This window comes from Rattus rattus, chromosome 13 (genome assembly GCF_011064425.1).
Source record: "Rattus rattus isolate New Zealand chromosome 13, Rrattus_CSIRO_v1, whole genome shotgun sequence".
NCBI classification, from domain to species: domain Eukaryota; kingdom Metazoa; phylum Chordata; class Mammalia; order Rodentia; family Muridae; genus Rattus; species Rattus rattus.
The window spans coordinates 55,746,972-55,817,497 of NC_046166.1; the positions used below are offsets into that span (position 1 = coordinate 55,746,972).

The 70,526-nt window shown below is 45.8% G+C and overlaps 4 protein-coding genes and 1 non-coding gene across 6 annotated transcripts in view; 2 read left to right on the forward strand and 3 right to left on the reverse strand.

Moving 5' to 3' along the window:
• Positions 1-319: 319 nt before the first annotated feature.
• On the forward strand, positions 320-8,827 carry Mak16 (MAK16 homolog). Of its 2 annotated transcripts, none has more exons than XM_032918830.1 (10): positions 320-393; positions 2,306-2,355; positions 2,434-2,543; positions 2,625-2,689; positions 2,852-3,003; positions 4,011-4,065; positions 5,735-5,809; positions 7,074-7,187; positions 7,506-7,571; positions 7,711-8,827. In XM_032918830.1, the coding sequence occupies exons 1-10, from the start codon at positions 379-381 to the stop codon at positions 7,891-7,893; spliced, it is 885 nt and encodes a 294-aa protein (XP_032774721.1). In that variant the 5' UTR covers positions 320-378; the 3' UTR covers positions 7,894-8,827. The 2 variants fall into 2 exon arrangements, with proteins under 2 accessions (XP_032774721.1, XP_032774722.1); XM_032918831.1 differs by having other exon boundaries at positions 7,074-7,182; positions 7,504-7,571.
• Tti2 (TELO2 interacting protein 2) lies at positions 8,228-16,186 on the reverse strand. Its single transcript, XM_032918832.1, has 7 exons — positions 15,195-16,186; positions 13,246-13,432; positions 12,673-12,765; positions 12,081-12,268; positions 11,860-12,003; positions 9,557-9,719; positions 8,228-8,432 (listed from the first exon to the last, which is right to left on the reverse strand). Exons 1-7 carry the CDS (start codon positions 15,842-15,844, stop codon positions 8,322-8,324), a joined length of 1,536 nt encoding a protein of 511 aa, XP_032774723.1. The 5' UTR covers positions 15,845-16,186; the 3' UTR covers positions 8,228-8,321.
• Positions 16,187-16,531: 345 nt separating this feature from the next.
• On the forward strand, positions 16,532-16,636 carry LOC116915153. Its single transcript, XR_004389821.1, has one exon. It is a non-coding gene; the product is annotated as a small nucleolar RNA U13 (small nucleolar RNA).
• A 21,062-nt stretch (positions 16,637-37,698) lies between these two features.
• Rnf122 (ring finger protein 122) lies at positions 37,699-54,812 on the reverse strand. Its single transcript, XM_032919310.1, has 6 exons — positions 54,367-54,812; positions 48,672-48,828; positions 42,582-42,627; positions 42,285-42,326; positions 39,011-39,090; positions 37,699-38,761 (listed from the first exon to the last, which is right to left on the reverse strand). Exons 1-6 carry the CDS (start codon positions 54,389-54,391, stop codon positions 38,647-38,649), a joined length of 465 nt encoding a protein of 154 aa, XP_032775201.1. The 5' UTR covers positions 54,392-54,812; the 3' UTR covers positions 37,699-38,646.
• A 14,341-nt stretch (positions 54,813-69,153) lies between these two features.
• Dusp26 (dual specificity phosphatase 26) overlaps positions 69,154-70,526 on the reverse strand; it is a 7,458-nt gene continuing 6,085 nt past the window's right edge. The window contains exon 4 of the mRNA XM_032919238.1: positions 69,154-70,007. Coding sequence (XP_032775129.1) covers positions 69,808-70,007 — 200 coding nt within the window. The 3' untranslated portion in view covers positions 69,154-69,807. The remainder of the gene's footprint in view (positions 70,008-70,526) is intronic.

Here is a 70,526-nt window from a genome sequence, read left to right on the forward strand (position 1 = left end):
GCACAGAAATGGGACGGCAATTAGCATTAAATCCCCGCGCGTGCACAGTGGGCCTCGGGGACGCGCCTCCGGGTCGAGAGGACGAAGAAGCCCCACTTTTTAGACGTTTGGAGCGCGTCCATATAAGTAGCCAGAGGGAGACGCCGCAAGCTGAGCAAGGCGCTATTTGCGCCCCTAGGGCAAAAGGTGCCCGAGGGCGAGCACGCCACGCACCCGGCGAGCGCTAGCGCGGAAGCGCGCACATTCAACTCGCCGGGAGACGTCACGGGCTTCATGGAGACTTTCTCGCGATAGGTTAGTGGCTTTCCGGAAGTGATTCCCCGGAAGAAGCGTGGCTGCTCTCCTGCTCCTAACGCGGCGAGCGGATCCGCCGGCACCATGCAGTCGGACGATGTGAGTTCCCTCCTCTTGCTCTGGCGCCCCGGGGGTTTGTGCGGCTTTTCGCTCATTTAGGACTCAGACCCGCATATTCTGCTGGACCGTTTGTCTCCTGTTTTCTCGGATTGCGAGACTTCCAGAGCCCCGATTCTCGAAAGTGGGTTCCCACGCGAGTTTAAAAGGCCCGGGCACCCCAGGCTCAGTCCACCGGATCGGCTTCCATAGTGCCTGGTGCTTAGCAGTAAAGCCCCTTGTGCCAGTTGCCATCTGAACGGCAGTTGTCTCCGGACTTGCAGGGCGGGAGAGATGCGATGTTTAAATTTCATGTTTAAGGAACGCCTCCATGAGCGTTAATACTTTCCTGTGTAGGCTCTTCTTTATATTTTGCTCTACTGTGTACCCAAATCGTAATTTCGGAAGTCAAACCACGTTTGTCTGTTTACAGGAGTTGTTAAGTACATAGCAGATATCTGACTGGTGTAGGCACTGTGGTACTTGGTTGTTAACAGTTGGACAGAAGACGGGGGCGGGGAGGGGGGAATCCCTCTGCTCCCAAGAGCCCTTTGGGGATGGAGGATCTATTGACAAGCATTTGCGGGGTAAACGGTACTATGAAAGAGTGATGGAGAAAGAGAGCGGTAAGGAGAGACGGTTACAGATAGACCAGTCCCATTGGACTAAAGACCCAAAAATTGGGAATGGGAGATAGGAACGGAGGAATACAGAGGGCACTAATGGGACTTGTTACTGTAGTCAAACGGATGAGAGGGATTTGGTATGCTTGCCCGGGCAAAGTCACATGGAATCTTGAAGGAAATGATTCCAGGTCTTTTTAAATGGGAACTGGGGAGAATGTTGTGTTTTTTTTAGAAGAGAGTGGAACTGAGAGTTGCATTGGGGTGTGTTTAACCCTAGGATCCTTTTAGAGATGCTAAGTGGGATGCACAGACGAATCTGGTGCCCAGGGAAGAGGTCTGAACAAGTGATGTGGAAAGCCACGAACTGGAACGATAGCCCCACTTCACTAATTGTTTCCTACCCCCACGATACCCCTGTTAAATCCCCAACATGTGTTTTATTCTTTGGCCCGTCGGGTTTTTTTTTCCCTTAACTGCCCTAGAGGCTTTCTCAGCTCTTCGGTGCATCTCGAGACCTTTATGCTCTCACACACACCCATCCCAGTGCGCTGCTTAAATGTGCTGTCCGCCTCACTAGCTACCGTGTTTTAAGGACTACATTCATCCAGCAAACACATGAGTGTTTTTCGATGTCAGGGCTTGGAGATGGCAGTGCCATTACTTTAGAATACAGAACACCTTAGTGAGAAGTAGTAAAAGGTAATAAAGTTGTGGTGATTGTGCTATGTATCTAAGTATCTAGTACTGTGCAGATTGGGGACAATGAATAATGAACACCTGTGGAAAAAGTTACAATGTAACTTTGTGATGGGGCTCATTTTGTCAGCACTATACAGAAGGGCCTACTAAAAATGCTTTTATGCGTGTATGTATTAAGAATTCTGGGAAAATAATCAACTATTAATGAACTTCTATTGCTGAGTAACAGGATATGGTTATTATATCTGCATGTAGTTGGGTTTTTTTTGTTTTGTTTTGCTTACAAGAATATATGAATACATGTTGTGGTGTAAAGGGAAGGAGTGGGGCCTATTAAAAGATAGCTACTTCTTTTCATTCCCTAAAGACCCTTTCTTCATCGAGGCATGGCGGCAGTGTGCTCTGTCCTGTCCTCATCTTTTGTGTTTATTTTGGTGGTAGTGGTGCTGGAGACTAAAGGGAGGGCTTTGCACCTGCTGAGCAAGGAGTCAGCATGGAGCACCGGCTGCAGCCCAGAGAGCACAGCCCCTTTCATAATAAACAGCATCTTTTGGGGCCAGAGCAAAAGGGCTTTCATTTTTGTCTTGCAGGTTATCTGGAATACACTAGGAAACAAACAATTTTGTTCTTACAAAATAAGGTGAGTATATCGAAGTCTAGGCTAAACTGTATTTAGTTACCCCCTCGGTTGTAAACGTTTTCTTTCTTTGCCTCCTAGAACCAAGACTCAGGGCTTTTGCAGAAATGAATATAGTCTGACAGGTCTGTGCAACCGGTCGTCCTGTCCCCTGGCAAATAGTCAGTATGCTACCATTAAAGAAGAGAAAGGTACGGACCCACACGACAGTTTCTAAAAGGATGTTCCCAGTCTCTCTGTAAATGATGACAACGCTGTTTAACTCCCCTCAGGGCAGTGCTACCTGTACATGAAGGTCATAGAGCGTGCAGCCTTCCCTCGGCGTCTCTGGGAGCGGGTAAGACTCGGGGACAACTGTAGTGACCATTGGTCAAAAGCAAAAATGAATGCTACATAGGCCATCTCTACACTTCAAAGCCACCCTCATTGGTCCCGGGACGGACAGGGAAGACCTTGCTTGATTTGCCCTTTCCCTCATGTTTCCCTTTCTGTTCCACAGGTCCGGCTTAATAAAAACTATGAGAAAGCACTGGAACAAATAGATGAAAATTTGATTTACTGGCCCCGCTTTATCCGACACAAATGTAAGCAGAGGTTTACCAAGATAACCCAGTACCTGATTCGAATTAGAAAACTTACACTGAAGCGAAGGTAAGGCTACCTTGTTTTTTTGTTCACAGTCTGTCTGTCACTTTTTCTGGGCCATGTCACAAACCATGCTTCCTCCTAAGTTCAGCTGTGACTAATCTTTGATGGTTTACCAAGAAAAACTTTGGATTAAAGGCGTGTCCAGTGGTCCCGCAGGATTTTAAGACAGAATGTGTGATAATCCTGCCTACCTGGAAATTCCGTGTGGTTCCCTGAGAAAAGCTGAAATTAAAGATTTAAAATGTGATTACCAAGAGTATGAACTACACTCAGTAATTGAAAATAACCTTAATGATGTGAAACCCACAGGCCTAATAGAACGCCTTCTTAAGGAGTATAACGATGAAGGCTTTTATTGAGACTAGAGGAGAGTATTAAAGATCACGTGAATCTTTTTCAGAGAATTCATTTTTCTTCATTGAAGCATTGATCTTACTATAGTGAATCGAAAGAAAACAAAAATGATCTTAAAAATAACGTGTCAAGGGGGCTAGAGAGATGGCTCAGTGGTTAAGATCACCAGCTGCTCTTCCACAGGTTCTGAGTTCAGTTCCCAACAACTAACACAGATGATGCCTCACAACCATTTGTAACTGGAATCTGATGCCCTATAAAATAAGTCTTTAAAAAAAATGTCAAAGTATCTGACTTTTGGCACAGGGTAAAGACAACATTTCACCCTGCAGTCAGGCTGGCCTGGAACTTAGTATGTAGCTTTCAACTCAGTGATTCCTCTGCCTCACCCTCCATGCTGAATTACTGATGTGAGCTGCTTCCTGGGCTGTATAAGAGTGTGTGCCGTCACGCACATGCACACGTACGATCAAACCTAGAGTCTTGCATGTTCCGGGCAAGCGTTGAGTCACTGAGCTGTACTTGGCAGCCTGAGTCCCTAGGAACTTACATGCTATATGGGTACTATATGGAGCTGAGCTGCAAACAATCAATTCTAACGCTTTTATTGTTAAAATGAACTTGAATTTTCTAATAATATATTTGATTTCTGCTAGGAAGAAACTTGTTCCTTTGAGTAAGAAGGTTGAACGAAGGGAAAAACGAAGAGAGGTAACATGCTGTTCTGATAGTTATGTGGCTTCTATATTTTTGTGTCAGACGGTTGTTTCTTACATGAGATTCATAGTAACGAGTCAGTAATGGGACAGTCGGTCTCTTTGTATCTTCAGGTTTTTAAGATTTTCACTGAAGGCTGAAAATAGGTACTCTAGGGTATTTGGGTATGATAAAAAGAATATCTTAGACAACATCTAAAAGTCTTCAAGTCAAAACATTTCATAATTTAGGTTTTCGACATTGTCTGTCTCATTTACATTACTAGACAATATTTTTAGCATTAGGGCTATTTTGGTTATATTATTTATAATATTGAAGAGCTTGATTGTCAGATTATTTTTGTTTTTTAAAACAAAAAGCCAGATACACTTTGATCTCTGATTAAGCTGCTCTGAAGTGAACTGTGTGGTTTGCGTCCTAACGGTGATGGTGCCTGGTTACTCAAGGCAGTATGCATGAGGAAGATGGCCTGCTCTAGGATTTCCAGTTTTGCCCACAGGCTAGTCTGTCAGTCCTTCTCACTGATACTTGACAGTTGAGCCGAACTGAGCTCCTTAGTCATGAGCACCTACACTATTCCAGCAAATCCACGTCCATTCATTCTCGGGATTCAGCCTCTCTCCCTTTCACCAAACATCTTTGCCCCCTTGTCTGTCCTCTTAAGGACACCTTCAGTAACCACTGGCACTTTTACTCTCACTAATCACGTGGAGCTTTGTATCCCAAATTTACTATTTCATTGATGTTCACGACAGCATCTTGCTATGAGACCTAACCTGGCCTGGGATTACAGGTGTGTCACCACACACAGTTTATGTGACAGGGGACTCTGGTCATTGTGAATTTTTTAGTCTTCACTAATTATGCACCTTTTTTAAATTAGATATTTATTTACATAATGCACCTATTTTTATTCAAGTCCAGCTAGTAAGTTCCCATATTTTCTAACTTTCAAACGTTCTTGCAGACATTTCAGAGTAAATACATTTTTTCCATGTGATTTCAGAGGCGGCCTCTTCTGTCTCTTTGAAATTCTTTTTTATCCACCTAATATATTTCTTATATACTGTGTATGCAGTACACACATACATAGCATAGCATGCATGTGGAAATCAGAGGACAGCCTTGGGTGACAGTTCCTTCTACTTTTTGTTGGAGAGGAGATCTTTTATTGGCTTGAACTCTGTAGGTCAGGATCTTTTCCACAAGCTTCCAGGGATCTACCTACTGCTGCCTCTCCTCTGGCTGCTGGCACGATTATAGGTGTATGCCATCCCGCCTGGTTTTCTACATGTGTTCTGGGAGTTCAGATTCACGACCTCATTTTTGCAAGTCAAGCTCCCTCAGCCCCATGTGACATCCTTAAATGTATGTAAGATGTTATGTGTAGTATGTCTATCAAGGATTTGTTAGACATTCAGAGTGCTATTGCTAAAGTTGTAAGAATTATTTTGATGTTATGATACATGTGTGCAAATTAGAGAAGGGAACTTCTAATTGAAAAGCTCCCAAGAGGCTTTGAGAAAAAAATGTTTCTGGCTAGAAAGGCAAAAGCCTCGCTAGTAGCGTAACTACATCATACCATTATTAAAAATAGATGATTATATGTATACAGGCTGGAAAATGAACCCTGGTGGAGTGACAGCTTGGTCTTTTCTTACAGGAAAAGGCATTAATAGCCGCCCAGCTGGACAATGCCATTGAGAAGGAATTGCTGGAGAGACTGAAACAAGACACGGTGAGAAGCTAGTGGTGGTGGGACAAGTGTTTTCTTAGGTAATAGTATCTGCTAGGAAATAGGGAAAGTGCATTATTTTTAAACATCACAAATAGCCTTCCCACCCCTTTGTCCATGGAATAAAGCAAGTCTGTGTAGGCCAATCTTCCTGATGCGACTTTCCCCCTTGGCCATTATCTGTAGTTGATGTTTCCAAGCCTAACGGTTCGTAACAGTCATAGGTTTTGGTTTGTTTTCCCCTGTCCTTGCATGGCCTCCAGGGACAGACCTGACTTGGAGCAGCAAGGGGATTGAAAAGAGAGGCAGAGGGGTTGGGGATTTAGCTCAGTGGTAGAGCGCTTGCCTAGGAAGTGGAAGGCCCTGGGTTCGGTCCCCAGCTCCGGAAAAAAAAAAAAAAAAGAAAAGAGAGGCAGAGAGCTGGGTTAGATGGACTTAGTCTCTTGGAAGCTCGGCATTTTATCACACAGAGCTGACAACTCAGGGAGGCAGGCTATTGCATATAGCTGAAAAGGGAGTGGCTTATAGGTAAATAAGGAGGCAGGGCTTATGGATATGCTCATCAAGCAGACAGGTTTAGCTAATCCCAGTAGCAGTATCTCTAGTGGGGATACTTCAGACCCTAAATACTGGGGGAGGCTGAACTATGACACATTTCTGCACACCTTGTCAACATTTGCACTCAGACCAGAGGGTGGCTCTGCCGTCCCTGGGGAAGAGGCTTTGCTGTTCGGAGTCTGAGGCTCTGGGTCCTTGGTATAAACAGGCACTCAGCACCTCACGAGTTTTGGAACCTCTCCCACCCCCTACAGTTTATACTTTATTTTGAGACCGTATCTAAGGATAGCGCAGACTGGCCGCAGATTCACTGTGTAGCAAAAGATGAGTTTGAGTTCCTGATCCTCCTGCCTCCAGCTGTGCTGGGTTATCAGTGTCACACGTCAGGGTATATGATGTTGGGGTTAGACCTGAGAATTCATATGTGCTGAGTTCCACCCCAGTCTCAATGCCTAGAACTTTTGCTTCTGTGTATTTCTCTAATCTTTTAAGAATCTTCAAAATATTTTTTAAAAATGTCACTATTGCTTCTCAGCTTAGATTGTTAGTGTCAAAAACATTCTGTAACTAGTCTGGAAAACTGTCTAGAAATATAGTTCATCACTGTTTCCTACGTGGCCCCTGGTGATAAATAACATGGTGGTAGAGCAGAGGAAGCGGGAAAGTGTGATGCCCAAGCACAGCTGAAGGTGGTCTCTGTGTTCTTCAGTATGGCGACATCTACAACTTCCCCATCCACGCCTTCGACAAGGCCCTGGAGAAACAGGAAGCAGAAAGTGACTCTGAAGATGAAGAAGATGAGGAGGAAGATGAAGAAGAAGAGGTGGGTCTGATTTGCCTTGTTTTGAAACATAGTGGCCTGCAGGACAGCAGGTTGTCATTCAGAGGCAACATTATTTCCACTGCCTTTCATATCTTGTGATGACTAATTTGCTCTAGTAGGACTTAGCCAACAAATTCTGTGCTGACTTCTACATACCTCCCTAACGCTTCTTTTTAACTTGTAAGTGTTAACCTTGAGAGTAACAGGTTTTGGTGACTGTGTGTGGACAGATTGACTTCTTCACGGAAAGAGGTAAAACTACATGTTGACACCAGATCTTCATTGTCTTTTTTTCTAACCCAGTAACTTTCCTTCTAGGATGTGGGGAAAAGAGAGTTTGTAGAAGATGATGAGGTAGAGGAAAGTGACCTGAGTGACTTTGAGGTGAGCTCTGTGGGACAAAGAATGGCTTGTGGCCACAGCGAGGAGGGAGCAAAGGGGAGGGATCTGGACCGGCTGCACCGTGAAGGGCATGAGAGAAGCCTTGCACTTTCCCGGCCTGACCTTCTGTTTCTACATGTAGGATATGGATAAGCTGAACACTGACAGTGAGGAAGATGATGAATCCTCCCGTGAAGAAGAGGCTCATAAGGCCAAACACAAAGGCAAAGCACCCTTGAAAGGACCTTTGCGGAAAAAACGGGCCTATGTGGAAATAGAGTATGAACAGGAGACAGAGCCCATGGCCAAAGCCAAAGCCACATGAGTTCGAGTCCCACCTTTATCCTGCAGCAGTCAACACTTGCGCTGTGCTCTTTTGTGCTCTATTTCCTAAAGTATTTATATTGTTAATATTTACGCCGCTTCAGTGGAGCAGAAACCTGGAGTGAGTACGGAAGAGCCATGAGTTGTGAGGAGTATTTTTATAACATGTGCTGTGACAGCTTGAGCCCAAGGAGCCGCAGATGATTTCCTGGAGCTGCACTGGCACTGGCTGTAAATATTTCTAAACTACAAGTGCTGAATCTTCTCCTCCCAATTTTTACTTAGAAACATCAGTATTTCAATTTTTTTCTTACATGGACAAATTGGAGAAGATAAAATTTCAACTTATATTTTAATACAAAAATAGATTTTTTTAAATGCCCATGAGTCCGTCCATATGAATGGGGTAAGAGCAGTCTGTCCTGCTGGTTAGTCATCTCCAGGGTCCTCACCAGGAGCCTCTGCAGAGCCCTGCACCTTCCTGATGCAGCTCACCACTGTGCTGTCTTCACAGGACAGGGCGATGTTAGCCAGAAGACCCTGAAACATGAGAGCAAACACGCGCTGGTTTCTGTAAAACCTGTTTCCCCACAGTCTTTACTCTTTTATCACATACTGAAAAGATGAGAGTGCATGGCCTAGGAACATCAGAACAGCAGTTTCTCAGAACCGGCCCACGCTTGTAGACAGCTGGCTCGGAAGAACCCCCTCCACTCTAGCCAAGGTGTCAGTTGGACCCTCAGCTGGAAAACTGCCCAAACACAGGGCTGCAGGGCAGTGGCCAAATAAACCGAAAACAGCTGGCCATGCTCTGGCTCTACAGGTTTTGGGACATGGATTTCTTCTCGTGCTCCTTTAATTGGAGATTTCTGATTGTGGTAAAAATGAGAAATTAGTCTTTGAATTACATGTAAATACACGAACTATGGTCTTGAGAATTTTGTGGAATATGAAATCAAAGGAAGAATTTTACTAGTGAAGTATATAGAAAATGGGAGATAGCTCAGTGGGATGAGCATGAGGACCCGAGTTCAATCCCATGTTTAAAACTTAAGTCATCAGGGAAAAGCCTACACCAGTAATCTCAATACAGGGGAGGAATAAACAAGCAGACCCTTAGGGTTTGCTTGGCCGGCCAAGCCTATGAAGAGTTACATGCCTGTGAGAGATGCTGCTAGAGGAAAAGTGCGGACTGTGCCTGAGGAGCGACCCCTACATTATCAGCCTCACCTGTGTAAGCACTCACAAGACTATGAACAAGCTTCTAGGAGTGCCCCTCCCTCCCTCCCACCATGGGGACATCTCAATTACAGCACTCCTCCTTGGTAGCGTCTTAGGGCTGTGTCAGTAGTGGTTTAACTCAGTCTAGAACAGAATTTGCTAACATAGTGGGTCATGTCATCTTCAGAACTTCATTTTATAAAGTCTTTGTGGCTTTTGATTGTTTTTATTCTGAATGCGAGTGACATCTGATCCTCTTTTTACTCTGAATGGTTAAATAGCATTAAAAGAGGTCAGCCTTAGCACCAGACCTAGAGAGCACTAAGGCAAGGACCTAACACCCCCACCCCCCAAGCTCATGTCCAGCGTAGTTGGGCACACAAGTAATAAATTACCTAGGACAATAAGGCCAACTGAAAGGGAGTTGCAGACGCCTGCCTTACCTTCACCTGCCCCTGAGAACAGTGGTCCAGGAGAATCAGGCAGTCTGTGGCTTCCTGGAGCACCGCACTCTTAGCAGCCTCGGTTGTGGGGATTGTGTCCCTGGCTATGTCACATACCAGTTTCAGGAGAGCCTTCAGTAAGACCACAACTCTGCAGGGAATTCTGGAATTGGGAAGAGAAATTTCATATTCCAAACTGAACGATAGATAAACTTGGACAAAACTTGGTTCAGGCATGGGCAAGCTGAAGTCAAATGATGTTTGTATCACATTGCTGAAAACAAGACCTTCCTGTTAATTCTACCCCACTCTTCCTGCATACACACACTGGGATGCTGAAGAATACTTGAGCGGTCTGGAAGCAGGAACAGGTCGACCTCTGGCCAGAGTTAGAGCAGCCAGGCCTACAGTAAGGCCCTACCAATAACCAACAAAACCAGAAAACCTGTTTTCTGCCGAGGCTTCATTCCCAGCATGAGCTGAGGGTGGGGGAAGGCAAATCTGCTTACCATATCCCCTGTTTTTAATCAGAGATGAGGAGATACCCTGCAGTCACGGGACTTTAGGCCCGGGTTTAAAGTGATTTGTGTGCAGGTAGTGAGTGGCATGTGCTTATAATCCCAGCGGTTAGGGCATGGAAGCAGGAGGATCTACAACTTGAGATTACTACAGAGCAGAACTTAAGTGTCAGTATTAACTCAGTCTTGGGCTCCTTGCTTGCTTTTAAGTCTAGCTTATTCTCTAAGTGCTAATTCTGCTGATGAACATGGACACAGTACGTTATCTGACAACTTCATGCCATTAGGTCACAGCTTTAACTTGGTAAATTTTATATAAACTAAACTTTAATGAAAGATGGAAAATAACTGGCTAGAACTGACGAGCAGAAACATTTCCATCCTTCATCTCAGAATTGTCCAGGGTTCCCTATGGCTTGTGTTTCTCTAACCTTTCATTAAAGTCTGCTACATTTACCACTTCTATGCTCTGCCTTAACCTCCCCACATGCCCTTCTTAGAATCTTCACCCCGTGAAGGCCCAATATAAAATTAGCTTCATTCAGTTTCACTTGTACATCTGTTCATTCTCTGAGTACTTCTGTACCTCATAAGAGGTACTGAGTGCTTCAGGGGCACACAGCAGATGTGGTTGTGTATCCTGTAGTTTAGTGGGGGACAAAAACAACAAGTGAAGCAATGCAACAAGTGACTCCGATTGGCTCTTGGTGCCTGGTCTATTTCTAAGAAAGAATATAAGAATACATTCCAAAATGGACTGTTGGGCTCTGGCTTCTGGCTAGCCTTTCCATCTCATGCCAGAGAGCTGTTAGGTAACTAGACAGTTGATGCCTTACTCCTGACACCTTCGAGCTACATATAGAATGTCTTCTAAAACAGCATATCCTATGTTAGCAAGCTAATCACTGCTCTGACAAATGTTGAATGTCTTGAGGCAACCATTCCTAATTAGACTGAAGACATATAAGATAAACACAGTTAAACATGCTTACTGAAGCACTTCTAAGTTGCCTTTTTAGGGAATAGCAGTGATAAGGATCAAACCTATACCACTGTAAATACTAGGCCAGTGCTCTCCCATATAACTGTACTATCAGCCCTAATGTGCCTTAAGTGTTTCGGTAGAAATTATAATTACGCTCTGGAAAGACAGACCACCTGTGTAGCATGTTGAACAGGTAGACCCCAGAGGCTCACATTTGAGTCCCTGGTCCTCAGATGGTGGAACTGTCTGGAGAAGTTTAGGAGGTGTGACACTAGGGGTGAACACTGAAGTTCACTGCCATCCCAGTTCTCTGTTCCCTCATTCTTTGTGTCTCAAGATGTGAGCTCTCAGCTACTGCTCCATAGCCATACCTGCCTGTCTGCTGCCATGAAGGTCAGGGATTGAACCCTCTGAATCCGTAAGCCCAAAACAAACTTTCTTCTGTAAACTGCCTTAACCACAGCAGTAGAAAATGCAGTTTCCCAACTTACACAACCATAAATTTGTTGTTTTGTGATTTTCTTCCTTCCCCACCATGTGTCTGTTTCTCTGTGTGTCTGTCTTTGTCTTTCTTTTCTTGAAACAGGGTCTAGGTATCCCTGGGTGGCCTGAAATTGAACTACTAGCAATGAAAGGGGTTCAAATATAAACATCTGAAGTAGTTGAATATCCTAGAAGTGAAGAAAGGGAAAAGGATTCAGATACACTGCATGTCCTGAATACTTTATCTCCACAAGTTCTGAAGAGAACGTTAGCTGATGCACACCCTTTTAGCACATCTGTCAGCCTGGATGCTATACCTGGGCCAAGTGTACTGCATGACAAGTTTCAGGGTTTCCAGTATCTTCAGCCTGCTTTCATCTTCCGGTTCATCATAAACCTCCAGGTAACCAAGGATAACTTGCTCCAGCCTCTTCAAGTGCCGGGTGGTTAGGATCCCCAACCTACAATAGAGAAGACGCCATGCTGAGCTGTTGAATGTGGGTATAGAGCAGAGCAGAGCAGAGGCCCGGTCGCTCACTTCTTCACAAAGGCTGGCAGGTTCCTGGCGTAAGTCCTACGGAGGAGAGGGCGGTGCTCTGGCTCCATGTGCGTGAGGACCAGCTGTAGCACCTCGTGACAGTGTGTAGAGGCTCGAGCGGCTTCTCCCTGCCAGTGCAGCGCTTTCTCTAGGACAGGGAATAAATCTAAGAGACACAGGAGCACAGCCTACGAGAGAAGAATGAAAAGAAACCATAGTTCACTTACATTCACAAAACCCCTGATTTTGCTACGATCTCCCCAGGGCACGTCACAGAATTCTGGAAGATAACCATAGCTAACGTACAAGGTACAGAGCACTGCAAAACTTCTCTATACAAACATTTAATAAAAACATTTAATAAAAACGTGTACCCCAAGTGGCATGTAGCTTGCATGCACGTAGGTAACACCCAGGCTGCTCTGTGGCTGCTCAGGGAGGTGGATGTCTGCTTGACATTGAGATCCTTTCAGTCAGGCAGCAGCTTTCAGATGCCCTAACTTCCCAAGGGAAAACAGCTCTAACCTCTTCCTGCTTACATCGTACCACCTTGTGTTCCCGCTGAGCCCAGTCAGCAGTAAGTCTCCCTTACCTGAATGAGGCGGTGCTCCGGCATGTACAGGTGATTGAAAAGGGCATGGTACAGGACTTGGGCTCTGTTGTACTGCAGCAGGTCAGCGGCTGGCTGCAAACACACAATTGGGCACTTAAAAGTTTCCCCAAAGTGGCAAAATGCCCATCACTTTTAAACCACTCTCTATTTCTGCAAAGACTTTAAAAGTTACAAATTTAATAAGAGTCTCCAGTAACATTTTGTATATTTTGCTCTAAAATCTTTTGATTTTTTTTTTTACTTGAAGGTCACTAATTCCAGAGGTGTTTTTGCTTTTTTACTTTTCACATTTTAAAATAAAGCATGATCTTGTTTCTTCTATAATTACCCCCCTTTTTTTTATTATATTACCAGCACAATACTATTTCTACCAGGTTCGGAGAGAAAAAAATACATTTGGAGAAAAACTAGAAATAAGTGAATTACGGGTGACCTAAGATGAGGAGAAAACTACTTATGAAGACAAAAGTCTGAAGCAGAAACGTGAGAAATGAGGAGCCGCCGTGGGTGAGTCGGCTGCCCACCAGTGCAGGCTGGAGCTGAGGCGCTTACCACATTGGTCACAATGTGATGGAGGCACTGGACACCCAGGACCTTATTGTCCGTCTGATAATCATCCGAGATGAGCAAAGATGGGGGAAGTATCTTTTCTAGATGCTGGCTCAGCCAGGGCTGAGAGACTTGTTGGAGAGTCCATGAGAAAACATGTTTGACAGCAGGATTCTTCTTCCAGGTTTCCCTGAAAGGACACACGAAAAGCAAGTGACAGGGAATTAGCAGAAAGAAACAGGTGAAGCTTAACACGTTCTTCTTCTTCCTCCTCTTCTTGTCTTTAACAGATTTTACATACATACATACATACATAATACATACATACATATATATATCCTATACAACTCTTGGTTTTTCCAAATACACTTTATGATTTGAATTAAAGTAACTTACATATCTTATACAATATACACTTGGCAGTTACCCAAACATGGGGTAATACATGCTTATCCCATGAATAGCAGCTACATAAAAGACTTGTGGGGTCAGTGGTCATGTTGGTGATGACGTGAAATGTGCTGAGAAGGAAGAGAGAATAGTAAAGGTATCGTTCCTCTACAGTGTCACGTAGAGTTTATAAAAGGAGTTTGCACATCTGACTCAGCCTCCTTAAAACAGTACCTGTATAATAGGCATATCACCTTTAATTACAAAGAATAAAACAAGATTCATGGATGCTATGTGACCTGGTCCCACTCACAACAATACAAAGAGAACTAAACTGGGCATAGTGTTGCACCCCTGTAATCTGAGGTATATGTATTTGAGGAAGCTGAAGCAGGAGCATCTCTCACAGTTGAGACCAACATAGATTACATAGGAAATACAAAGCCAGCCTATAAAGAAGTATGTCTTAATAAGAAAAAGAACGGCACTAGTGTAAAAGCCTTTTAACTCCAAGTTTATCTCACCTCATCGTTCTGTAGCCAGAGGATCAGGGACCTAGCTCAGTTGGTAAGGTGCATGTCTAACATGCAAAGCCCTGGGCTCAGTCCCCACCAGTGCATACACCAGGCAGGCATGGCGAGGCTCTTGCCCGGAAGCCCAGCACTTGGAAGCAGGATCAGAAATTCAGGGCCAACATCCTTGGCCACATGAAACCCTGCCTGAAGAGGCCAGAAGTAAGCACAGCGGTCAAGAGCACTTGCTGTTTCTCCAAAGGATCCATACTTGGGTCCTAGCAACCATGTCAGGCAGTTCTCATATGAGGTCCAGCTCCAGGGGATCAGACGCCTCTGGCCTCCTCAGGCACCTGTACTCTCCATGCTGACACACACCTACACATGATTACGATCAATAAACATCCTTTTTAAAAGAGACTGCCTGGGGCAGGTGTGGTGGCACTCGTAGAAATCAGAGGTAGAACCTGTTAGTTCCAGGCCAGCCAAGGGTACTCAGTGAGACCCTACCTCAAAAACAAGTAAATAAAATATAGAGAAAATTAAGACCTGGCTCGGAAAAAAAAAAAAAACCAACCAAACAAACAAACAAAAAAAAACCCAAAGCACTGAAAGCAGCACATACGCTAGCTGATAGCAATCTAATTCAATCACTTATTAGAAATTGTTTTCACTATTTTATCCCAAGTATTACTTCCAAATAGAGTAATTTCCTTATCTAATAATTATGAACAAGTTAGAAATCCCTGTATCTAAATTAATGCTGAAAGACTGGGGAGCCAAATACCCATGGGTACTTAGCATAAGATACTTGATTACATATAAATAGGACAGAATTTTCAATTTCCGTAGCTATTACTGGAAGGATTTCCAACTTCTCAAGGCACTTGTTCGGTGGAGAAAATGGAATTTGAAGTCTTCGGTTCTAATCTTGAATTCGCTCCTATCTGATTACTTCGTCTCTAGGAAGCCACAACCGCTCTGGTCCTTAAGAAATCCACTATGTCAACACCCCTATCTGCCTGACAATAGTGAAAGTGAGGTACTCACTTATTCAAGTGGGGCTTAAGAAGCCCCAAGACCACAGCGAATCTCCCCCGATCATCTTCGTTTTCTCCGCATAGGAATCCTGCCACAGAACTGCACTCAGTAACACGAAACAGTAAAGACAGCACCTCACCAGCAACATGCTGAGATTTCGGACTGGTCCATGGCTGCTTCAATCTGTGTGTGATGGCAAAAATATACGTGGGTCCTGACAAGTGGCGGAGGCCTGTCTTCCATGCAGGGCAGACGGGAGAACTCTTAGCTGTTTCAACCTTCCCCAACAGCTTAAGAAATAGTAACCCAACCTCAGTTGCCTTCTCAGGCACTTCGGGATGCTCTTCGCTTCCATCTGCCTTCTCCTTGGGTGCTGCGAACTTCTCCAGGGCTTTCGCCACCTGTCCCAGGATCTCGGGCATCTCCCGGGGGGATCCACCACCCCCAGTCCCCTCAAATAATTTGTCACATTCGGTGGCTTCTATTAAAGCACCGAGGTCTCTTAGAGCGGCATTTCCTGCGTTGCCTTGGCCTGATGACTCTTGGCGGCTGAGACCGTGCAGAATCTTGGAGAAGGCTTGTTGGAGGGCCGGGGGAGACACCTCTGTAGGCAGGGAGCGGCCGACCCCCGACTTCTCTTCGGTGCTGTCAAGCTTCATTCCTAGTCGCACCCGATGGGCTGGGCTCTCCGCGGGGTCAGAGACCAAATGGGGGAGGTGTCTGGGGCCGGGAGTCCCCCAACGAACAGACCTAAAATCATGCGCAGTGAAAAGGCTTACTGTTATGACACAAGGATCGAGTGTCAATCCACTCGGTTAAGTGGGTGTAAGAGGGGCCTCGTTATCATAAGAGTCTCAAGCTCCTAACATGTGGCGAAATTTGTCTTTCTGGAAGCTCAAAAACAGGTTAATTTAAAAGATAACCTACTGAACTGTGACACCAAAAAGACTCGCGACACCTACAGCTTTTCCCGTACAGCATCCGTACCCAGCAACTTCCGGCCCTGGATAACATTGTTGCCGTAAAGCAAAACTAACTTCCGCCATTGGAGCCGCAACGCTTCTCTTTACGCCTCATGGCCAAAAATCAACAGTCCGTCCGAAAGGGAACGAGTAAAAGGTGGAGCTATGACGAATATATTTGCATAGTTAAGCGTCCGCTCACTAAGTTTGATTCTGATTTCATTTGCTAGGGTAGAAACAAGAGAATTTTCGCGAAATCTCAGTAATGTTTAGAGTGTAGTAGATTTCGTGTGCAGAGCCTAGATAGAGCTGTATCATGTTAGTGACCCTCTTCGAAAACTGGTAGGGCTTACTTGATATGTCTCAAGGCAGAACCGGTTACCGATCCTTTCGGTTCATAAAGCGTGATGATTGGGTGTTCATGCCGCGTGCGTGACATGTGCCGCCCATTAAACCTTGTTACGACATGGGCACATTACCCGTCTGACGTGAACTTAGAAGGATCCACAAGCTATGTTTCATATTTAGATTAGATCACCGTCCCGATTTTAACTTCCGTGTCTTATTACTGGTGATAGGTGAGACCAAGGCTTCTACCTCCCTGTAACCATACCTAAGAGTGACAGGGTTTTAGTTCTTACAGACGGTTTTGGCGCATGCATTTCTAAGGAAGGTGATTTTAAGTTATTACTCCATTGTGTATGAATGCTTTGTCCACATGCACCTCCGTGTACCCAGTGCTCTCCTGGTCCCCGCGGAAGCCGCAAAAGGGTCTCTAATTCTCTGAACTTGAATTTCTGAAGTTTCTTAGCTATGGTATGCTCTTAACTGAGCCATCCTGCAGCTCTGTGGCATGTACTCAGTGTTACACTATTTCCAACTACTCTACCAGTGATGCCTGTAAGACTTCTTCTTCTTTTCCCTGTGTGACCTCTTGCAAATGGCAATAGCTCAGATCTCAATGTCTTACTTACTGTACGGGGGAAAAATGTAGATAATAGTCCCCATCTCTTAGGACCATTTTTAATGTTCATAAACGCTGAGAACAGTATCTGATCAGCATACTGTTCATACAGTGTTAGCTTCCGTTGTTATGCAAAAGTACCCGCGTTAATTTACATTCCCTCGTTCCTAGGAAATTTGGTGATTAGAATTCTAACTCAGGACCTCGTTCTTTTGGCTTTCCCCACTCTGACCAATGGGTGGCACTCTGATCAATCACTGTTAACCACTTCCACGGGAAACCTTCCCTTACAAAAGCAGCTTGAGGCCAGTCAATAAGAGGTCATTGTGTCCGTACTGTGTGGGACGTTTCTTCTCTGGAACATGTGCCTTTTGTGTCCAGTGGCTCCAGACGCCCTCTAGACTTGAGGAATGCTCTGTATTGTTGAGATCTCTTGCTGAGTTTCCCAAAGCCAGAGCCAGCCATGCCTTTACTTCTAGTGCCTGGCACAATTTAGTCAAGGCAACAAATGCGTCCTGAATGCCCGTGTCCACACACAGAGGACAGGCTGAATTGACCATGGTCCATCCACACAATGCAGCTCCGTAGAGCTGCGTCTGCACAATGAAGCTGCAGTGAGGAGAAAAAGAGCAATCTGTGTGTAACACCATGGAACTCTGGGATACATACATAGGTGGAAAGAGCAGAGGGGAGGTGGGGTAGATAGATGCTCTCTTTCTTGTAAGAAAGAAGGGAGAATAGACAGCAAGATAGAGGCATGTCTTTGTGTGTTAACAAAGTAGAAATGGAGGGTCGATAACGAATGAATAAAAATATTACATGTCAGGGAATAACAGGGTGAAGGGATGGAAGCAAGACCTCCCTACATGTACTTTTATAGTTTTGACTTTGCGATCCCATGAAACACTTACATAATTATTTTTGAGAGAAAGTAAATCAGGTGTGATGGCACATGAATGTAATACCAACTTGAGGGAGGCTAAGGCAGGAAGATCCATGCCAGCCTGGGATAAATAGTAACATGTCTCAGTTGGGAGTGTGTTTGCCTAGCATGCACAAGGCAATGGGCTAGAACCCCCAGCAGCACATGAGATTGGGGGTGGGGCCTGAACTCCTAGCAGTGGTGAGGTCGAGGCAGCAGGATCAGAAGTGCAAGGCTCGTCTGGGTCACATGAGTCTCAAAATAAATAAAGACTGAATAAGTGGATGAATTAGGAAGTTGAATTCACTAGACTGGCCAGAAAGAAAAAGCACTGAAAATTTTTGGCAAGGATTTGGGGAAACAATACAAAATGCCCATATGGTGTTGCAGGAGGTGTTGTGGCTGCTGGTGCAGGACAGTTGGACAGTTTCTCTGAGAATTAAACAGGGTCAACACAGAGCTGAACAGGATTCAACCGTTCTCTTTGTAGATGGATAACCAAGAGAGTTAAATTCTTGTGCTGATATAAAAACTTCAACATGAGTGGGCACAGCCACAATCTTCTTTTTTTTTTTTTTTTTTTTTGAGCTGGGGACCGAACCCAGGGCCTTAAACGCTTGCTAGGCAAGCGCTCTACCACTGAGCTAAATCCCCAACCCCGCCACAATCTTCTTAGGCAGTGGAATCAGTTCAACAAAAAAAGATAAATGCTGTCGCTTGCAAGTCGAACATTACGCTGAGGACCACATCAAAGGTTTGGTCCCTGGAGTGGTCCTCCCGGGCAATAGTCGAAACTGTGAGCTACGCTGGTTTTGCCTACCGGGCATGTATTGCCGAGACAAATACTTGAGACTATCCTTAAAAAGAGGGAAATGTTATTTTGGCTCCTAGTCTCAGGTGTTCCCTGCCTTTGGATGAGTGATGACACAATAGATCACGATGGGGGGGGAGGGGCAGAAAATGCTGCATCTGGGAAGAACAAGAGTCAGAGACAGACAGAATCACACACACACACACACACACACACACACACACACACACACACACACACTCTCTCTCACACACATGGCAGGAGACCTTGCTTCTAAAGCTTCTTGTTGTGGTGTCACAAGTAGAGTCGCACGTGGGCCTTTGGGGTTAGAGTTCACATCCCAACAAGCCTATGACGTGAGTGATTGCACCGAGGTGGAATCCCTGGGGGATGGGCCACAGGCCCAATGCTCTAGAACCTACGAGGCTGTGAAACAAACCCCTTGTCTTCACGTTAACTACCCCAGATAACTTGGTATGCTGACAACAGCTAGCACAGTGAAGGAAATGAGATAGAAATAAACACACGGTGGGGATTTACTTAGCCATCATCAGTGAAAGATCTTGGCTCCTTCTGTGCTGTTTGGTGAGAGTGCTTGGTGCTGGGAATCAAACCCGTGCTGACCTTACCCATGCCGAGCACATACCAAGCTATACCCTCAGCCACAAGTGAGCTTCTGAGGCGTACGACAAAATGGATGAACTTTCAAGACAAAGTAAATAAGCCCGTGACACAGGCTCAGGCTATGGGCTTCCACTGATACGAAACACCAATCAAGTCACAACGTGGACCAGAGGTTGCTAGGAGATGGGAGGGGGAAATGGAGGGTGGCGGCTAACAGTTGAGGAGTTTACCTTTTAGGATGCTGAAAATGTCCTGGATGCGGCTAGTAATAGTGATTGCCCTATCTTGCAAAAAAAAAAAAAAAAAATTTAGTGAGCTGTACACCCTAAAATGGAATACGATGGTTCGTATATTAAATTTTAGTTTAAAAAGTGGTAAGGGCGGTTGAGACATCTTCGTAGGTGTGGAACATGCTGGGACCCATGCAATGGGGGAAAGAGAATCAAGTAGTTATGGTAACAGTATGAGCACAGAAGTAAATAAGTAGCTTGCAGTTCATACAGCAAAAACCCAAGAACAAGCTCTTTTTTTTTTTTTTAAGGATTTATTTATTATATATAAGTACACTGTAGCTGTCTTCAGACACACCAGAAGAGGGCATCAGACCCTATTACAGATGGTTGTGAGCCACCATGTGGTTGCTGGGATTTGAACTCAGGACCTCTGGAAGAGCAGTCAGTGCTCTTAACCACTGAGCCATTTCTCCAGCCCAAGAACAAGCTCTTCGGGGGAACATTCTCCCGCCATTTTTTATTCCGGGAATATGTCGCTAAATCGAGTAACCTTGCTAAATGGTGCTTGGACGTCGCACAAGGTAATATGGGGTCTCATGTGTAAGACAGTGCTTAAACAATATATCAGTGCTGGGCTTGGGCAGATTCGTGCAAAGGGCAAAGGTCAAAGGTCCAGCCCAGACTGTGAGCACAGGTGGACCTGGAGGGGCAGAGTGGATAGTGTTGATGTAAGGGAAGGAGGGCTGGGAAGAAGATGGAGACAAACGAGATGGCCTCACATCTCGCAAGTCATGTGTATGGTGAACTTAGGTATTTATCTGAAATACGTAGGAGTGCCGTCTTGTATAGAGGGATTAAATGTTAGGTATTTCCTTTGACAGGCACCAAGGCTACAGTCACTCGCAAGAAAGTCCCACCTAAGCGTTCAGCAAGGCTTCACCGCCTTCCAAGCACAAACACAACAAGGCTGGGCAGTGGTGGAACACATTTGTCATCTCAACCTCTGAGAGGCTGGCCAACCACGGTCTGAAGTTCAAGGCCAAGCTCACTCCAGACTGCGTTCTTTCGTCAAACGCGTCTCCAAAAAAAAATAAAAAAAAAAATAAAATAAAAATCTAAAACAAACGCTGGACTCATAAAAGATCGGAGAAGATCTTCATAAGGAAAAGCAAAGGTGAAAGAAAGTCGAAAAGAACAATCTAGTTTCTTTGTTTCACTGAGAACAACCGCAGGGACCGAAGAATGAAATCGTTCCTGCTTTTAAGGCCTCCCCAGCCCACACTTGGTTTGTAACAGATTTCAGAACACCGTACTGATCGCAGAATGAATCCTGCAGCTTCACTTGCTCTGAGTTACTCGTCCCTATCCCCAAGTTTAGGCCCCCGGTCTTGTACTGTTTGTGAAAAGGATAATCCATTAGCTTTGCTGTGCGCATCGCCTGGCATGGGGGTGAGGATGGTGGCAATGGCTTTTGTGAGGAAATCAGAGGAAATTCACGTAGGCTGACAACAGGGACCCTTGACTTGTGCAGACACTTCAACCTGAGAGAGTTCATCCCACCCAGTTCCCAGCATGCATCCTGTGAAGAGAATACAGTGTAAGCATCTGTAGGCCGTTACCTTCACTCCTTCCTTTGCCTTGTAATGTGTTTCTCAGGCAGGCAAGCAGGATGCTTAAGCTTGCTGTCAGGCTGGAGCTTTTTTTTTTTTTTAAATTAATCAGAACTGGCACTAGACCCATAGTGAAAACTGCAAGTTTGGGCCAATTCAGGACAAAAGGTCCCCACTTCTATGTCAACTGTACATATTAAATCCCACTCTCATTCCTCTGTTCCCTTAATCTTTGGACTACAAACCCTCTTTGTGAGAGAATTTTTATTTATGTATGTGTGAGTGTTCTGTGTGCATCTGTGATGCATGTCAGAAGCGGGCATCAGATCCCATTACAGAAGGCTGTAAGCCACCATGTCGTTGCTGGGAATTGAACTCAGGACCTCTGGAAACACAGAGGACCCTTTCTGGAAGAAATTCTCAACCAAAGCCTGTTCCCACTCTTCAGATCATCCCATCTCTCTTGTAAGGACCCCTAAATCTTATCACCAGGGAGGGGTGCTTGAATTTTGAGGCTCCTATCTACTTTTGGGGGGCTGCTCACGGGTCAGCTTAGTTTCAGGGACTGCTATGTGGTGTCGCTGGTGAAAAAAACCTGGTCTGGTAAGAGGACAAAACAATCCAGGTATCATCTTGCATACGGGACGGTAAACCCTTTAATGTTCTCAGTTAGGGTTTCTATTGCTGTGAGGAGACACCGTGACCACAGCAACTCTTAAAAAAGAAAATGTTTACGACTGGCTTACAGTCCAGAGGTTTAGTCCATCATCATCCTGTTGGGAAGCATGGTAGGTAGTACAGAGGCAGGCATGGTGCTGGAGAGATTGCTGAAAGTTCTTAGAAGGGCAGCAGGGAGAGAGAGAGAGTGACACCGGAATCAGCTTGAGTATTTGAAACCTCAAAGCCCACCCACAGTGACACACTTCCTCCAACAAGGCCACGCCTCCCTATAACGGCACTCCCTGAGACTATGGGGGCCAGTTTCATTCAAACCATCACAGACATTAATTGTGAAGATGGCTTTGGGCTCAATCGTTTTGAAGAACGTGCTAGTGGGCAGGGGGATATGTTCTATATATAGTGTATGTGGGGGTACATAGCAAAAACAGCAAATTGAACCCATACTTGTATTCATGTGGCCCTCTGCCTGTCTCTACAGTGCATTGAAATAGGTGAGATATTGCAGGACAAAGGTCTGAGTTCAAAAGGAAAGCTAAGGGTTAAAGTGGCAGGGTCTGGAGCCCCAAGGAAGATGTGGGTAAGAGGGCTTATAACCCAAAATGATATGATAAGCAGGTAAGATGGACAGAGCTCTGGGCCACTTATGGTTGGCCCACAGGACCATTTGACGCCATTGAGAAAGGTGTACAAGGTACATTATCATAGTTTGCTTTTGAGACAGGCTTTCTCTGTGTAACAGCATTGGTCGCACTGGAACTCGGTTTTAAAGACCAGGCAGGCGTCGGACTCACAGAGATTCATCAACTTCTGCCTCCCAGTGCTGGGATTAAAGACACTCGACCCACCATACCCAGATCATCTCCTGCCTGCTAATGCAGTTGATTGTAACAAAGTAAGTAAAGACAGCTTTCAAAATCTGCCTCCCCGTGTTTCCAGAAACACACTGCAGAGCATCCTGTAAATAGAGGGTTAACTAAGAATAACCATCATCACTTTCTGGTCACCATAAGGAATGAAGAGAACTTAAAATAATAAGCAGCATGGGGCAATAATACCAGCCAAGCGATAGTAAAGAGCCAAGGTCAACAACTAACAAGATCGGAGTCAACGCTGGACAGAAGGAGACTTCCCCCACCCCTACCTTAGTGGACAGTGCATGAACACTGTATGATTATCTCCCTAGATGGGCCAGGGTGTCATGCGGAGACTGTGTGAGCCTACCATTGTCTCCACCCAGGATACTCAGAGCTAATCAATCCTTATAGCAATTACCTCAGTGTCTGCTGTGACTCTATAAAGGTTCTAGGCAAGGTATGATTTCTTCCTTTTTGGAAACCCTAGCCTCTGTTTGGAGTTTCCCCGATTTTCCCTTAATTCTCATTTTTCCTCAATGCTTCCTATTTTTTTTCTTCTGGGATTCCCCTTAATAAGTTTTCATTTTGCATACACCCACAGCTTTAATCTTCATTGGTGAAAAAAAATCAAAATAAAACAAAACACACACACACACACACACACACACACACACACACACACACCCCAAACAACAACAACAACAATAACAACAAAACCCCTCTGAGTCACAATCCCTGGCTGTTCTTTGGTGGCTGTGCGTGCCTGGACCCCTAGATCCTTGGGCGATACAGAACCAGACTGACTGTTCTGCTGTACTTGAAAGCCCTTTATCACTAATCCCCTATATTTTGTGTTTGGGAAGTGTGTAGAAGAAGCACATTAGAATCAGCGAAACAAAACCTGGGAAAGAGTGCTGCTAACAAGAAGTGTCCATCAAGCTAACCCAGGGGCCTCCATATTGAAGTCGAGCGAGCTAACTCGGCTTTCTTCGTTTCCATGGAAGCCTCATTTCATCTCCCATGAACCTCTCAACCCCAAGGCTCCAGGACCTCTTGGATTCCTTTTGGCCCCAGGCACCATTTTTTTTTTTTTCTGCATCAACTTTTTTTTTAGGGTAAGACCTAGTCTAGCCAAAAGTTTGTCCTTCCAAGAGGAGCAGCTCCTGCCATCTGCTTCTACTGAGTAGCCTACTGGGGTTGTCCTCTCTTTGCCTCCTGGTTACCAGACATTCCCTTTATTGTACCCAAATGCTCAGTTTCGTCATGGACATGATCTCCCTGGTGCTACATTCCTCCCAGCAACTATATTATTTCTCTGCTCCACAAAATGTCTTTAAAAAAAAAAAAAAAACCAGAACCACAAACTTTCCCACGGAGCACAAGGCTGGTTTTCCACCACTCATTCCCTATGACTAGGGTTCTCTTTAATTAGAGAAAGTTGGCAGCAGGTTATGTCTCACGAATACTTAAAAATTTGCAATGAATTATTTCGTCTTATTTTTCTAGCCCAATCTCCATGCTAGGCAAGTGATTTTCCACTTAGCCATGCCCACAGCCATAATAATAACTGTCTGATGCCATTTTGAGAGGTATACGTTACTGGTAGAGCTCAAGGTTAGCAGGCAAAAGGAAAATAACCATTTGTCCTATAATGTGTCCAAGAGCTACATTTAGCAGACCGCTTTGCTGGGGACAGAGTACCATGACAGGGACTGCCAGCAGTAGGCCGGGATGGAGACGTCTCCATAGTCTGCGGCAGCTCTTTGTGAAAAACAGTTGTTCCCATTTCTTCAAAGCTTAGCCCTGGACAACACCTGTATAGATTTCATTTGTGCATGACTGCTTTTCAGTTGGCCTTGGTGGGCGTAATTATTCTATTATAACTGACTTCCTTATTTCTTTCTCCTTCTGCTCTGGTGGATTCTGTGAAACTAGATGTTCCTTGATGTTATGATTCTTAAACCTAAAATTGGAAATTGAGGCATAGGGGCACAGCACAGCACAGCCCTAAGGGCCCAGGTGCATGCTGTGTGTTCTCCTCTTGGAAACAATGTAATAACTGCACAGCAGTAGTTCCAGATTAGTGTTTGACTTGCAATGAAAATTGGAAGAAATTATTAGAAACTGAATTAGAGCGAACATTGGGACCCCAAGAAAGAAAGAAATATATTGAAGTTATGAAATAAGTTTTGCACAACATTTGAGAGTGGATCCTGAATAAGCAAGTCTAGAAAACATAAAATCTTGGGGGTTGGGGATTTAGCCCAGTGGTAGAGCGCTTGCCTAGCAAACGCAAAGCCCTGGGTTCGGTCCCTAGCTCCGAAAAAAAAAAAGAAAAGGAAAAAAAAAAAAAAAAAAAGAAAAGGAAAACATAAAATCTTATACTAGTAAAATAACACTTGGACTCTTAGGATAGTCATTGTGTGCAATGTGCAGAAGCACAAAGTCAGAGGAACCACTGAGTTAAGGGTTAACTTGGTTCTTTCTGGCCACTGCCTGGCAGCTTTGCCCATGTCATTTATCATAGAACTTCACGGGAAAATGCAAGTAGCTGACCTCAGAGCTTTGAGCTCTGAAGTATAATAAGTCAAAAGTTAAAGTTTAAATAGTGATAAGTTTGCAATTATTATTATTTTGGCCACAGGCCTGGGAATAGGGGAAGCCTGAAACTTTGGGGAACAATTGTAACTCTTAATTCTTTGTGGGATGTGGTTATTTTTTTTTAATTTGATTTGGCAATGGTTATATAATGTCTTTTTTTTTTCTACCTGCTTTTGAAGTATCAATAAAAGACCAGGGCAAGAAAAAAAAACTAGGGAACGAGTGTGAGCATGTGTGAGCATGTGTAAGGTGAATGTGGAGGGCATGTGTGAGCATGTGTGAGCATGTGTGAGCATGTGTAAGGTGAATGTGGAGGGCATGTGTGAGCATGTGTGAGCATTGTGAGCATGTATAAGGTGAATGTGGAGGACATGTGTGAGCATGTGTGAGCATGTGTGAGCATGTGTAAGGTGAATGTGGAAGACATGTGTGAGCATGTGTGAGCATGTGTGAGCATGTATAAGGTGAATGTGGAGGGCATGTGTGAGCATGTGCGAGCATGTGAAGAGCAAGTAGAGAGTGAGGTGTGCATGAGGTGTGTGTGTGTGTGTGTGAGAGAGAGAGAGAGAGAGAGAGAGAGAGAGAGAGGAGCATGTGAAGAGTGAGTGAAGAAGAGGAGGAGTGTGGAGAAGTGTGTGTGAGTGAAGGGAGAGTGCAGTGGTGTGTGTGAGATGTATGTGAGAGTGAAAGGGGAGTGAATAGACGTGTGTATGAGTGTGGGAGTTCGGAGTGGGGAAGAAGAAAGAGTGTGGGAGCTCGAGGAAAGAAGAGCGCACAGGAGAAAAGCAGAGTGTGCAGGAGAATGCAGAGTGTGTGCGGCCTCGAGCTTCAGGCAAGCGAGTGAGAGAAAAGAGAGAGAAACTTTAAATCTTGAAAAACTGCCTGTCAGTTTGTGCCGGAAAAGTAGTCTGTGTGCGTTTATTATGCGCCTTCTAGATGTCCCTGCTGAGAACTAGGATCCGGCTGAGAACTCCGATCCTGTTGGAGGCTGGACCCCCGACACTGCTTGTCCTTATTACTAGTGTAAGCTTTGGGGATCAATGCCAGGCCTCAGACATGCGCCCACTAAGATAAGTCCTCTATCCATCTCTATCATTTCGTATCATTTAATTCATTCCTCTACGTCCCCTTTTTCTGGGTTAGGGTGTAGCTTATGAAAGGTCAATTTGTTAGAACTTAACCCATTTTTTTTTAGCACGTGACTTTAACAGAACCATCCATGGTCATTGCTTAATTTCATTATTTTATTAAGATTGTGAAATGGCAATTTTCTAATTTTATGTTCTTTGGTGTTCTTCTCCTGGGAACGAACTGCTCTTTAAGTAGGACGTTGCATCTGCAGCTAGTTAGTTGATCACCCTGAATACAATTTGCACGGGGAAGGCAGGAAAAATGCTCGATTCTTTCCCTTGTATTTACCGATGTTTACAGTAATGTGCGTAGTGCCCCAGTGGCCTTCAATCAACACCCAGCATTTGCTCACCGCTCTTCCTGTCAGTCTCATCTGGTCTTAAGGAACTCTGTAGCTGTCATGAGTTTTTCCCAAAAGTTACACTCAGATTGCCCAGACGATTGCCAGTGGGAATCTTTTCATTTTGGCTACTATGTCCCTGTCACGTATCTTGGAATGCTTCCTGGATTTCCAGCAATGGCTAGAATTACATCAGTTATTTCTTTCTTTTTTTTTTTTTAGATTTATTTATTTATTATATATAAGTACACTGTAGCTGTCTTCAGACACACCAGAAGAGGGCATCAGATTTCATTACAGATGGTTGTGAGCCACCATATGGTTGCTAGGATTTGAACTCAGGACCTCTGGAGGAGCAGTCGGTGCTCTTAACCACTGAGCCATCTCTCCAGCCCCACATCAGCTATTTCTTAAAACGAGCCCTAGTACTTTCTGAGAGGAATGTTATTTCAAAGCTACAGCTGAATATTGAAATGCCGTTACTATGAGACCCTCAGTTGATTTCTTTCTTTGGCCTCACTAGCCATACTTGTGGACACACCTAGAAAATACACTCTTTTTAGAAAGTAAAAAATATGTATGAATCCATATTGACTTTTTCACTGTGTGTGTGTGTGTGCATGCATGTATGTGCTTGTGTATGTATGTGTGTATGTTATGTGTCTGTGATATGTGTCTGTGTGTATGTGCATGTGTGCATGCATTTTTGTGTGTATATGTGTATGTATGTGTGCATGCATTTATGTGTGTATATGTGTGTGTATGAGTATGCATTTGTGATATGTGTTTATGTGTATGTTTGTGTGTGATGTGCTAGAAACTACCAAGACCTTGCTAATTGTACTACTAAATTAAAATTATGTTTCCAGGCTTATGAATCTTTATCATGAGACTTCTCCTGAGACAAGGTGTCACGTATCTTAGATGACTTTGAACTTACTGTGGTGTGGAAGATAACTTTGAACTCTTGATCCTCCTGTCTCTACCTCCTAAGTACTGGAACTGCAGGCATGGACCAACTGCAACTGGTCTTTTCAAAGTTACTCGTGTAAGGTACGGTAAGAACAACAGAAATTGAACTGACTGGTTCTAGTTGACATCAGGTTACATTAGTAAACCATGCTTACTTAAGGATTAAGGTGGCAAGACCTTTATTATCTTGTCTGTTTAGATTTACCTGCTGGGAATTTTTTTTCCTGATTTCTCCAATCCCGATGTTTCAAAAGATCAATACACAGTTCTGTTCTGTCTGGGTAAGGTACAACTTTAGCATCAGTGACTCCATGTTGATACATGTGTTGGAGTTGGGGACCCTGTAGAAGCTTAGGGTCCCCCTCGAAGCCTCTATGACTTGCTCTGGGCTTCACAGCTGTGTTTCTCTGGCGAACCCCAAAGAATATAGTCACTCTGGATTGAATTTAGGGATTCCTCACACACACTAGACAAGTGTTCTACCACAGAGCTATGACAATTTTCCCCAAACTACTGAAGACTGAATCCAGCGTCTGGTGATTGCCAGCATCTTTCATCAGCTAGTCACCAAACAACATTTGACCTCTGACCTTGCTCCTTAAACTGTCCCCTGTGCGTGTGAGGACAATCTCCTCTCCTTCATCACGGCTGCTCTCACAGCCCTCTGCTCCTGCCTGGTACTGACGGGACAGTTAGTTGCCACTTGGCCTTGCTCTCTCCCCTCACTGCCCAGACTTCCCTCTGAAGTGACTCCATGCGTCTACGTTTTCAGAGCTCGGTGACTACTGCAGGCTTCTAGCCCACCCATATTGCCAGTCTTCATCCACTTTGCAACCAAGTCCTACTGGCATCTCCTTCTGTACACCTCAGAAATGAACTCAGTTATCTCTGAACTGAAATCTCTTCTTCACCAAGCTTCTCATGCCTGCCAAACACTCCCTCTATTTATCAGAAACAAACCTGAGTTTAATTCCTTCCATCCCCACATGCAGCCTATCAGGAAATTCTATTCATTTTTACCTCTAAAATAATATACCTTAAAATGTCTCCTCTTCTCCCTCCTTTTCACCACCCTATCTTCTACTTCCTTCTCCTCCTCCCCTTCCTCCTTCCCCTCCTTATCTTCCTTCTCCTCCTCCCCCTCCTTATCTTCCTTCCCGCCACTCCTGGTCCTCCTTCTCCTCCTTTTCTTCTTCCAGTGCTATAGACTGAGTCCAGGACTTCATCATACCGAATGACTCTTCTGCCATTAAGGTACAGCTCAGTCCCCTTTCCCGTTTGCTACCGTCCTTCTCTCATGTCAAGCCCACGTACCTGAACCATTTCAACAGCCTTCAAATATATTTTTCCCACTCGTGCTCACAATTTCACTTCAGCTAAAAATTCAGACAGTACCATCTTTCTCTTAGAGTCTCATTGCCACACCTGAAACTCATCAGTATGACTGCTCAGAACCCTCGGGTCTTTCCTCGAACCCTCGTCTTGTACCTTTCTTCTCCCTGCCTATTACGCTGCAGATACCTGGAGTTTGTTTTCCTCCACTCTAAGCCCTGCTTGGCCTTGGTTGCTTTGCTGCCTGGTCTCTATCTCCTTCCATTCTTCCATTCTTGGCTGAAACGTTTCCTGCTCAGAACGGCATTGTCCCATCCCAAGCCCAGTTTAGTGGAGAGTCACTGCATAGCTGACCATGGTTGTACATATGGATGTGCACCTTTGCTTAATACCTATGTCTCTCAGGACCCAAGACTTTGGGGGCTAGGCATCATGAAGGTCTTGGTCACTAGGACAATATTTGTATCTAGAAGGCTCATAGTTAATAGGTGCTAGCTGGTGAATGCATTTGAAAAATTTGACAGAGTAAGCTTACCCACGTCAGACTTCTCTACAAACGGCATATTCAGTGGATGCCAGCTTTTCCACTGAAGTCGGGAAAATCCTGACTGGAGTCCTTTGACACAGCTAGGGTCAGCGAGGCAAACAACGGCTGCGTTCATTCAAATAGCTGTCTCGTTGTTCGTGCGACTGCTTTGTCTTTTCAGACTGGGCTTCGCTGCACGGTCCTGGCTGGCCTGGAACGCATTACGCAGACCAGGTTAGCCTCAAATGTGCAGCCATCCTCCTGTCTCCACCTCCTGACTGCTGGGCTTATACACCCACCTATGCTTTGTGCTTTCTTTTCCCCCATGGGTGGGTGAATGTGTGTTTATGGCTGCGTGTGCACTTGAGTGCATGCATGTGGAGGCCGGAGGTTGGGTTGACATCAGAGTCTTCATCAGTCTCTCCTTATTTTATAAATTGAGTCAGGGTCTCTTACTCGTATCTGGATCTCATGAATTTTGCTAGTTTTCTAACTTATCTCCTAAGTATTGGGATTACACAGTATGGTGAGACACCACTCACACACACACACACACACACACACACACACACACACACACACACACACTGGCATTTACATGGGTGTTGAGGATTGAAATTCTTGTCTTCACACATGTGTGTGTGACAAGTACTTTACCCATGGTGCTACCACCCAGTCCATTGTTAGCAAAATTATCTCATAACCGGTAGGGCTTTGAGACTCTCATGTGCATGCCTGCCCATGCTCAACCCCATTCTGGGACGTCTCCTATTACCACCATTTATAGCTAAGGAAAGATGTGTCCAGCAGAGCTTAGGACTTGACCTGACTGGGCTGAAGAGGAAATAAAGGACAGACAGACACTAGAAGAGCTGGGATCAGGTGGGCCTTGCCCACGTCAACTGTACAGGGCCACTCTGGACGTCATTCTCTTCTTACACACGCACTTGGGCATCCCTGACTCCCCACGAGGGAAAATTGAACTTGGAAAGATGGAGGAACTAGCTGAGCATGAGGACACACATTTAAGGTCCGCGCTGGATCTGAAGCGAGTTCAAGACTAGACTTGGTCCCGTAAGACACCGTTTCACACATCCATTCTTGAAAATATTTTTTTAAAGAAAAAAAACCGAGGAGCTAGAGTGGGAGCTCCCACTTACTTCAAGGGAAGGCTGGCTTTAAACTCATTCTTTGGATTCCAGTTTGAGTTTTGTTTACTACACTGCACCTCATAACGAGGAGAGAAGAGTATTTGTATTTTCCTCAAACACATCCACATGGCATCACTGATTCTTGGCAGTGGACTCTTTGTTTATAAAATATTGGGCACTCTCGGGTTGGAGAGATGGCTCAGCAGTTAAGAGAACTTGCTGTTCTTCTAGAAGGTCCCAAGTTCAGTTCCTAGCATAAACACACACACACACACACACACACACACACACACACACACACACACACACACCCATAAATGAAATACTTTTTATTTTAAGCTTTACTATTAAAAATAAAATGTTACAAATAAAAAAAAAACACATGGAAATAAGCCAGACCCAGGGACTATACAACTCAATGAACTTCAATACAGTTGGAACAAAAATAAATAAAATACGGAGAACCAGTTGTCTTGTGTTTGCTAGTGAGGCAGAAGGACTGCCAATTCAAGGTTCGTGTGGACCAAATATAGTGAGATCCTGTCTCTTACAAGCAAACAAAGTTCGTTTCTGCTTTGAGATCCCAGGAAATCAAGAAGAGCCCATGTACCCTAGGTTGTTTTTGCTTCTTGACAACCCCTTGCCCTAGGTGACAGGGAGGGAGGGCTGAGCTACCTATGGCTGGAGTGAAGTAATCACCTGCCTACAGGTGGCCAGCAGAGGGCCTTCTGTGGGAAAGGTTCATCCAAGATGACAGGCCCATGGAGTACACCAGGAGTCATGATGTTTAGTTCTTAAATTCAAAGGCTCAACCTTGCTGGGAAGAGGTGGAGAGAGGGCAGCATTGAGAAGGGTTCACCACAGGAAGGGAAGCCCCTCTCCTTCCAAAGTGATAGCTGAGCAAAACGAATATGGAACTGTCTGTGCTCTCTTCATGGTGGACACTGTAGCTTACTTCTGAAAAGAAGAAGAGGGCATCAGATTCCATTACCAATAGTTATAAGCCACCATGTGGTTGCTGGGAATTGCACTCAGAACCTCTGGAAGAGCAATCAGTGATCTTAACCACCGAGCCATCTCTCTAACCCAATCCAAGCAGTCTTTGAATCTCACTTTAAAGAATGCTTTAGGGCTAGGATGTAGGTCAGTGGTATGGTGTTTGCCCAGCATGGCCTAGGTCCTGGCTTTTACTCTCCAGCACTGTGTTTTAAAAATGATGCTTTAGCTGTCAAAAGACTTCACGGAAAATCACTTTAAATAATCAGTAAAACTCCCTGGCCCATGGATGGCCATTATTCAACTCTGTGCGCACAGCTTCCCAACTTGCAAAGCGTATAATCCATTGTCTGGTGGGTCAGCCCCGTTTCTCATGTGTCTCAATCTGAATGTGTAAGTTTTGACTCTTATGAGCCAGGGATGGATTTTCTGGGTCTCTGGATTTTCTGGTTTGCTGCATCATCAGCATATAATAAGACTCTGCTCCTTGACTGAATGATCAACTTAGGGATTGCATTTTAAGCATGAGGAAACACAGATATTTTCCCTCTTGTCGGCATTCTTTTCAAAAGGTTGCTCAAAGTGGTGCTTAAAAGATAATTCCAGCTTGCTAAATTTAGGGTGTGGATCAAGTCCAAAGTGAGAATACTCCATTGGTAATTGTGCAAGGAACGCTAATGTGTGCAGGAAGGGATGGTGTCTTAAAGGCCTAATGATCTCTCCCTCCCTGACACACAACATATAATTTAACAAGATTCAAAGTTAACCAAGTCAGTGACACGCTCTTTATCACCATGACTGAATTTTCCATATAAAATGAGGGGAGTTTTATATATAAAATTTGAATAAAATACATGCTTGGTATGTGCTAAGTCTTGGCCTCAATTCCTAGCACTATAAATAAAATAGAAACATGATTTCATATTTGAGTTATTCTTTTAAAGGCACCTTTAAGTCAGGGATATTTTCCAAAATCAGCAAGTTATTGAGTTATTTTTGTGGTGCTAGGGAGGTCAAGCGCAGGGCACTGGGCATGCAAGGGAAACACCTACAGCTCATCTTGATTCTCAGCCTCTGTGGTTTTGGTCCAGGATCTCACGATGTAGCTCAGACTGGCCTTAAAATCCTGATCCTCCTGCATGAGCCTCCCAGGATGCTGGCTTTACAAATGTCTCTTACTGATTTGTTTACCTTCGTATTTAAGGTACCACAAGAAGTGTACCATTATCTGTAGTTTGCTTTGAAATGCATTAAAATCATTTCGATGGTGGAAAGATGTAGGGAAATGTTCCTGGAATAGATCAAGTGGTTCACTCTACAGTCTTTCTGCCATAAAAGGATGAAGGTGGCAGGTACCACACATAGCTTAGCTGGCCTTTACTTTCCAGGAGAACTACAGAGCTAGAGCTAGACAGGGCAGCTATGGGACCCAGAGGTGCTCAGCTTTGGACCTGTTATTCAACTCCACACCTTCTATCCTGTCCTCAAATGACAGGTTGGTGGTAGTAGCAAGGTTTTTGGAACCCCCATCCCCCAAAATCATCCATGGTTAACAAGCACAGAAAGATGGAGTAGAGGATCAATGGTCCCTGAATATTTCTGGAAGGGACATGTAGCTTCAAAGTGAAATGTCTCCTACAGGTTCATGTGTTGAACACTTATTCCCCACCTGGTACTGCTGTTTGTAGAGGTTATAGGACCTTTAGATGGGGGTAGGGGACTCACTGGGTAGATGACGGAACTGGTAGGCGCTGAGCTTTTACAGCATGGACCGGTCTCATATCCGCTTCTTGACTGCCACCATAAGGTAACCTTTCAGCACCATGCCTTCCCTATCAGGATGGACAACATATCCTCAAACCATGAGGCAGAATAAATCCTTCCTTTGTGAAGTGTCCTGTCAGGCATCTGGTCACAACAACGAGAAAGTGGTAGAAATGCACAGAATGTGCACCCACAACCTCAGGAAGGAAATGGGCATGGCTTAAGCAAAGGCAGCTGGCTACAGGCCACCAGTGTCTTGTTCTGTTCTGTTCTTTGGCCTTTATCCCTCCTTGTACAGTCCTTTAGTTTCTTGCTCTCTGCAATGTTTTTTGTTTGTTTAGGAGGCTTTGGAGACAGACACTGGGGCCTTGTCCACATAAGCCCACCCACCACAGGAATTTTAAAGCTATCTCTGGCTTTTGGTTGACATAAAACCCGAGTCAAAAATAACCCAGCAGAGATTTAAATGTTGAAATTAGCAAAGAAAAAGATCCCCTGGCATGTTATAATAACCACTGCATTTTGGACTTGCGCTCCAACAGAGATTTCTTCTGGCCTCATTGACTCCTTTATGCTGCACCGTTTTTCTTTAATGTTCCAGTCACCCCACATGGTATTCATGTCTTTGAGGATATCAGTACTCTCTTGAGACTCAATGCTTATTTACTGAGCACTTAGAACTCGGAGCCCGCATTCATGATAACGGCAGCCCATCTGGAGAATTCTACAATAATATGGTATCTTAGTGATGTTAGAGAATAGGCATAGATGAAGAAAAATGGAGAAAAAGAGGGAAAAAATATGCTTTGTAGGGGGTCATGGCTGAGAACACTCAGTAACCATTTTAAAAAAAAAAAGTATCTTCCAATGTATATCCTGGTGCTGATGTCCCCCCTAGCTATTCCTCTAGAGAGCACATGGTTTCTTGATGATCTGTCAAGAAACAGATCAAAGCACAAAGGTGACATTTGATGTCTCCCGATCAGAAGGGAAATGGGTATGGTTTCTATTTTCTTGAATTGGATCATTTGGAATCTAATGCTTATTAAGTGGGATAATAAACGGCTTAATATGCCCCATAATTTTGTAAAAACAAAGGTTTTCATCTCCAGTTAGATTATATTTTCCCCTCTGAACCTGTGCATGAGGCTTTGACTGAAGACTGAGCTTCCAGTGACACGGAATGATTTAAGTCTGGTGCTCAGAGATGAGCAAGGTCATGGAATGGAGGGTCAACATGGATAAGAGACAATCGTGACAAAACTGAGGAATAGACTCTAGTGAAGACATAGGAAGAGTTGGTAGTGTAGAACTATCGGGAAGAAAGGTGACCTCACCCCCTCTCCGGCACCTCTCCTCCCCTCCATAACCCTATAATCCTCACTACGTAGACCAGACCGGGTGGGCCTCAAATTCAGATCTCCACCTGCCTCTGCCTCCCAGGCGTCAGGATTAAAGACATGCGTGACCCATTGTGGCACACTTTTAAATCCACCTATCACCCTTATCCCAATCTATCACTGAATTTCAAATTCTGCCTTAGGGGAGCTCTGAACTTCTCAGTTCATCTGCCCATCTTTACAGGGTGGTTCTATTTAAGGCCTAAGTCATTCATTGTGAAATTAAAACACAAAAGACCCCAAATTAAACAAGTAATCGAACAGCAAAGACCATACATAAATCCCAAAACCCTGCCCTGTTCCTAATAACGGCTAGGGTGCAGATCACAGGATGATGAGGCTTCTGTCTTCCCAGGCTACACCAGGCTTCATAGCACCCAGTCCTTTGAAAGCCTTCAGCATCGTGCTTTCCAAACTGTGGGGCAAGGAAGGTGACATTGAACGTGGATCCACACTTGCCTGGGCTGTGTTAGTTAGCCAACACTTAGTGTTTAATTATGTGAGCATAATTTTTGTTCATTTGAATAGCCATAGGTATATTGTAGCTGCCTGTGGCTATGTAGAACGTAGAGGGGAGAATAATCAGCTTAGTTCTCAAATGAGTCAAATGAGGTTTTTGGTTTTTTTTAAATTTTATGTATATAAACTTGAGGGTACTTTATCAAATCCTGTTCCTGGCCTCCACACAGTACTTCCTCCCCCATATCCCAACCTCTGTCTTTCCCCCACCTTGGTTCATACAGAATGCTCTGCACTCTCTGGTCCCCAACAGTCCGGTTAATCACAGTAAATGTTCACACTACTACTCTAGGATTGGGCATCAGGTCCTGGCATACACTCGGGCTGCCGCTGACAGCTGAGCAAAGGCCTCTGTTATAGGAGTTTGCCTCCCCAAGCAGAGTGCTCACGGCCTTTCCCCAAGGTAAGGACTGGCCTGTCACATGGCCAAACCAGGTAGCAGGTGATCCAAAAAGGTGTAACTAAGTCACAAGACTTTACTAGTGACTGTGTGAATCGGGGACATAGTGTCTAATTGTACTTAGCTGCTGCCAATTGAGCTGATCAGCTCGACAGTATCGTTTTCCCTTCTATGGACACTGTAATATACCACTGTAGTTCAATGTAACTGAACGGAGGCACTGGGACTAAGGTATTTTCTGCTCGTCATTCTGACCAGGCTAACATTTTCCTCGGGATGTTAACACTGATGAACTCTCCTAACAGCAAGGAGAGATGGTGAGGCAGGAGATACAACGCTGTAATAGTCTGCATATGCTTGGCCCAGGGAGTGGTATGATTAAGTGTGGCCTTGTTGAAGTGTGTCACTGTGGGGGTGGGTTTGGAGACCCTCCTCCTAGCTGCCTAGGGATGTCAGTCTATTCCTGGCTTCCTTCAGGTGAAGATGTAGAACTCAGTTCCTCCTGCACCATGCCTACCTGGATGCTGCCATGCTCCAGGACTGAACCTCTGAACCTGTAAGCCAACACCAATTAAATGTTGTCCTTTACAAAACTTGCATTGGTCACGGTGTCTGTTCACAGCAGTAAGACCCTAAGACAAATGCCTATCTGATTACGTTCTCCACAGTGCATCCACCAGCAGCAGGAACTGGGGGGTAGGCTGCAATGGCCTGATAAAAATACATCTTAATTCCTCAATACTTACAGACTAACAGTGCTAGAAGAGGATGTGATAACCCTGTGGAGACATCTGTCCATCTATGGCTGGCAACAGCAAGCAGGGTTTACTTAATGTGAAGGTTAGGGGCACCTTCCTGTAGAGGAGCCCAGTCAGGTGCCCAAGGTATTGTCCAAGATGCACAGGACAATGGCCTGGTAGGGTGGCACCATACCTACTCTTCGGTATCTGGAACTTAATGATGGATAGCTTTTGCACAGTCTGTATCAATCTACCAAACCATGCTCAGCAAATGGCTTTCCTGAGCTCAGCACCCAAGATGGGCTACCTCCTTGACTAGCATTGATCTGTGCTACCAATCAGGGGGCAACCAGGGTCTAGTTACTTTATGCTTAGGAAAGGCGCCCAACACCATCCCATTCTGATTGCACTCCCTGTTGATAACAGCAGGCCCTTGGGAAACTGACCAAGCTAAGCCAGAGGCTGGAAGTAGAGGGCCTGGATGCTCACAGGGTCATACGTTGCTACCCCATGGAATTATAGATGTGCGTAGGCGGCTAGGATGTGCCAGGGAGGGACTGTCACTAACACAGAATTAGCAAAGAGACAGGACACGAGGGTAGCTACGTGGGCCTCTGAGGTTGCCAGGTCACTGACAACCAACTGCCAGGTAGAAGTCAAGTCAGTTGAGTGACTGCTGTGCTTGAAATCACCAACTTCACAACACTTCTAGAACTTTCAATGACTGATCCTGGCTTCATCAGATCTTATTTCACACTGGTGTTCAACAGTAATCCTCCCCCAACCCCCTGCCTATTTCTCATCACCAGAAACCAATCCCAGGTCCTTGAGCAAGTTAATCAACCACTCTATTGTTGAGATACATGCCCAGGCCTCAGGTTTTCGTAAGGATTAGAAGCTTCACGTATGGTCTGACTTGGGAAGGCAGGTGAAGAACTCTATTCCCTTCTCCTGGCACAGGCCACAACCACAAGCCAAGATTTGATTAGAGAAACGTGTTATTAAATTTAATTTTCTTTAAATACATAACCTTTTCCCACTCTCAGCCGCCCTGCTCAGGGGAGGAGGAAGGGAACACTCCACCCCCTCCATCCTGCAGGGCCGCATGTGTAAGCCTGAGATGGTGAAGAAGTATAAAAATACTATTTACAGAGGGGAAGCAGACATCGCACTACTGTACCCTCCCGACCATCCCCATCCTGAGGCCCGTTTTGCTTCTAAAAAAAGCCCCTGAAAATGGACTTGAGAATTAGACCCCTTCCTATAGAGAGGAGTCTCTTCAAAACAAAACCAACCATGACTAGACGGCTCTGAGATCAACCAGGGCCAGGGAGAGAATGAATAGCACCTCAGATCCTACCAGGGGAGGGTTGGTCCCATCACCCTGTAGTCGGCCAGGACGAGGCTGGCCTTTGTTTCCGACATCTCATGTAAACATTGACTTTTCCCTTTTTTAGGTCCCTGCCTTCCTTTACTTCACACAGAGTCTTTCATCTTCGTGTCTTGATCTTTCTTTCCTTTCCCCTGGAAACCATCCCATGGAAGGCTCTGGCAGGAGTGAAGGACGTGGGTGGGGCAGAGGGGTGATCCTTTCAAGGTCAGAGTTGCTTGTTCTCCAAAGGGAAGTGCCCATGTTCACAGTCACAGAGTTGACTCCTTCCCAGAGCAAAGATGAGACGGGTGGATGGATAGTCAGTCCAGTACCAGGATAGAGTAGTCTAACTGGATGAGGCCATTGGAAATGTATAACAGAGAGAAGCCCTGGGAGGCAGACACTGGACAAGTCTGGTACTGGTCCAGTGGTGATGGTAGAAGGGCAGCTCTGTCATCCCTGCCTATAGGTGAGTGTGAATCTTGTTCATTGTGTAGCGGAACCCAGGTGCCCGCAAAGTCAGCAGTCTTCTCCAGTATCCACACGCAAGGAGCGCTTACACCAATTCATCCAGTAGGATCCCAATGCTCTGCGAGGTCTCCGTGGGGCCAGCAATGGGCTTGTTGCACATGGGGCAGACGCAACGCACTTCTAGCCACTTCACCAGACACCTGTGAACAAGAGGGCTGTTATGTCCGAGGGGACACTCCAGATGGCGCCAGCTGTCTCTGAGCCCAGCTGCTTCTGAGAACAAAGTGCCCCTGTGTCTGCCCCAAGCTAACCCCTCTGGTATGCTAAACGTAGGGCATCACTGCTGAACAGCACTGGGGGGATGAGAGTGGTCTTGAAGACGCTCCCTAATTAATCCTCCTCAGGGCCACCCATCCCACCCCATCCCACCCCACCCCATCCCCACATACTTGCGGTGAAAGGCATGCTGGCACGGAAGCACACCTAGTTCATCCTTCCCCTTGAAGTCTTCCAGACAAACTGCACAGGTCTGCTGTGGGGGGGAAGGGAGAGGAAGGTCTATGTGAGCTGGGAGTCTGGAGGCGCTCTTCACCTACCCATCCTGAATATCCATCCACCCCCTCATTCTCAGACAAGGAAAACAAGCTCCAGGCCCGTCTCCTGTGCCAGACCCAAGTTCAGCCATATTTACAACGCTGCGCTGACAGGACAGCAGCCAAGATGGCCGCTTAAACCGAAATCAACCAAATGAAGAAAAGTATACGCGTATCGGCCTCCAGAAGCACTAGCCACGATTCTTTAAACGTTTATTCCACACATGAAAATGTGGGCTGGGGTGCGGGTCAGTGGTAGAGCTTGTGTTCGTCATCTGTGAGACGCCGCATTGGATCCTCTATACCACAATCGAAACGCATTGAAGAGTGTTGTGACGATGTTTGCTGCATACAGGGCCTCCACAGAGGGGGAAACACGATCTCTCTGCTCAACGTCCTGGTTTTATTTTTAGGAGGACAAACTCTCACATAGTCCAAGCAGGCCTCAAACTCATCCTATAACCAAGGCTGCCCTTGAATTTCTCATTTTCCAGCCTCTACCTCCCTAAAGTTGAGACTACAGATTTGTACTCCCACGTCCAATTCATTGTTGATAAGATGCCAACTCTCCCATGATGCACTGTTTCTTCATGCTCTACCACCATCCCATCTGTCCTGGCATTCAGTTGCTGCCATCTTCTTACAAGCATGACAACTTACATGACCAAACCCCCACATCACTCTGTAGACATGGATGCAATTGCTTCATGCCACTGATAACTCCTCGGTATTCAAATTATAATTCTCTGGCTCAGGAGCCTGCTCATGGAGCCCACCCAGTGGAGGCAGGCTTCATTCAAATAAATGCTACGCTGCTCTCACGTCCTGGATGTGGCTCTCCAAATGTCCAATGCTTAACAGTTGCCTATGGCTGATGGTTATCAGGTTGTAGAGTACAAACTCAGAACACTCCTATTAACACACAGGTTAATTGATGGTGTTGGTCTCAAAAGTCTTCTCCTTTCTAGCCTTCATCAGGGGCTAAGGAGGGGCACAGTAATAAAAATTAAGGCAGTAGGGTAGACGTGATGTCTATTCCTGGTTGTCAAGTTGACTCTATCTGGAATTTACTAACCCCAAACGACTGGGCTCACCCGAGAGATTTTTCCCTCTTTCTTTCGTTGTTTTCATTTGTTTGGTTTTTGTTGTTGATGTTGTTGTTGTTGTTTTTTTTTTTTTTTTTTTTTTTTTTGAGACCCGGTTTCTCTGTGTACCTGGCTGTCCTCAAACTCACTTTGTAGACCAGGCTGGGCTCTGCCTTCTGAGTGCTGGGGTGAAAGGCACACACCACTACCACCCTGCTACGATGAAGTTTTCTTAGACATCTGAAGTAGGAAGAACTACTTCTAATCTGGACCTCTGAGGGGAGAATCTACACCTTTAATCCAGGTTTCCTGAGGGGGGGGGGAAGACCCACGTTTAATCTGTGTCATGGCCTCTGCTGGCAGCCTACATAGAAGACGAGGAAGAAGGAAGCTCGCTCTTTGCCTGCTTGCACTACAAGTCTACTCTTTCACCCGCTTTAGAGATTACTTCTTTGGGATTTCAGTATAACTGAAGACCAGCTGAGTCATCTGGCCTTGTGAACTGAACAACTACTGGGGTTTCTTGGACCTTCTTTTGGTAGACAGCCATTGTTGGACTAGCTGGACCACAGCCTGTAAGAAATTCTAATATATATTCACTCATTCATATCCTCTCTCTCTCTCTCTCTCTCTCTCTCTCTCTGTCCTATTCCTCTAAAGAACTCCTGGCTAATACAAATATGTGTTCTCAGTTACAGTCATTCTATCCAGACTCGCATCCCTGTTTATGAAACTCCAAGGTCTCAGCCAAATTACTACAGAATGCATAGCATAGGAGTCTTTTGAGCTTATTTTTTGAGGCATAGCATAACAAAGAAAGTAAAATGAGGCCATGTCTACGAGTCTCCTGTTTAGCGATGCTGGAATCCTATTTATTTTCAGACAACCACAAACGGCTTGCTCTCTGGTTAGGAGTGTCTGTGGTTATGGATGGAAGCCTTGGGAGATGAGTTAGGTAACCTCAAAGGCTGGGGGGAACTGATCAGGAAATGGCCCTGTACTGGCTGGTTTTGTGTCAACTAGACACGATCCAGAGGCAAAGAGGAAGGAGCCTCAGTTGAGGAAATGCCCTCATGAGATGCAGCTGTAAGGCTTGTTTTCAATTAGTGATCAAGGGGGGAGGGCACAGTCCATTGTGGGTGGGGCCATCCCTAGGCTGGTAGTCCTGGGTTCTATAAGAAAGCAGGCCAAGCAAGCCATGAGGAGCAAGCCCGTAAGCAGCACCCCTCCATGGCTTTTGCATCAGCTCCTGCCTCCAGGTTCCTGCCTTGTTGGAGTTCCTGTCCGGACTCCCTTCAGTGCTAAACCATGAGCAATGTGGAAGTGTAAGGTGAACAAACCCTTTCCTCCCCAGCTTGCCTTTCTGATCATTGTGCTTTATCACAGCAATAGCCCTAAGACAAGGCCCATTAAAAGAGGGGGTAGAGGGAAAAAAAGGGAGGAAGAATGATATAATTATATTTTAGGTAAAATGAAAAGAACAAAGTTGAGATCCTACGGAACTGGCCTTATTGGAGATGGGGGGTGGAGGGGGAGGGGCAAGCTAGAACCAGTACAAGAGATACCAGTCACTGATCTGTTAGGTCAATGTACACGAGTAAATGGACCTCTTCTTTTCTTAGTCACAGACCAGAGCATGGGTACCAAATAGAAGGGAAATAAACAGCACACTGCCTATAGCATAAAACCTGCAGCAACCCATATAAGATTCAATACAGCATACTGCCTATGGCAGAGACCCCGTGACTGCACTTACAGACTCTGCACAGCACACTGTCTACGGCGGCACAGAGCCATTCACACCCTGAACAGATTCTGCACGAGTCCTGTTCCCACTTCCCTTGACCCTTCTGTGTTCCTTTGTTTTCTGCCTGATCTGACTCTGTAGACAAGACGTATGACCTGCAAGGATGATACGGTTCATCCTTCGGTTTGGACACAGGTTTGCAGAAGGCAGAGACTAGAGTTTGGAAAAGGTCTGAGTGAATTGCTAGAGAAAGATGCTCTAAGCAAGGTCTTTCCAAACACTATCCCAAGACACTTACCCCATATAGCTGTAACTTCTTAGCATCACCTTTAAGTACCACCTGAGGAGCAAAGAGAGAATTGATGTGTAAAGGTACCAATCAGAGGCCAGGGAGGATCAGCCAATGATGAGTCTCTCCCTCTCTGCCCCTCCCACCCTGCCCCGAAGATGAATGGCAAACCCAATTTGAATAAATGTTAGTGTGGTAGGCCTCTGGGATGCCCAGGAGTGCAGACTATGGGAGCTTGGGCTTGCTCTCCCTATCAGGGCAAACAGTGAAGGAGGAAGTTTTTAATGAAAAGAGATGGTACCTTACCTCCTTGTAGCCGTATCGTTCGCTCTGTGCCTGGTTCCGGAGTTTGCTAGGTGGAGAAAGAAAATAAAGAGGGCAGATTACCAGGGTGTTTTAGGTAAACGGGGCAATGACAGTATGTGAAGTCCGCTGACTGCTTGGACATTTTTCTGGAAGTGAGAAGGGGTACTTGTTTCATGGAGACCAATGGGGCGTGGCTCGGTTGTATGCAGGCCACCCAGAGTTGATAAGGATTAAGGATCTATGACTAGATGTCAGCCATATTCTTGGCCGTTCTCTGGGACGACATCCTATTATCCGCTTTCTTTGGCCTCTCCCAATAGGTAAATTCCTCCAGGTATCTAAAGAGCATAGATCAACAGTATGGTTACCATGTGCAGAGGGAGTTAGGCTGTTACCTGGACAAAGCCACACTCCACAGCCAAAACACAGTGTGTTGTTACTCACAGCAGTGGCATAATAAACAGTTCATTCGGGCTTTGTTATGTGTCCCTTGGAGACTAACATTGTCTTGCTGACAACTCCAGCAGGGACAACTCCAGGAGGGAGAAACTTTCCATTTTATAGATGAGAAAGACGAACCCCCAAAGAAGTTAAACAATTTGCCCAAACCTTACAAAACTGATGGGTGGCAGGCAGTTCTTGGGTTAAAAGTCAAGTCTATGTGACTATAGATAGAGCTTGCCCTCTTTACCACAGAACATGATCCACACCCTCCAATCCCCCAACACGCCCTAATAATTAGATAGATTACGTCTGAGTCCTGAGATCTTATTTGATCTTGAGATACACCGCATACTTTATTGAGCCTTTGACTTTGAGTGACCTATTGTGCAGATGGCTAGAGCCATAATTATCCACTGATTCTGTGTTGTCTTACATCTGTGAGCTTTTTGATCTTGCTATGTAGCCCAGCCTGACTTCAAATCCACAAATTTCATGAAGGATTGTGGGGTCATAGGCATGCGCCTAGCTACAGGTTGATATAGGTACCTCCAATATATGGACATAGAATTTTCACCTTTCTGTGGTTTGAATGCTAGGAATTAACCCCACTGCCACAAGCATGCTATAGTGACCAAGTCAATTTGATTAAAAAAATGCTAGGTAAGGAAAGAACACCCCAGGGTATGTCTGCGATGGCATTTCCAGACACTGTCATCATGAGAGTTTCACCTGTTCTCTTAATGGATTCATGGTACAATGGCATCATGGAAGGTTGTAGTAAGAGCTCTTGCCCTGTCCCCAGTTTTTTCTCTCCCGTCTCTTGTCTAGTAAGAAGTGAGAATGGCTGATGTCGCAAGCTCCAGCCACCACGAATTTCTGCTTTTGTGGGAAACCCTCCAAACCCACAAATCAAAACAAATATGATAAAAGGAACTAATACACTTCTTCCTGCGTACATGCCTTGCCGCTGAGACACATATCCAGCACTTTCTAACATAGGTCTGTGTCCCCTACCTTTACTTACAGGGTAGACAGACTGAAAACTGCATTTATTCTTCATTGAGCAAAAACAGAAGTAAAAAAATAATAATAACAACACAATAAACAAACTTATAGTTCATGACCTGACACTCCGGGGCTGGGGTGATACAGCACTTACTTCCCATGCAGGAGTCCTGGGTTTTATCCCCATCAACACAAAAGGGAAAAAACATTTAAAAAATGTCAGCAGCATATCAATGTGTGTACTGTTCATAACTGCCTTTGGAACGGGATACAATGGGACAATAGATTTGCCACACGGCCATGATGAAAGGGTTGCTGGTCTTAGTTACAAACACAGAATCCTTCATTTCAGTGGCTGAAGTTCCTGCCTGGGTGAAGAAACAGAGGGCACAACCATGCCTCAGAGGTGGGTCAGGACAGACAAGATCTGGCTAGCAGCCTCCTCCATCCTTCCTGACAGGAAGTCACGTGGTCTGGCAAGGGTGAACGTTCCTGGAGCCTCTGGGAAAGTCCCAGCCAGGTGGACGCCTGCCAGAGTAGCACTGCCCTGGTCCCCTCCCCTTCTTTACATATGTTTCCTTTCTGCTCACTTTCGGGACCTGGAGATTCCCAAGTGCCCCTGTCCTTAATGTGCAGAACTCTCTAGTCCTGAAAAAGGTTTTATATGTAAGTGTCTTTTCTCGGCTTCCAAAGGAGATGGGCAGGGAAGGGTATATACAAAGCACCAAATACCTGTGCATGGTTTTCCTTTACAAAAAACAAACAAGGGCTGGAGAGATGGCTCAGCGGTTAAGAGCACTGACTGCTCTTCCAGAGGTCCTGAGTTCAATTCCCAGCAACCACATGGTGGCTCACAACCATCTGTAAAGAGATCTGATGCCCTCTTCTGGTGTGTCTGAAGACAGCTACAGTGTACTTATATATAATAAATAAATAAATCTTTAAAAAAACAAACAAACAACAACAACTTTCATTTTCTTCCCTATTTATGAGAGGCTAGCCTCAAACTGGCCCTGTAGCCAAGGATGACCTCGACCTGCTCTTCTTTCCCGTCCTCTGAGACGCCAGGATTCTGAGAACTCCCTGCATGCCAGGCACTCAGCTAGAACCCCAGTCCAACTGCACTTCTGAGCTCATTCTGGCCCAGCCCTCTAAGGCTAAAACCTGAATGTCTCTGAGCTACATTCCAACCCCGTCTGGAGGTAGAAGTTTAAGCGGGAGAATGCCATGCATTTTTCCATTGCCTTCACCAACAATGTTGATATACTTGTGTTTGCTTTATGACCACTGGGCCCTCCTGCCCGTTGTCCACTCACCTACTGTTGATGGCAGGCTCCCTTTAATAGAGGGATCCAGAACCCTCACAGCTCCTCCTTTAGCCTGCATGAGTATTTGAGCTCAGGAAGGATTAGGTCGTGAGATGTGGCTTGAGGGTTAGCCAAGAAAACGGCAGAAAAGCAGACTCTGGACTGTCCCAGCTAGGGACGGGAGAGCCAAGAACTCTGGACAGGTGGCTTTCTCAGCTGTTGGCTGAGCAAAGCAACTAAAAATACCACTACTTCAATGCGACCATCGCAAGCCACTGCCAGCAGGCTCGCCCTTCTTTCTCTTCCCTTTTAGAACAAACAATGCAGCCCACTCCTGAAAATAATTGTTCCTTTCCTGTTTGTATTCCACCGGCCCCTCCATCCTGTGTAAGAAGAGGTCAGCTCTGAAGGGAAATCGGACAAACAAGGGGCAGCTGGCAGTTGAGGCATCCTCGGCTCATGAGCTCACCAGGTCAGGAGTGGCAGCCATGAGCCTATTTTGGCTGAGGTGGAAACTGAGAAGCAGGGAGAGGAAGTGGCTTATGTGCCGGTGTCTTTCTATATATAGACACATACACCACATACCAGTGAACCTTTGGAAGCATGAGACCCAGGGGGCAGCCTGCTCTGGACCGGCTAAGGAACACAGGGTGGGGTGAGGGAGCAGAATACTGCAGAAAGGACAGATGGCACTGTGCTACACCACAGGGGGGACAGCTTTTAGCATCATGTGATTGCTACTCTTCCTGTTCTTCTGCTACAACCAAAACAAAACCAATCAGTAACAGTCACAGCCACAGTCTTTCTCCTGTAGGTGACTGTGGGTGGCCATAGAGGTCACATGAAAGGTGGAGCTGTCAAGATTAACCCACCTCAGTATGTCCCCGGAGGTATGTGACCTTGAGCAAATCCTTTACTGTCCGGACGCGACTGTCTTCATTTATGTAGTTTGATAACCCTTACATTGGAAGGTTTGTCATTGAATTAAGTGACCTAAATAGTTTAGCACAATGGGTGGCACAAAGAAAGCCCTTAGCAAAGGCTAGCCCCAAACCTAAAGTCATGCCTACTCGGGGCAAATTAGGTAATGAATCATCTACTCGGTCAGAGTGTTAGCATCCGGGTTTTGTGTGGTGTGTGTGTGTTTGTGTGTGTGTGTGTGTGTGTGTGTGTGTGTGTGTGTGTATAGAAAGAAGCCGAACAGAGAAATACAGTTTTATAAATTTCCAACTATGTCCTAAATAAATCTGTGATATTTGAACCTGCATATCTTTACCCTTCAGGAGAATTGAGCTAATTGTTTGATAAAGGATCTGAGGAAAAAGATCAGTAAATATGAATAGTTTAGGGGAAGGAAATTATAGGGATCATAAAAGAGACTACATTCAGTCCCACTTAGTTAAATGTGAATTTTGTACTACTTATCAGAGGAAAAATAAAGCACTATTTTCTCTGCAGACTCAGGTGGAGAAATTCAAGCCTTAAAGACCTGTTTGAGAAGGTTCCGAAGAGCCCCACTACAGCCATTGGCTGTGGGAGCAACGCTTATCTCAAGGACACCCAAGTATCTGCCTCGCAGCAGGTAGTTGGAATAAGGTATCAAGATTCCTTTCTCTGGGCTGGAGAGATGGCTCAGAATTTAAAAGCACAGACTGTCTTTCCAGAGGTCCTAAGTTCAATTCCCAGCAACCACATGGTAGCTCACAACCATCTGTGATGAGATCTGGTGTGTCTGATGACAGCTACGGTGTACTCATAAAATAAATAAATCTTTAAGATTCCTTTCTCTTAATGTTCCAAAGGGACATGATTAGACCCCAGTCGCTGCCTCTTTAGGCATTTAGTATGCACGTGGCAGGGAAGGGGCCAGCAGGACAGTGGTGGGACATGGCCTTTAATTCCAGCACCTGGAAGACAGAGGCAGGTGGATCTCTGTAAGGTCAAGGCCAGCCTGGTCTACAGAGTAAGTTTCAGGACAACCAGGGCTACCTAAAGAGAAGTTTTGACTTGTAAACAAAACAAAAAGACTAAAAACAAAGACTCCAAGAATTATTAACTTGTTCTATTGGCCAGAGATATACTTTCTCCTATGTACAGGGGCAGACCCATGGGACAGAGAACCAGCAGCACCAACAGAAAACCCCCATGAGATCTGATTTAAGTATCAAGCCTGCCCAATACTTTCTCCTCCGTGTATATGTGCACATATGATGTGTGCACATTCACGTTCCTATGTGTATAATAAGCACACAAAGTGCATTTATATCTAGGAGATGGCTACTGACAGCCTTCCTCAGTGGCGCTCTCTCTACCTTGTTCACTGAGGCAGCTTCTTTTTCTTGAACTCAGCTCGCTGATCTGCTAATCTAGATAGCTAGCTCACTTCAGATTATCAGCTTGACATTCCAGGGTTGGAACTCCCTCGGGCCGCCATGCTCACCCAGCATTAACAGGGGTTAATCAGGACTTGCTATCCCAAGTCAACTCCTGAGATAGGCACGGTAAACACTGAATCATCTCCCCAGCTTTTTGGTAGGAAAAAAAAAAGCCATGAGTTCCTATGCCCTTCACCATGAGGAGACACAGTTCCCAGAGCCTAGCTACCCCTGCCAAGTCCTTCCCTTTGGATTCCTAAAGAACTAAGAATAAGGGTCATCTTTTCCACTCTTAAAAATAAAATCTAGGGCTGGAGAGATGGCTCAGTGGTTAAGAGACTGCTCTTCCAGAGGTCCTGAGTCCAAATCCCAGCAACCACATGGTGGCTCACAACCATCTGTAATGAGATCCGATGCCCTCTTCTGATGTGTCTGAAGACAGCTACCGTGTACTTATATACATAAAATAAATAAATACATCTTTAAAAAAATAATAAAATCTTATACGACAGAGCAAACAAGGGGTTTTCTAGCATAAGCTTGCTATCAGCAGCATTGGGGGAATGAGCAACTTCACAGGAGGGCAAAAGACTGATGTCTACCTACCTGTCCCTACCTACCTATCCCTTACTGTGAACAGGAAAGAGGCAAGTGGGAAGGAAGCACAGGGCGGGTGAAAGAGTTCTCGCTTCATCGCTCAGCCTACAGTCATTCTAGACAACTTCAGAATAACCGGCTAAGACGTGGGATGCAAGCCAACCACTGGTGACCTCTGGAGATAACTTGATAGGTTGATATAGAAACACCAGACCTCAGGGGTCCAGAAGTGGGGGCTAAGGTATATGCTCTGATCAGAGGCTCTGTTGTATGTGGTGTTGAGGCTGATGGGGGAGGGGTTATCTCCTTCTTTCCCCCTCCCCCACCCCTTACACTCCCAGACCAGGTAGCAAGCAACCGACCTGATGAAGTAGCAGCAGAAGATGAGACTGAGCATAAAGACGAAGATGCCTGTGCCGAAGATGACCATGTAGATATTGAGGGGAAGGTCCTGGAAACTGATTGGTGGCATTGAGCAGGACTTGTTGGTACTAACCAGCCCCAGGCCACAGAAACACCCTGCAAAACAAGAGGCAAATAATACTAAAGTTAGACACTTAACCGCCAGGGCCCGTGGCACATGGGTTAGCAGGACTGTTAGGATCTGGCTTAAGTTTATATCCTGGCACTAACTACAAGCTACATGGTCCTGAGTGAGCCTATCAAATGGACTGTTAGGCAAACTACTTAAATGGATTTGAGAGGTACCCTTCCATGCTAAAATATATTGAGTCCCAACCCACCTCTCCTAAGTTATGTGATCTTCAAGAAGGTATTGATTGCTCTGGAACTCATCTTGTCCTAGGAAAACTAGCAAACCAGAGGGACAGAAATGATAGCTTACGAGACAGGCTTCACAAAGTGCAAAGAACAATTGCAAAGGTCATCTGTCACTCCTAACCACCTGTTCCAGGAGACAAGCTGTGCCAGAACCAGAATAGAAATTGTTCACTCCAAGTCCGGGCCAGCATTCCAGAAGGTAGTGATGGGGACCGGAGTCAGGGAATTTCGGCTTCCTGGAGTGGTCACCTTTCTACCCAAAGCCTCAGTCAAGGGTCCTCCCTGTCCTTGAGTAAGTCCCCTGAGAACTTGTTAACAGAACTGTGCAGTCTTGGGTCTATACCAGACTTAAAACGAACTGGTTTCATTGTTTAAGATCTGTGGAGATTCCCATGAGCATTCCTCTAAGAGGCATTGGCTGGCCCCTAGCGGCTTTCCTTCTTATTGGCCCTTCGGTGTGGCAATCATCTTCTCTTGCCAAAGCTTGGTGTCAAGGGTGCCTGCTCAGAGTCTGGGCAGTAAACCAAAGAAAGTCTTCAGAAAAGGGAACGGATTTTTCTTAGCTGGGCACGATGACACAACATTATAATCCCAGATATCTAGGAATTGTCTACTCTGGAGGCTGGCACGAGAGAATCATGAGTTCCAGGCTAGCATGAATTATGCTGTGATAGCCCTGATGCCCCACCCCCCCAAAAATAACCCAATCAAAGAATGAAATTCCTTAAAGTCATCTCTTTCCCTTAGTACCCAAGACAGCCAGGAATGTATAACCAAGACACTGCTGGAAAGAGAATATGGCCAAAGGCATTAGAAAGCGATTCTTTGACTGTGCTCCCTTGACCGTGCTCCTTTCCAACCACATTCTGCACCCCCAGCCTTTTGACTTTCCCAAGACCTGCCAAAACGCAGGGGCTGGGCTCTTTCCTGGCCTGTTGGTTAGGAGCCAGGATTCTACTTGGTAATTACCACAATGGAGTGCTACCACAACTCTGCAGTAGATCCGCTATGAAGGCTGCAACCTGTCCGACGCTGCATTACAGTTTGGACTTGAAGCCTCCCTGCAGCAGGCCTTAGAGGTTGACGCCTCTTTCCTCTGCTTCTTGGACCCCCATGGAGTAAAGCTCCATCCATTTTTCCTGCCCGAGAGATGAGCTAGGTTTTTCTAAGTTATGTATGATCCTGATTCTGTCAGAGTGACGACAAAACTGAGTGTCCCACATGGTTCCCGTGTCATTCCACTGGGTCCCTTATATCAGGAGATGACCTACACCTTCATCTAAAAAAATCTAAGACCATGCCCATTTCGCATCCCTGTTTTCACACATTACCTACTCCAGTCTTACTGACGTCATCACCATTTCCAGTTTCTCTAATTATCCCACATGCCTGGCACATCTCCAACTCCACTTACCATGTAATTTCCAAACTCCTGTCTGGTTTCAAGTCTACAAGAGCACGCACCCTGCCTCCCTGCAATATCCTGCGAGCTTTCTCCAGCGGGGCAAGTCTGAGTAGATCTTGCCCAACTATGTCCTTGTTTGTCTCCATATTTTTTTGTCTACATAACCCGTCTGTGCCTGGAATTCCTCTCTTTCTGAAGTCTAGTTTCGGTCTGGGCTGGGGGTTGCCATGGTTTTGCTCAGAATATCTGTTACCCTGTTGTTGCTAGTATCCACTTAATTTGCCTTGTGTTGCACTCTGCATTGATGATACGATAAGCACCACAGTTGATATTAAGGATAAAGGAGCAGAGGAAGAACGGGATGTAGGAAAGACAAACACAGTCAGCAGCAACATTCGATGCGGTAACAGAAGTGAGTCTATAATTCTGAGAGCAAAGATAGAGCCAAGGGGTGCGTGTATCCTAGGCCTGAGGATACCAACTTGGATTCCTAAAACCTTTGCAGTGCCCCAAGCTAATGTTTGGTCTGTCTACATAGCTAGTCAACACACAAATAACTCCCGGCTTTCTCAAAACAACCTAGCCTCCTTGGCAAGAGCTCCTACTTCAAAGTAGGGAGACTGATGTTTGGGAAAACTGCCCAGAAACTGCCCTCAGCTAATAAATCACCAGTCAGCCAACAGGTATTGTTGTGGGTCTGCTTTATACATTGACCCAGACCATGTGGGGAAAACAGAAAGTGAAAGCGGTTCTTGTTCTGAAGGAATTTTCAATTAGGGGAAATTAAAGAAGCAATTAGCTACTAGATGTTGCTAGGCTCGGTAGGATGGTTCTTGCTTCTGCCTTCCACTGGAGAGGGGTTAGGAGGAATGCCAATCTCATCACCCGACTCCCACTTGTGGATTTGCTCTCTGTGGGCCTTTGGCAAAGCAACTTCCTACAAAGACTTGCTACAGCATCCTGCATCAGCTAAGGGCCTCAGAAACTCTCTTCCAGAAAAGTGTACCTTCAGGACCAACAGGACCTCCTTCTACTGCCAGTAGCCTCCTTCCTTCGTCCTGCCACAGAAATATCTGATGCTGAAAGAGGGCCAAAATCCTCTCCACATTTACCATGGCTCTTCTGTGTACCTTACATAAGCAGGACCCTGGTATCTACTGGGTCCTAAAGAGCCTCATATTTTTACTCTGTAAAGATAAAACCGTGGTGGCAGCTACTCCTGCGGGGTGTATATATGCTTGCACCCTGTGGGTATTTTGGTTCCAGCCGTCCCACATCAGTTTGTCTCTATCTTTTCCCATCTCCTAAAAAGATTTCCCTGGGGGCTCTAGGACTGTGCCAATGAATTTGGTTTTCTGTGGAATAAATAAGGAAGCCGTTTCAAGAGTAAATGGTCAAGCCTGTGTTGTATAACAGTTTTCTTCCTCAGAACTTAAGATTTCATCCTGCAGGAAGCTCCTTAAGCAGAAAGGTAAAACAACTCAAAGAGCTTCAGGAAGTCCCTGAAACTTACCAGATTCACTAGGTTCCTCATAACCAAAGCAAGCAACAGCAACAAAACCTGAGAATCTGCTCTCAGGAAGGAAGCTGAGCTGCAAAGACAACTCTTAAGACCAGACCAGCTAGCTGCCTAGAAGGAGAAACAAGCTGAGCTGCCTAGAAGAGGGTGAGACCAATTGAGGTTTCTAGAGAATACTCTCCAACCTGCTGAGATGCCTGCAGGCTGTGCAATGTTTCCCAGCTTGGGTTTCCCAGCTCTTGTGAGCTGTTACCCATGCTGGAGCAAGTCTTGATGATACAGCTATCTGAGTCATTTCTAGTGGGATCCCTGTCTGAGGTGAATAGACATTTCATTTTCCCATGAAACGTTGTGTCACACAAAGGCATGATGTCATAGTAGTTTATATCTATGATCCCAGCTGTCTGAGGGACTCAGGCAGAACTGTGAGTTTTCTTTAGGGCAGCATGGGTGATAATGAAAGCCTGTCTCAAAACAAAGCAAGAGATCTGCTTTTATTACAGTGTGGTTACCTTCCATTCTATACTCTCAATGGAATAGAATTGAGTTGGATGTTATTATCTTTTTTAATTTCAGAATATTTGTATATAGCATGATATGTCTCCAGGATACAGCTCAAGTCTAAACATGAAATTCATCCTGTTTCATATACACCCCATTCAGGAAGCCTGAAGATAACTTTACACATTCTAAATATTTACTGAATGAAGCAAAGTTTTCTCTTGTGACATGTTAGACTTCTATAAATGTTGAGCTTTACAGGATTTTATTGTCCGAATTGGACAGTTTTTCCTTAAAACTTTAAGATCAAAGAATGCTCATCCCAGGATATGGGGACCCTAGAGGTCTTTCAAGGGAGCAAAAATGGGGTTACATCCCCTCTGGAAAAGAGCCGGAATATGCTAATCACTTTAATAAGTGCAAGATAAAGGTTGTAGTGCAGGTCAGTGATGTTTAATAGGAGCAAGCTCTGGGTTCCAACGCTACCGGGATGGGGCAGGACAAAACACTTTCTAAAGGATGCTGCTTAGAAAGGTCGGGGTTACTGACAGCTTAGCCCTGGTTAAATCTCTGGTCCATTGTCTTCGACCTGACACCAGAATGTCTCATCTCAGCTGGCAGGCTGCACGCTGGAATGACGTCAGAGCGGGGCTGGCCAAGACCAGCAGATCTGGGAACTGCTTCTTTCAGCCAAAGGGAATCTTTCCCAGATGCTGGGATACACCGTCAGGCCTCAACCCCCCATTCCCGCCCCTCCTCTCCATTACCGGCCTATCACACACAGCTTGGTTCATTTTCAGGAAATTAGATCCGACTAGCAAAAGGAGGAAGGAGGGGGGATGGGGGCCACTCATACACATGCGGCCCAAAGCCTGCTTTAAAACAAAAGACTCTTGAAATAATTAGTCCAAGACCTTGCAGAAGTCTACTTAAGAATGAATTTTCCACAAGTAACCAAACTGCCGTGCCAAAAAACCAAAACAACAACAACAAAAAACTATCTGCTTTCCACCTCGTCCAATTCTTCAAGATTCTGGGTACACCTGGGGTAAGGGTGGGTGGTATTAACAACTAAGGCTTACGTGACTGGCTCAGAAAGATCCAACAGGTAGCTTAGACAGGAAATAATCCAGACCCGCTTTCTAACCTGTTAACACCTGAGTTGCCCAAAAGCCTCAGATGAACTAATTTAGCATCATCACGCGGTGGGGTGTGGGAAGCGGCTGGTGGCCGGTGGCTGTGTTTGGAGGTGCCATCACCACCTACGCTGAAAGCAGACCCTACAGTCTGGCCTCATTGCCAGAAAGCAAAGCCCTTGCCAGGCCAGCCCTGAGCTGGGGGCCCAGCTTTCTGCAAGGCTTTATCTATTCCGTCAAGCGACGCTCTTTAATCCAGCGTCTGGCCCCTAGGAGCCAGTGGAAAGCAACAAAGAGAAAGAAAGTGACCTTGCGCCCTGTCCCGCACGCTGCACTGTATACATATTTAAAATAGCCTGCAAAGTTTCAGAACCGGAACTTGAGCTCCCTCTAGGAGATCCTAGCCCGAGCGCGGATTTAATTCTCCAAGCACCACAACAAAGAACAGAGTTTGAGAGCGCACAAAGGCAGGCGAAAGGGTAGAAGAGACGGACCGCCACACAAAGGCCGGGAAGACTCGGCTCACACGCCCCTGGCCCTCCACTCGCTTCCCAATCCCCTTTATCCCTACACTGTGAATGGGACCTTTCTAACTAAGCTCTGTGCAGAGTCCCGTAGGGCTCCAGGACGTCTTCTGGGCCGTCCCAGACACGGGAAAACTTGGCTCGGGACTAGACTTGCGCGATCTCCGCTCACCTACCGGTCCAGGGACTCACCGTTACACCACTGGAATGGGTGCATCAATGAAGTGATGGTCGGCGTCTCGGAGCGAACGGAGGCAAGGTTTTGGAATCCGCGGTGCTGTGCACGGAGACCGCCGGGATGGAGATGCAACTCCCGGAGGAGTGGAGTCAAGGGCTGCAGAGAGGTCGGTTTGCAAAGCAACAAAGAGGGCAGAGAAGGAAGCAAAGTCTTTCGGAGCGAAGCCCTGCCGAGGGGAATCGCGAAGGGCCCGGGCCGGGAGGGCAGCAGAGAGAGCCGGGATGCCCGGCCGAGAAGGCAGCAGCCGGGACACGAAGCCGGGCTTGGGTCCCTCCGCTCCGAGCAGTGCGCGCTGGGATTCCGAAAACTGACACCGTGCGGCTCACACCCCCTCCCAGTGACTGCTCCCTCCCGGGAGCCCGCCCCCTTTTCGTCACCTGCCCTCCGGCCAATGGGATCCTTTCTCCTGCCCCCGAGTATTATTTACAAGCCAGTTTACCCTCAGGACCCGAGAGCTTTTTTGCTGGGTAGACACCTACCCCGCCTTCTAGCCAGACCAGGGGACTCCCTAGTCTGCAGAGAAGTGTGAGGGGCCACGCCCGCAGGAGGGTGGAGATCGCCGCCTCCCAGGACCCGGGCGGGGAGGGCTAGGGTGGGGGAAGGACAAGAGGATTAGTGCCACTTTTGTTTTCCGCCTACAGATCCGCGCCTGTCTCGAATTTCTATAGCTTTATAGAAGCCTGTCCTGGGGGTTGGTTCCATTGGTCCTTTGCCTTTAGACCTGGTTATGCGTGGCGTGGTCCAGACCCACCGCGACAGGAGGGAACTGAGGCCAAACTCAAAACTCAGATCTTCAAAGAGCTATTGTTCTCACCTCACTTCAGGACAGAGCCTTCTTTTACAAACAAGAATGTAAGGCCTAAACCTGAAGGCCATACCTTGCCAGGATTCCAATCTTCTAGGTTGTGATTAAAAGTCAGAAACTGATTTTGTCAGGGCCCGGGGCAGGGGTCTTGCTTCTGTGTTGAAAGAACAGGGGATGAAGAAAGAAAAAAAAATCTCACTTCTCCGTGTAGCATTAGTTATTTTGCACGACATTGCATAGTTTATTTTACAGGTTTAATATGTATTTGGTTAGCGGAAAGCTATCTCGACACAAGAGATCTGCCCTCTTCTGCCTTCAGAGTGCTGGGATTAAAGGTTCTGCCACCAAACGGCAGCTTGTTTACGTATACTTTTGTTTATCTTTCCACTTAAAAGAAAGAATTACCATCAAGTGTGTAGAGTATCATTCAAAGTACCCCGGTACAAGGAGCCACAGCCACGTGTGTGAGAAGACCCACAAATAAGCAAGCAAAATGGCCTGCTCTGCCTTTGACAGTATTTATGCCACTATTGATCTGCTGGAACGGAGTTTCTGGCCCCTAAGTAAGCTAATGCATGTGAGTGAATGCTTTGCCATTTCAAAGTACAGTCGTTAAAGTATCAAATATCTCGACCAGCATCTCAGGATTGCTGGAACAAATGCAGCCTTCATATCTCTGGGGATGGTCAGATAGTCTCCAAATCCAGAAGGCCTTTGGGGACAGCGACTGTGGTGTTTGCACATAAGCCGTACTTCCCTTAACAGCAAGTCGAACCCCCCCTAATATTTGTGTACCTTGACAATATGGAAGGCTCACTGTAGTTCGTCAATTTGGTTGGGTTTGTCATGTACAAATAAAATTTCTGGATTTTTTGTTTGTTTGTTTGGTTTTGGTTTGATTTAATTTTATTTTTAGGTTTTTTTTTTGAGGGGGACAAGGTTTAGCTATGTAGCCAGGCTAACCTCAAACACAGAGGTTTGACTCCCTCTATCTCCTGAGAGCTGGGATTAAAGGCGGTGACACCACACCACAACCTGGCTGTCTTAATGGGATCACTGCAAAGGGTTTCTAAAGGCCTTCTCCGATCCTCCTAAGCCCCGCCCCCTTTCAGAGCCCCGCCCCCCACCGCTCAAATGGGAGAAATGTGCCATTTACAAACTTGAGCCCAGAGATTGTTTTTAAGAAGTGTTCCAGAATACTCAGGCAGGCCTTGAACTCACAGAGATCCACCTACTTCTGATGTGCCTTGTTCCTTGTACCAATCCTGCGGTAGTGAAGAGAAATTAGTACTCTGGTTTGATACTGGCTTAACTTCTCCTGGGTTTTGGTGCCTATGGCTCTGTTGCCTGCCTTCTGAATGCTTGCCTTCCCTGAGTATTAGTCACCGGCCTGGAAGCTCTCAGTTTTCCTATTTTTCTTTTTTTAACTGAGGGGAAGCCATTCATGCCACTGCATGGGAGTTGAAGTCAGGGGACCACTTGTGGACATCACTTCTCTCCTTTGAACATTTGAGTCCTTGGGCTCAAACTCAGTTTGTGAAGCTTGGCAGCAAGCGAACTCATACTCCCTGAGTCGTCTCAGCGTCTTCTTTATTGACTGACTTTTTTCTCTGTGTCTGTGTGCGCGTGTGACACACACACACACACACACACACACACACACACCCCCAGAGACAGAGACAGAGACAGAAAGTGTGCAAGTATCTGTGTGTTCATATGTGTGCATGTATATGAAAAATTATGTATATGAGAGAGTGTAGATGTGTGTTTGTGTGTGTGTACAAGAGGGGAGAGGAGAAAGAGATAGAGTGTGTGTCTATGTGTGTGTGTGTGTGTGTGTGTGTGTGAAAGTGAGTTGGTGTTGTGGTAATAATAAAAAAGCGGCTGAATGGGTTCCCAGTGTCCCCTGGTGATCTCGCTCTCTCCCTAGTTCTGGCTAGGGAACTAGCACTAATTTATCAGTGGCTCCACGCTGCCCCAATCTACTTTCTGACCCGCTGTCTGAGAGCCATTCCAGCACACCACCCTGTCAGGCCACTCTGCCCTCACTCACAGCGCTCTTGGCTGGTGTCCGTCACTCCAGGCATACACATCCCAATTTTGTGATGGACCCGGTGTATCGGGCCACCATACACTCTCTCGAACTCAATTCAGTCACCACATGAAAGACCACATCACACAATATCCTCGGATCCAACTGATAAGATAGAATTTGCCCATTTAGAGAACACGAAACCCTGTACACATTCTTCCCCTAAGAATAGTCATAACTACCTGTAATATGTATAGAGAGGAATCTTACATCCCCTGACATGTTCTCTCAGCTCCCTCCTCCTCGATCCGGTCTCCTCTGCTTAAAACTTTTCTCCTGCCCATCCTTCCTTCTTGTCCAATGACAGGCTTCATTCTACCATGTACATGCCTTCACCTGCATAATGACATCAACCTATAAGTTGGCACACGCACGTTTGTGTGTTAGGGCTATGTAAACCCAAGTGTGCCTCCAATTCTTTTTCTGCCGTCACCTCTGGATGGCCTGGAACGTGCTCTGTAAGTCGGGCTGGCCTTGACCTCCCAGAGATCCACCTACTTCTGTCTCCTGAGTTGGGATTAAGAGTGAGGCCCTCCGTGTCTGTGTAAATTAAACAGTTGTAGCACATCTATCATTTGGGTGGGGGGTATTGGTAAGGGGGGGGGATGTTGTGCATGAGTTGAGGCAGGAAGTGTGTGGAAATTTTCTGATACTTCCTGTCTGTTTTGCTGTGACCTAAAACTTCAAAGGAAAAAAAAAGTAATTCTGATTGAAAAACAAACTCCTAGTGTGCACAGCGTTTCCTAGAGAGTGGGTGATTGGATTTCTCATCCAGGTCAGGTGGGGATCTTATTTTCATTATGTCATGAAAGAGGAAGAGCCTTTGAAGGGGAGGTGACAGGAAGGGACAAATTCCATAGCAACCTATTCCCCTTCAAGCTAAAACGAGCCTGGGTGGGAAAACAAGAAGGCAGGGCCACTGGAGGTTCTCCTGCAGACAGCGGGCGTAGCTGAGTGGCGAATACCCCAGGTCCTACTCACAAGAACTGTGCTGCAGTGGAGACCACGTGTTCTATAATTTATACTTTTGTTCTTTTCTTTTTCCCACACTGGGTTTCTGTGTAGAGCTCTGGCTGTCCTAGAACTCACTCTGTAGAGCAGGCTGGCCTCCAGCTCAGAGATCTGTTTGCCTCAGCATCCCCAGTGATGGGATTAAAGCCGTGAACCACACAGTCACCTGGGTTATAATTTATACTTTATGCTTGCCATTTCAAGCTTCCTGCAAGTTCTCCTGAGACAAGTTGCCACCCCTTATCCCTTCCATGTGGCAACGGTTCAGTGCCTCGGATGGGAGTTTGTAATGGAAACGCTTTGGTCTTGGACATTTTCATAGTTTGGTTCCTTAGAAATTGACCTGTACTCACGCGCCATCTGGCTTCAGACAGAAGTGCCAAGAACAAGTAGTGGAGAAGAGGCAGTCAATAAACGGTGTTGGAAAATGTGAATGCAGAAGGATGAGTCTCTAGCTTTCCTCATCGCCAACCCCCAAAGTGACCCAACATGAAGCAAAGATCTAATTATTAAGTCTGAAATCCAAAACTGGGTGTGGTAACTCACACCTTAAATCCAGCCTGGGCTACTGGGTGGGACCCCTGTGGGCAAAATCAAACAAAACCAAACAACAGAACAAAATCCCCACAACACAATGTAACAAAAATCCTAGAACTATAATCCAACTATGGGAAAACAACAGGGAAATACTCGAAGACATTGGTGGAGGAGGGGGTTACTTTAGATAAAATTCCAAAGAGCACAGAAGGAAAACCACACCTATGAATTAAATCAAACTGGGAAGCTTTCATGTAGCAAAGGATACGATAGATTTGAAAGACAGTTTGGTCAAAATAGTGAGTTCTAGGATGGTCAGGTACTACACTGAAAGACCATTTCCAAACAAAAACAACGAACCTACCAAAACACACACACACACAAACAAAAACACACACAGATACACACACACACCAAAAAAAAAAAAAAAAAAAAAAACCCTAAATCATCATCGTTAGCAGCAACAACAAGATCGTTTGCCTACAGCCTCCGGGATATAAACCATCCTACTTATGGTCTAATGTCTTACCCAGAACTATGAGATCCCTGGTCCCTTGATCCTAAAAAGCCGACCTTTCCCAATTTTCTCCTAATGCCAGTCTACCCTTGCTGTTTCTTGCTTTGTGAGTAGAGGTTGGTAGCCTTTGCTGCATACCCGGAGGTTTCGCCTCTGATTTCACAGGCAAATCTCCAAGCAAATTCCCAGTCAGCATCTGGAGCCAACTGGGAGAAAGTGGCTGGCCCTGTGAGATTCTCCGGCACAAAGCTTGGAGAGCAGCCCAGCCACGTATCGGGGAAGCGGGAAAGCGCGGAGGGTTTCTCAGCTCACAGACCAGCCTGCTGTTTTGCAGACAGCAAGCCAGAAGCCTCCAGCAGGTAACTTTCTCCCTGTCTATAACCGGGAGATCCTCCTCGACTGCTAGTGTTTACCCACAGGCTGGGTCAAAGCTAGGTGAGTCCGCAGTCTCAGCCCATTACCTTGAAACAGTCGGAGTTCCTAATCACAGATGAGACTAATGACTGACCATAACCTGCAGAGGGCGTATCCAGAGGGTAAAGGAAAGCATTAACCTGGAGAGAGAGGGCATTTCGATTCTAGAACGGCTAAGTCTGGCAAGGAGGGTCCCACCAGAGGTGTAAGGACCCTGACCGTCATCGCACGTCAGTCACCCTAGGGCCAAGCAGTTGACCCTTATGCCACAGAGAGATGGAATCCTCCCTTTTATTAGAGTTAAAGTCAGGTATGTGCCAAGATTTGTCACCTAAGGAATAAGAGGAAGTGACTGGGAGCTGGACACACAGGCAGGACTCATTCCATTTCTATTCGGTAATACCTACCTGGCACAAAAACCTCCCAGCTGCCAAGCCACAAGAGGCTCGGTTTGGTTCACACAGGTGAATAATCCCAACCTCAAAACTACCACAGCAGGAGAGAAGCCAGGAGAATGCCAAGGTCAATGACTCCCCACCCCCTTCCCTTTTTCTTTCCGGCTACCTTTTTCTCTTCCCTTTTCAGATGTATGCGAGAGACATGCGGTTTTATTACGGATTCCACCGAAAGTTTGGCCACCGTTTTAAAACATATTTGTAAACATTTTGCTCCCCTCTCAGCTGGCAGCACTTAAAAAAAAAAAAAACAGTACAAGAAAACAACCATCTGGAATCAACATTAGTTCACGATCCTTACATATCTGACTGCAAAGATGTACGGTCTCACTCGCTAAAGCATGTGACAGCTCTAATTCCTGGAGATAAACTCCATGGCCGGAAGTTTGTGCCGTCAGGTGAGGTAGGGTAATCTGTGGGTAAATACATCTACTCCTTTTCAAGACATTTTTATTATTTTGGGTGTGTGTGTGTGTGTGTGTGTGTGTGTGAGTGCTTTTTTGTTGGTGTGTGTGTGTGTGTGTGTGTGTGTGTGTGTGTGTGTGGTGTGTGTGTAAACGTGTATCCATGTGTGGAGGCCAGAAAAGAGTACCTCTTGTGAACAACCTACTTTGAGAGCTGGGAATTGAACCTGGGTCCTTTTCTAAAGCAGCAAGAGATCTTTTTTTCTTTCTTTTCTTTTCTTTTTTTCAGAGCTGGGGACCGAACCCAGAGCCTTGAGCTTGCTAGGCAAGCGCTCTACCACTGAGCCAAATCCCGAACCCCGCAGCAAGAGATCCTAACTGATGTGCTCTCTCTCTCTCCAGCTCCAATATCTGTTCCGTTTTCTATTCATGGGACCTGGGATTCAGAAGAAAATGTTTCAGCATATATGCCCTGGAGACATTAGCCTCTTGCTTACTTACCCACTTCAATGATGTATGTTTTGAAGAGAGCGGAGATGTGCACAGATGGTAAGTCAGTGATTTTGTTTCCCTTTGTTGGGTCTGGAAGGGAACCCAGGAACAGGCAGGTGAGAGGCAAGTGTGTTAGCAGGAAGCTGCCCCCCACTCCCTGAGCCCTAGTATTTCAAATAGCCTTTCCTGGGAAAACAGGTAAGGTAGCCCACTGTGAGTCAAAGAAACAGTTCCATTTTTGTCTCACACATGCAGGTTTGGTGTTGGTCTTTTTATTACAAGAGATTGGAGCCCGTGTGTGCTGAGGACCCACATTACCACCGAGGTGTATCAGCCTTCGCCATTCATTGCCAAACACAAGATTCGGTGCTAAGGATGAGCTTGCAAATAGTGACTGCATCCAGCCCTTCATTTTAGAATAAGGAGAAATAAGTGACAAGGAGGTAAAGGGATACGACTACATAAAAGCCAGATGGGGGGCAGGCAAGATGGCATAGTGGGCAGAGTCCTATGCACATGGGCCTGGTGATCTTAGATATTCAACAGACAGACTCTCTCTCTCTCTCTCTCTCTCTCTCTCTCTCTCTCTCTCTCTCTCTCTCTCTAAAACCATGTATGTTATCCCAATACTTGGCAGGTGAAGGCAAGAAGATCAGGAGTTCCAGGCTGTCCTGGTCTATATGAAGTCAATAAAATAGAGTCAGGAGGAAGAAGGGAAGGAGGGATAGATGCATGGATGCATGGAGGAATGGAAGGTGGGAGGGTGGAAGAACAAATAAAAAAACAAAGCCGAGGCTCAAGTGTGAGCATTGTCAGGTACCTCCAGCATCTATTGCCCCCTCTTCCTTGTATTAATGGAATAGCCCTGAGCTGAAACCACACACACCATTGTCTAGCTCCACGTCATCTTGAAGAGAAAAGTTCACACCAGCAGAAGGCAGATGGAAGTAAGGAAAAGGAAAAGGCTGTCCCTTCTCTTTTGGGTTCCTGTCCCTTGGGTTGGAACACAGGACATGTGACTGGCATTAAACAACAACAACAGAAAAGGATATGTGTAAGAAAGAGGGAAAGACTGAGGCCACAGCCGAGGAACAAGGGATCTGTTTCTCCAGGCGGCTTCATGAAGCAAGACCACCGCCGGGCCATCTTCTTTGAGATATCTCTGAGGCAAAAATGAAACGCGTCGTCTGAGCTCCCTAACAATTCCATGTGTCTGTGCTACGGTGGCTGTATTATTTAGTTATTGCTAAGTAGAAAATGACTCCAAAGTTCAGTGACTTAAAACAAATACTTGAAGCTGGTGAGATGGGTCAGTGAATAAGGGCCCTCGTGGCCAAGCCTGTCGTCCTGAATTTGATCCCTGGAACCCTAGGGTAGAAGGACTATTTGTCTTCTGATCTCCTGGCCCCATCCACAACACAATAATGACAAAGACAGACAGACAGACAGACAGATAGATTTCAAGTGCTGAGCATGGTACCATATATCTTTAATGGAGGCCATAACTGGATTGTAAGACTCTGGGTCATCATCTGCAGAGCACGCCTCCTTGACAGCCTCAGGATCTCTCAGGAGGTGGCAGCCAGCACAGTGGTCACCAGGACCAGTCAGCTGCATCATTCAAGCTCACTCTCAGGCTGCTGTCCAAGAGACAAGCTTAGCTCCTCACTGTGTGGCCTCTCCACAGGTCTTTATGGCATGGTACTGACTTCCCTAAGCGCAAACCAGAGTGACCAAGAATTAGTCTTTTTTTTTTTTTTTTTTTAAAGACAGAGGGTTTCTATGTGTGTCCCTGTCTGGCCTTGAACTCAGAGATCCTCCTGCCTCTGCCTCCTGAGTGCTGGGATTGAAGGCATGCTCCACTCTACCTGGTTTAAAACCTTCTGTTCTGTCATCGTTGTTGTTTATGAGACAGGCTTTCTCTATGTAGCCCTGGCTCTCCTGGAAGTCATTATGCAACCCAATTTGGCCTTGACCTCACGGAGACCTGTTTGCCTCCCAAATCTCGGATTAATCCTGAGCGCTGGGATTAAAGTCATGAGCTAAACAGATGATCTTAAGCTGGTAAAGGGGGAGAATGTAGCAGGAGAGCTCTCTGTGGAACAGCCGTGTCTCACATAGCTGTCACGAGCAAAGAGGGGCTTAACTTCTTCAAACCGTTTAACAGAAGTGGAAGGCCAGATGTTATGAAATGCTAGTCACTGAATTATAAGGCAATAAATAAAACACCCCGGCTGTTGGGCTCCATGCTCCTCCATCTCTGGTTCTCCCCTCCTCCTGTCTTTGCCTGGTGAAGTTTTGTTGTTTTTGCTTCTGTTTGGTTTTTCAAGACGAGGCTTCTCTGTGTAGCCTTGGCTCTCCGGGAACTCATTCTGTAGATCAGCCTGGCCCCAATCTCAAATTCAGAGATCTGCCGGTCTCTTCCTCCAGAGCGCTGGGATGGAAGGTTGTGTCACCAGCGCCCAGTTTGTTTTTATCCTGTGCTTCTGTATCTCCACCTTGCTACTTTCCTACACCTGTTTATTTATTTTCGTTATTACTTTATGTTAGGGATGTTTTGCTTGCATACATCCCTACATATGTGCCTGCATCGTATGCGTGTCTGGTACCCAAGGAGGTCAGAAGAGGGCATTAGATCCCCTGGGGCTGGAATTACAAATGGTTGGATACAAGTGGGTTCTGAGAAATTGTACCCAGGTCCTCTGGAAGAGCAGCCAATGCTCTTAACAGCCAAGCCATCTCTCCAGCCCCTGGCTTTTGTTTTTGAGCCAAGGTCTCTCCACACAGGACAAGCTGCCTTTAATTCAAGATCTTTCTACCTCAGCCTTCAAAATACCGGTATCACACCCATCCACCGCCACACCTAGCTAGCACTTTTTAAACATATGTAGTCAGTGTCTGTTAGTTTTCTTCCTTGGTACTTTCATGTATGTGTATGATACATTCTGGTTTCTCTCACTCCCACCCTGTGGATGCACCTTTCTCCTTAAAGTCCCTTTGTCCCGTGCGTGTCTCTGTGTTAGGTACCTCCTGGTCTACTCAATGGATCCTTGAGGGCTCACCCTGTGGTGTGTAAGCAAAAACAATGATTGCATCTAACCCAGAACCCACCAGCATCCAGTAGTTAAGCAGAGATGGGTATGGTCCTAGCATTTTGTAACCCTTTTCCTGACTCTGTCTCTTACGTTCTTCCTGCCCACTCTTCCTCAATGTCCTCTAACCTTAGAGGAGTGAGTACAGGTGCCCCCTCTCGGGGCTAACCACTGAGCTGCCACTTATTCCCAGTACCTTGAGCAGCCATGAGTTCATTGTGAAGCCCACTGAAGACTGGGTGTAGCATTTGTCTGTGGGTGTAAACACAAATATTTCAAGGGCAGATTGGCATCATGTTGCTTTAGCTAAAAAGGTGTGGTAAGTCCCCTCCTCGGGTCTTTCCCAGTCTGGCTTATTTCATTGTGGGGAAAGGGGGTTGGTTTCTAGCTCTATTTATTTTCCAACGAATGTTACAACTTCATTTTTGTTTATGGCTGGAAAAATCTCACTGTGTATATGTAGTAGTGCTGTCATTTTTGAGTGTGGGTGATATATGGGGAAAGGTCTTAATGGTGAGTCCAAAGGCTTATATCAATTTCTTATCAATGCTGTTAAGTTACCATGGTCTTGTTAGATTAATCAATACACATGAATTGTTTCACAGCTACAAGAGCCTCGTGTCCGACAAATCTCATTGGACCTGTTTCTAGCAGGGACCCATGGGTGCAGGGCGTGGAGCCCTCCTGAGGCCAGCATAATTGTAAGGTAGCTAGCTACCGATCTTGTTCCAGATGCATCTGCCTCCTTGGGCTCCCAAGCAGTGGTTTACTCTGAGCTGTGCTGTCGGTGGCACCTCCCAGCTGGGATTAGTTACAGGGGTGAAGGATTGGGCAAACATTCCTCCCCTTCCCCAGAGATAGCTAAGTCTCCCGAGGGCAGCTTCAAGGGCTTGAGTCAATACTGCAAAGGAGGAGGCTGGACACAAGAGAAGGAGCGGATGACTAAACGGACTGGAGTCAGAGCGATCCAGAGGGCCGTGGCTCAGTGAGCTGAAGGCACGGGCTGCTGCGTCTAACACCGTTGTCTGAAGTCCGAACATCCAACTGCTCGAGGAGAGGGCAGAGGAAACTGGGTTTTGAACCTGTTTCTGTAGGTAGGAGCCAGATCAGGTGTCATGTAAATGGCTTGGAGGATGGCGCTGTGTGACAGTTAGGCTGTGGGCTCTTCTTGTCCCCTTTGAAAACAGAGAGTTGTAATTTTTAGAAAAGACACGGAGCTCCTCAACCCACGGCTACATCAGACATAGAACCAAGTCAGTAAGAAGTCATAAACGCCAAGGCAGTTGGTCCCTAACAAATCTTCCTCTTACATCTGAACACACACACACACACACACACACACACACACACACACACACACAGACATACACTCATGCACGCACACATGCAAGCATGTCAGGAGACCAGATGTGGACTAAAGGTCAAGCATGGCGATATGAGGTGTTGAACGCCAAGACTCCAGAGCGGTAGTTCTCAAGCTCCCTACTGCTGCTACCCTTAATACAGTTCCATAAAATCATTTTCATTGCTACTTTATAACTGTAATTTTGCTAGTGATATGAATAATGATGCAAACTTCTGTGTTTTCTGATGGTCTTAGGTGACCCCCCTGTGAAAAAGTCATTTGACTCTAAAGGGGTCGCGCCCCACAAGGTTGAGAAACCCAGAGAACCTAGCACCAGAGAACCCAGATTTAAACTATAGCTTTTCCGTTTTTCTATTGTGTAACCTTGGGCATACAAGCTCATCTCAGCTTCCCTGTGACCAAACAATGGCACCAGCATTTACTTCACAAGGGTTAGTATCTGTAAACACAGATGTAAGCTTCGTCCTTAAGAACTATACTGGTTACTTTTCAAAAGAATATTTATTTATGGGTATGTGTGTGTCTGTATGTGTTCACATGCTGAAGGAGGTTAGAGTGATGTCAGATCCCTTTCATCTAGACTTACATATAATTGTCAATTGCCTGTTGTAGGTGACGGGAACCAAACTCATGTCATATGCTAGAACAATATATCCTTAACTGCTGAGCCATCTCTCCAGCTCTGCGTTGTTGGTTAGTTTCACCTGCCTATTTGACACAACCTACAATCATCTCAGAAGAGCGTCTTAATAAGGAATTATATGATAATTAGCCAAATTACTTGGAGAAAAAAAACATCAGACAGTGAACTCTCAAAAGGGTTTTGGCACAAGCTGAAGTTGAGTTACTAATGGGGAATTATTTAGACTAGATTGGCCTGTGGACAAGTCTGGGCTTGGGGGGGTGGGGTGAGTGTCTTTTCATTGACAGGGAGACCCAGTCCATTATGAGAGGCACCATTCCCTATGCTGGGCCCTGAGCCGTTGAAGAGTAGAGAAAGCTTGGGTTGAGAACTAGAGCAAACAAACAACAATCTATAGATTTATTCCCTCTCTGCTTTTGACAGTGGACATGCTGCTTTAAGTTCCTGTCTTGCCCAGGAAATAGGCTGTGATCTGGAACGGCCAATAGGCATCCTCGTCCCTAATACCCTCTTGTCAAGACGTTTCATCAAAGCAACAGAAAGAAAACTAGGACATTAGTAATAATATATAATCCATTCTGGAAGATAATCTGGAAATGCATTCTTTAGAAGTGAGAGTCAAATTCTCAAGTTACGGGGTTGGGGATTTAGCTCAGTGGTAGAGTGCTTGCCTAGGAAGCGCAAGGCCCTGGGTTCGGTCCCCAGCTCCAGAAAAAAAAGAACCAAAAAAAAAAAAATGTAAATTTAAAAAAAAAAAAAATTCTCAAGTTACTCATCGTGAAAAGAAACACAGGCCACAGTCAGACTGAACAAATATGCCGGTGGCCACTGGAACATGTTACTAGTAATATGCATTTTAGACTTTGAAGAGAGATGACCATTCTATTGCATGCTATGCTGCTGGAATCATAGCCACAGTGGGCCCGTCTATGAGCTTGAATTATTTATAGTCATCGTCATCATCATCCTAGTCATAGTCATCGTCATCATCACCATCATCATCTGTGGTGATGGGGATTGAATAGAGGCTCTCTTCAAAAAAAAATTTTAGACAAGTGTTCTACCACTTAGCCATATTACCATCCATTATTTTTTTTTAATTACATTTAATTCTTTTGACACTTTTTAAAAATTGATTGTGACAAGTTCTGTGTAGTGATGCCCTGCCTCAATGTCCTGACTCCATTCCCCGAGTACTAGGATTACACACGAGTGCCCTACCATACTTGGCGTTGGCTCATGGCGCTAGTAGGGGACCAATCCATTTTGATTAGAATCAGCATTGCTGCTGACGGCGTCTCTCTGTCCCTTTGATAAATGGGTGTCAGAGGAGACCACTTTGAAATCTCAGCAGATGAGCCCACTTTCCCCTCATCTCACAGGTCTCCCTGGAGAGTCAGGATCTGGACATTCTGAGGTGAGAATTCTCACAAGTAAGGGGGGTGCCAGTACTGGAAAGGCCTATGGGTTAAGTGGAAATATGACAGATGCAGATGGTTGGGAACAAACAGGTCTTGGTCTGAAAGGACCAGGTTAGAAGAGAACCATGTGAGTTAGGTTCAAACCAGAGAACATCCTATTGGTCTCAAGAGATGGAGTAAGTTTAATAAAAGATAGGGCTAGAGCCCATGGCCATTCAGATGCTAAGCCTTACCTATGAAATGACCATACTCGTCCCGTGGAAGTAACCAGAGCCACTGTCTGTAAACAGTACTTAGAGATGGCGAGTGGATGTGGGATGCTGTGTTGGTTCCCATCAGCCGAGATGTTCAAGCAAGAGCTTGGTTGGTACTGCATGGAGAAGGTGAGAGAGACATCTGCACCTCTCCAACAGTAGAGGTGCAACCTGTGAAGGTGCCTCCCAGCTTTCGATGAAGTAAAACACAGAAGTAAGGACATTAACTGGGACACTAGGACACTAACCATATAGAATTCAGTCTGGAAGGTATTCTTGGAACATGCTCTTTATTCATATAAACTCTAGAAACCACACTTTTCTGCCGGAAGTGTGAGAGTCACTTCCAACCTCTACGCTCTGGAGTGGCTACACACTTTCATATACAAGTGACTTGAAAATTTCCAGTTCATACATTTGTGAGAGTCTCTCTCTCTCTCTCTCTCTCTCTCTCTCTCTCTCTCTCTCTCTCTCTCTCTCTCTCTCTCGTAAATTGTGTTCTCTTTTGTTCTGATAATATCTGTCAGAATGGAAAAAAAGAGGACAGAGGGGGTGATAGTAAAAAATACAGGGGGAAAAAGGGGCTCTAGAGAGAGAGAAAGAGAGAGAGAGACAGAGTGACTGTATGTGCATCTCTGTGTGTATGTGTGTGTGAATGTGTGTGTGTGTGTGTGTGTGTGTAATTGTTGGCATGTTACAGCATGCACCTATCTTGCTGGCCCCTTTTTCCCCCTGTATTTTTTACTATCACCCCCTCTGTCCTCTTTTTTCCATTCTGACGGATATTATCAGAACAAAAGAGAACACAATTTACTTTTTTGCTACAGTTGAGGTGGCTACCTCAAAGTTGAGATCTTGGTTGTCTACAGTACTAATGTTACATTCCTCTGAGGGGAAATCTAGAAGGATTTGAAGAGAAAGCAACTGTTCCTAAATATTTTGGCGCCTACAGTAAGACACTTAGGGGTGATCTTGATTTAAGATTAATATTCTGTTTTTTCATTATCCTGAGGGGACAGAGAGACCTATCCTTGGAAGATTAAAAAGTACCGTTGCGGTACCTCCAAATAGCCACAGACGTCAAGATTTCGGTCCTCTGCTGCCCCCTTGTGGATAACTTGGAGATAGCAGCTCAAGCTTTCATAATGCTGTGTAAGAATTGGAGGGTTGGGGAGCTAGAAAGTGAGCCTGGGGTTCCCGGAAGAGAGGAGTCAAACTGTTAATGACAAGACGCTTTCTTCTTTTTCACTTCTTTATTTCTACTCCAGACGCATGGTTTTCAGTGAGAATATGACCGCCTAAAGACTCCAAGTCATTTGACCCCAAGCAGCTCCGGTAGGGTGTCCTGCCAGTCCTCACACACCTCCTCTTCCTGGAGTTGCACAGGGGGGTAGGTTTCTCCCTCTGGATTGGTGACTTTCACACCACACCATCACCAACTGACTGTGTTGTTTTCTGCAACCTGTACAACCTTCCTTCACATCCATGTTGCTGCGTGCGTCCCTGACATCCCCACTGCTCAGGTACTCCAGAGCAGTGGTCGTTTTGTTTGGAAAAGCGAGAGAGGGGGACACTTGAACACAATGAGGGGAAGAGATTCTGAGTCATTTGGGCGTACCCTGCTGGAACGCGGGGATATCCTAATCATCGAGCCATGCTCTACTTACAGCCCCACTGCTTCCTTCCCTGGTCAGCAGCCCCCACCGACCACATTGCCCAACCTGGCCCTCCATCCCCATCCACAAAGAGCCACAGTGGTCTTGGGACTCTTGGCTCTCCTGCCACTAGGGGAGGATAGATTGTCTGGCCTTTCTACTACCTGTCTCCCCGGTTTTCTCTTCCCAGCTGGGAGCCAGGAAACCACCTAGGGACCTGGCCTGATCCCCTTCAGCTCATGCTTCTAGACCCTGCCGCAGCCTACGGTCCAGGGCTAGGAGCTGTCTCAAGAAGCCCCGGTTGGGGATGATGCCTCGGTGGTCCTTGACTTTCTTGATGGCCTCCACGAGGGTGAAGTGGTGGTACAGCATGAGGTAGGCCAGCACCAGGGTGGCAGATCTGCTCACTCCCACCGCACAGTGCACCAGGATCTTCCCTGTGGAGAGGAAGACAGAGGCATCTGAGAGACTGAGGTGTGGAGGCCTGGGAGAGGCTGGGGAGAAGTCAGCACAGCCCGCTTGGCTGTAAGCCATGGCAAACGGACAGGACTGGATAAGGAAGAGCGGTGCAGAAAATGTAGATCCTGGGCTGGTGGGATGGCTCAGTGGGTAAAGGCATTTTCTACACAAGCCTAACAACCTGAGTTTTGTTTTGTTTTTTTTAAGATTTATTTATTATATATAACTACACTGTTGCTCTCTTCAGACACACCAGAAGAGGGCATCAGATCTGATTACAGATGGCTGTGAGCCACCATGTGGTTGCTGGGAATTGAACTCAGGACCTCTGGAAGAGCAGTCGGTGCTCTCAACCACTGAGCCATCTCTCCAGCCCATAACCTGAGTTTTATCCCCAGAGACCATGTAAAGGTAGGAGAGACCTGACTCCACAAAATTGTCCTCTGACTTCAGTTACAGCATGGCACATATATATACAAACACACACACACACACAC

Bases quoted from the DNA above. Each gene is read 5' to 3' on its own strand.
- Mak16 (XM_032918830.1), top strand. The intron at 2,544-2,624 runs GTACGGACCCAC...AACTCCCCTCAG, and splicing joins TACCATTAAAGAAGAGAAAG to GGCAGTGCTACCTGTACATG. The intron at 5,810-7,073 runs GTGAGAAGCTAG...TGTGTTCTTCAG, and splicing joins AGAGACTGAAACAAGACACG to TATGGCGACATCTACAACTT.
- Tti2 (XM_032918832.1), bottom strand. From the start codon at position 15,844: ATGAAGCTTGACAGCACCGAAGAGAAGTCGGGGGTCGGCCGCTCCCTG. The intron at 9,720-11,859 runs GTATAGCATCCA...TCCCAATTCCAG, and splicing joins ATGCAGTACACTTGGCCCAG to AATTCCCTGCAGAGTTGTGG. The intron at 8,433-9,556 runs GTAAGGCAGGCG...CTCATGTTTCAG, and splicing joins GTTCTCAGGGGCAGGTGAAG to GGTCTTCTGGCTAACATCGC.
- Rnf122 (XM_032919310.1), bottom strand. From the start codon at position 54,391: ATGCACCCATTCCAGTGGTGTAACG. The intron at 42,628-48,671 runs GTCGGTTGCTTG...TTCTCCACCTAG, and splicing joins TTCTGCTGCTACTTCATCAG to CAAACTCCGGAACCAGGCAC. The intron at 38,762-39,010 runs GTATGTGGGGAT...TCTTGTTCACAG, and splicing joins CAGCATGCCTTTCACCGCAA to GTGTCTGGTGAAGTGGCTAG.